Source organism: Gastrolobium bilobum, unplaced genomic scaffold (genome assembly GCF_033153095.1).
Source record: "Gastrolobium bilobum isolate Gb01-03AN ecotype WA unplaced genomic scaffold, APGP_CSIRO_Gbil_v1 utg1383, whole genome shotgun sequence".
In the NCBI taxonomy this organism is placed as follows: Eukaryota; Viridiplantae; Streptophyta; class Magnoliopsida; order Fabales; family Fabaceae; genus Gastrolobium; species Gastrolobium bilobum.
Window position 1 is genome coordinate 652,047 of NW_026899537.1, and position 72,089 is coordinate 724,135.

The 72,089-nt window shown below is 35.6% G+C and overlaps 5 protein-coding genes and 2 pseudogenes across 7 annotated transcripts; 3 read left to right on the top strand and 4 right to left on the bottom strand.

Annotated features, from left to right (window-relative positions):
* Nucleotides 1-18,847: 18,847 nt before the first annotated feature.
* Nucleotides 18,848-20,847, bottom strand: LOC133291195 (uncharacterized). Of its 2 annotated transcripts, none has more exons than XM_061489417.1 (3): nucleotides 20,701-20,847; nucleotides 19,211-19,367; nucleotides 18,848-19,078 (listed from the first exon to the last, which is right to left on the bottom strand). In XM_061489417.1, the coding sequence occupies exons 2-3, from the start codon at nucleotides 19,364-19,366 to the stop codon at nucleotides 19,031-19,033; spliced, it is 204 nt and encodes a 67-aa protein (XP_061345401.1). In that variant the 5' UTR covers nucleotide 19,367; nucleotides 20,701-20,847; the 3' UTR covers nucleotides 18,848-19,030. The 2 variants fall into 2 exon arrangements, with proteins under 2 accessions (XP_061345401.1, XP_061345402.1); XM_061489418.1 differs by having other exon boundaries at nucleotides 20,640-20,744.
* A 2,711-nt stretch (nucleotides 20,848-23,558) lies between these two features.
* LOC133291148 (alkaline/neutral invertase E, chloroplastic-like) lies at nucleotides 23,559-27,259 on the top strand. Of its 2 annotated transcripts, none has more exons than XM_061489350.1 (7): nucleotides 23,559-23,702; nucleotides 24,103-24,845; nucleotides 24,928-25,093; nucleotides 25,210-25,421; nucleotides 25,599-26,092; nucleotides 26,175-26,223; nucleotides 26,707-27,259. In XM_061489350.1, exons 2-7 carry the CDS (start codon nucleotides 24,123-24,125, stop codon nucleotides 27,025-27,027), a joined length of 1,965 nt encoding a protein of 654 aa, XP_061345334.1. In that variant the 5' UTR covers nucleotides 23,559-23,702; nucleotides 24,103-24,122; the 3' UTR covers nucleotides 27,028-27,259. The 2 variants fall into 2 exon arrangements, with proteins under 2 accessions (XP_061345334.1, XP_061345335.1); XM_061489351.1 differs by having other exon boundaries at nucleotides 24,218-24,845.
* Nucleotides 27,260-34,986: 7,727 nt separating this feature from the next.
* Nucleotides 34,987-39,378, top strand: LOC133291169 (serine/threonine-protein kinase D6PKL1-like). Its single transcript, XM_061489374.1, has 2 exons — nucleotides 34,987-35,645; nucleotides 37,845-39,378. Exons 1-2 carry the CDS (start codon nucleotides 35,059-35,061, stop codon nucleotides 38,632-38,634), a joined length of 1,377 nt encoding a protein of 458 aa, XP_061345358.1. The 5' UTR covers nucleotides 34,987-35,058; the 3' UTR covers nucleotides 38,635-39,378.
* Nucleotides 39,379-43,825: 4,447 nt separating this feature from the next.
* On the bottom strand, nucleotides 43,826-45,294 carry LOC133291183 (large ribosomal subunit protein P2y-like). Its single transcript, XM_061489404.1, has 4 exons — nucleotides 45,154-45,294; nucleotides 44,975-45,064; nucleotides 44,156-44,391; nucleotides 43,826-44,067 (listed from the first exon to the last, which is right to left on the bottom strand). The coding sequence occupies exons 2-4, from the start codon at nucleotides 45,060-45,062 to the stop codon at nucleotides 44,041-44,043; spliced, it is 351 nt and encodes a 116-aa protein (XP_061345388.1). The 5' UTR covers nucleotides 45,063-45,064; nucleotides 45,154-45,294; the 3' UTR covers nucleotides 43,826-44,040.
* Nucleotides 45,295-47,307: 2,013 nt separating this feature from the next.
* Nucleotides 47,308-50,550, bottom strand: LOC133291184 (flagellar radial spoke protein 5-like). Its single transcript, XM_061489405.1, has 9 exons — nucleotides 50,177-50,550; nucleotides 50,019-50,103; nucleotides 49,760-49,876; nucleotides 49,124-49,188; nucleotides 48,943-49,031; nucleotides 48,775-48,854; nucleotides 48,529-48,640; nucleotides 47,948-48,067; nucleotides 47,308-47,829 (listed from the first exon to the last, which is right to left on the bottom strand). Exons 1-9 carry the CDS (start codon nucleotides 50,514-50,516, stop codon nucleotides 47,644-47,646), a joined length of 1,194 nt encoding a protein of 397 aa, XP_061345389.1. The 5' UTR covers nucleotides 50,517-50,550; the 3' UTR covers nucleotides 47,308-47,643.
* A 2,856-nt stretch (nucleotides 50,551-53,406) lies between these two features.
* LOC133291164 (uncharacterized) lies at nucleotides 53,407-55,935 on the top strand (annotated as a pseudogene).
* Nucleotides 55,936-63,194: 7,259 nt separating this feature from the next.
* Nucleotides 63,195-66,775, bottom strand: LOC133291209 (fatty acyl-CoA reductase 3-like; annotated as a pseudogene).
* Between the last annotated feature and the right edge of the window lie 5,314 nt (nucleotides 66,776-72,089).

Sequence of the window (72,089 nt, forward strand, 5' to 3'; positions counted from 1 at the left end):
TTGTTAGCCAGGATCCGCCTTCACAGGGTGATAATATTGTGCCTTATCCGGCTTCCATGGTGGTATATAATGATCTAAGTGGTAACTTTCTGTTGGGTTTTGGCCTTTCAAGTCTGGGTTCTTCACTATAGTCTCCAAACCTTAGTTCGACTATTAAGTTTAGATCCAATGCTGTATACATCATCAGTGCTTGGGAACCATCTGGAACCATCCCGCCGAAACAATTGTGGACTTTTGTTTTGGAACACATTAGTTTCATCTTTGCTGGAATGATTGCTATATGATCCACCCAAGCTGCAACAATGGTTACGGTTGCACCTCCGGACCAGTTGTGAAGGCCGCTTTCTATTCATCATAAGTGAAAAATGGACCATCTTCATCAATCGATCCCGGATATATTACTTGTGCATGGAGAATAAAACATCCTGCAGCGAAACCATTTAGATTTTTGCAATGGTCAATGAGGAGGCTGCTAAAATTAACCGTGTTTGCAATGCTACTCAGTCCTTTTGGTGACAGAATATTCTAGCCATTGGTAGCAAGGATCTCAACCCTTAGTAAGCTTAACCTGGCATGTTGCAACTATAACATGTTACAAATGAATTATTGCTGACGACAACAATTCTCTACATATGGGAATTGTAATTCTTCTATCAGGGGAGATACTCTAACTCTTCTAATTTTCTTAGTTATTTTTATAGCTATTTTGTGTGATATATATATATAAAAAAAAAAAAAAATTTGAACATGTTTTCTGAGCAAGTCTCAGGTTTAGATATGCTTTCCCTAGTTAACTTGCCTGATTCATCCTAGGAAACATATTTTGTATGAACTTCTGGCATGATATTGTATGGGCATGAGTAGACTTCATGATTGCTCGTTGGTCTGAATTTTGTGTTTGAATGATTAATGATGCCTGATGTTTCTTTTGGAAGTCTAGAGCTTGACATCATAGCTGGTGAGGTTTTGTGCTTAAACACTTATTTTATTCTGAGACACCTCATTGTGATAGCATTCTAGAACTTGCTCTATTTCTCTGAGATGCATGCATTGGTTGATATGATAAAGGCATTTTGTTCTTGTTAGCTATTGGCCAAAAATAACCCACCTGTATGAATTTTTCCATTGCTAACCCCTTTGAGCCTGAGCCTTTTTGTTCATAATTCCTGCTGATTGCTTAGCCTATATTCATATAACTTACCTTGATTGAGATTGAATTACTGATGTGTTGAAAATAAACAAAGAAATTGAGGTAAGATCCATAGAGGTCAAGTAATTAGAGGAGGAAAAATTTCATATATTCCCTTAAAACAAAGGTAGAAAAAGAAAAGAAAAAGCAAGAAAAAGAAAAAGGATGAATGTAAAGAAAAAGTGGTTGATAGGAATTAATTCCCGAAATTCTGTGGGAATCTGAGTGGAGCAAAAAAATCATTGAGTTGAATGTGTTAAAAATGAAATAATACCAGTTTTTCAATCTCATTGTTGTTTGAGCTACTAACCATAAATTCTTACCCTTAAGCCTGGCCAAGTTACAACCTGTGAAGTCCTTTTGATCAATTATGCATGTGTTAATGTTTCTCATCTTTAAGAACTTGAGAATATGATCAAGCTTATGGTAATGTTATTGCTGTGATGGATTGAGTGATTGTTACTCCCTTAAACACTTGAGTGCTGAGCGTTATATGATTATCTTGGTGAGGGGTGTTCAAGCTAGATTCTGACATGTTCCTGAGAATAGAAGGTATTGTTAGGAGTTCTTTGCATTGATTCAGTCATGCTTAGCATAATGATCTCGTGATTGTCTGTGTGATGTTGTGTTGGAATAATTGATCGTTTCCTGGATTGAGTCTTGTACATTGCTGGGAACAGCAACGTTTAAATCTGGGAATGATTTGATGTGCCTCTGGCAAGTGTGGTTTTTCCATGTTAAAATTGATAAGAATTGGGTCATAAGAGAGCAATTTAAATACATAATTGCTATTTATATTGATTCTTTCTATGACAATAATATTCACATTTTGGTTGTGTTTTTACAGGAAAAAGAGGAGTGAAAATTACAAATTATAAAAAGCCTGTTGACGCGACTCCACACAGAGGAAAATTCCACCCGGGCGCAGCATAAGCCAAAGTCCAGAGAAATGGCGCCACTTAGCGCCAAACTCATGCTAAGTGGCGCCAAAGTAAAACATCATGGCCCCTCCTAGCATCATGGCGCCACTAGGCGCCCAACAAGGAGAAAGAATGGCGCCACTAGGCGCCCACAAAGTGAAGAGAGTGGCGCTAGTTGGCGCCCAAAAGGTGAAGGATGGCGCTAACTGGCGCCAGTGTACGAGAAATTGGTTCTGACTTTTCTGAATTGGACAGAAGCGTGGCGCAAACGTGCGCCAAACCGCGGGATAGAAGTACTGTGTTATCTCGGGGGTATTTTTGAGAGAAGGAAAAGAGTCATATAAATAGGATCCTTATGCCAGAATTAGGTATTCAGACCTATTCTTCTGAAGAGAGACGACGGCAGAGCTCTGAAGGGATTCCTGGGATCAAGTTCTTCTTCTCTTTTCTCCTTAATTTTATGTTTTTGAATATTGAATTATTTTTAGCCATGATTATGCTTGGCTAGTTTTCTTTTATTGTAGTTAGGGTCACAAACCCTATGTGAACCCTTATTACGCGAATTGATTTATAATTGCTCGTTTATATAATTATCTTTATCTCTACCTTGTTCGTATTTCATATTTTCTTTATTAGAATTGATCACTCTAATAGTTGATAATAGTCTGAGGGTTAGAACCCTAGATAGGGATATTGGGGTTTTTATCCTGAAAGGGGGTAGGATAAAGGTTCGTATGCATGCTAAAAATAGATGTGTATTGAATTGCGGATGCCTAAATTATAGAGTTCATCGCTTAATTTTCATGAGGGGTTGCTAAGGGATTAGGATTCCAATTGGGGATTAAAGGGTTAAATTGCCAAGGGATTCAGATTTAACTAATCATTTTAAATAATAATTTATCCGAGTAATTTTATAAATTAATGTTGTAAATCAATCCAAAGTAAGAAGTGGGGATCATAAGGTGAGTGCGCTCTAGCTACAATAATTTTCTCATTTTACAAATCAATTCTCATTGTTATTGTTTTATTTCTCTTAAATAAAAAAATATAAAAACAAGTCTTTACTTTTATTTCTTATTGTTACTAAAAATCATTTCGCAATTTTTCCAACAAAACAACCCGAGTTTTCCAACTTAAGGGGACTGGTTATTGTAGTACTTGGTTTACAATCCCTGTGGAGACGATAGTTTACTTACTTTCTATATTACTTGTGCGATCGGTATACTTGCCGGAGAGCATCAAGTTTTTGGCGCTGTTGCCGGGGATTGCTAATTCCACTATTATAAATAATCGTTGATCTTTGAGATTGGATTTTTATTTTTTATTTTATTTTGTTCTATCTTGTTTTGTGTTTGCAGATGCTACTAATTATTTTGTTTTCTGAGTTTATACGAGGTAGACTTGTTCCTACAGATTTTGTGATTGATTCTGAAATTGCAAGAACTGAGAGGAGACTGAGGAAAGTTGCCAAGCAGATAATTTGGGAAGAATTCAAGAACATACCTGTACAACCAATACAAGTAATGGCGGGTAACAACAATGCAAACAACCCACCTCCAAGATTGTTGGACACCATTCTGACTCCGGTGTTCAATAGGCCAAATTCAAGTATAATCAGGCCGACAGTGGAGGCAAACAATTTTGAGCTGAAGCCATCTCTGATTACTTTGGTGGAAAGGGTTCAATTTTCTGGTGCTGAGGAGGAAGATCCTCATGAGTTCATAGATCGATTTCTGATGATCTGTGACACTACCAAGCACAATGAAGTGTCTGCCGATGCTATCAGGCTTCGATTATTCCCTTTTGTTGTTAAGGGAAAAGCTCTCAGATGGATAGAAAGGCAGCCGGCTAATAGTATCATGACATGGGAAGACTTGTCCACAAAGTTCTTTGCCGAGTTCTTTTCTATGGAGAAGTACAACCAGCTGGTAAATGAGATCACAAACTTCTGCCAGTTTGAAGGAGAATCGTTGTGTGCAACCTGGAAGAGATTCCAGGAACTCATCCGGGAGTGTCCGCACTATGAGGGAGATGATGACAGAAAGGTAGCAATCTTCTTTAATGGCATCTCTCCTGAAACAAGGTTGGTGATTAATAGTGCAGCTGGAGGTTCTATTCGGCAGAGTACATCTGAGCAAGCCATTGACTTGATCAAGAAACTTGCAAGAAATGAGAATGAGAGATTCCCAGTTCAGGCAAGGAAAGGAGTAATAAAGCTAGAAAGCAATGATGCTATGCTTGCTGAACAAAAGCTGTTGTCCAAAAAGTTTGACAGCTTGAATGAGAAGTTTGAGAAAATGCAAGTATCCAAGGTTCAATCAACTTCTGTGATGTGTGAATATTGTAAGGAAGCTCATGAGTCTAATGAGTGTCCCACTCTAATGGGTGATAATCCACAGCAGTTGCAAGTGAATGGGGTTTGGTATGCGCAGAAGCCCCAACAAAATTTTCAAAGAAATCAGAATTCTCCTGGCAAAAATAATTTTCAGAGGAGAGGTCAAGGAGGTGGTCTTGATTATAGTTCAAACAACTTTATGCAACCTCCTCCTATTCCACGGAAGGAACTTTCTGATTTGGAGAGGTTAGTTGGACAAATGGCTCAACACTCTAATGCTTTTATGGAGGAGACTAGAGCCAATACAAAAAATACAAATGCTTTCATGGAAGAGACTGGGGCTAATACCAGAAACATGAGTGCTTCAATCAGAAATCTGGAGAATCAAATTGGCCAGCTGGCCAAGCAAGTTGCTGATAGAACTCCAGGTAATTTCCCTAGTAACACAGTCACCAATCCAAAGGAGGACTGTATGTTTGTCGCCACTAGAAGTGGTAAAGTGGTAGCAGCTCCAGAAAAGCCGAGAATAAATGTGGAAGCTGAAAAGAAGTTGGATACTGCAGGTGAGCCAGACAAAGAAATTGAAAAACCTGCTGAAGTGGAAAAACCAGTAGCAAAGGAGAAGATTGAACTGAAACCAGAATATGTAAGGGCAATGGCACCTTATCCAGAAAGGTTTAAGAAAGATGCTCAAAAACAACATTATGAAAGATTTCTGAATATATTCAAGAAATTGCATATCAACATTCCCTTTCTTGAAGCTCTGGCTTGCATGCCCAATTATGCCAAGTTCATGAAGGACTTGTTATCAAAAAAAAAACATAAGCTGCAGGAATGCCAAACTGTAACACTCACTGAGGAGTGTAGTGCCATCATACAGAAAAAGTTCCCACCCAAACTCAGTGATCCAGGGAGTTTCAAAATTTCTATTGAAATAGGGGACACAAAAATTGGCAGAGCATTATGCGATCTTGGGGCTAGCATTAATTTGATGCCCCTTTCTGTTTGTAAATCCTTGGGGATCACCGAGTTAAAGCCCACTTTGGCATCTCTTCAACTTGCTGATAAGTCTTTGAGGAAGCCTAGTGGTATTATTGAAGATGTTCTTGTAAAGGTGGACAAGTTCATCTTTCCTGCTGATTTTGTAGTGTTGGACATGGAAGGGGGAGCTGAGATGCCTTTTTTGCTGGGTAGACCTTTCTTGGCCACTGCTCGGGCACTGATTGATGTTGAAAACGGGAAGCTTGAGCTAAGGATGAATAATGAGACCGTTACCATCAACGTCTTTGATTCTCTAAAATAGTCTTCTCACAAAGATGATTGTTTTAGTCTTGAAGTAAAGGAAAAACAAAGTGTAGCGGATGATGCCAAGGAAGATGGTTCCATAAAGGTGGATTTGAAGGATCTTCTTCAACCTCAAAAAAATGTCTTCTTGGGTAATAAGGAGGCGGTGATTGAAGCACTGAAGGAAGAGGAAACTGAATTGAAAAATATAGATCCATTTTCCCATACCAACAAAATTCTCAATGAAGATGATGACAAACATAGGAGAAAAATCCAAGGGAGGCGTCATCCTATACGGAAGAAGGTACTGAGAAAGGAAGTGGTGAAACTCTTTGATACGAGTTGGAAGAGACATCGGGAGCTGAAATTTGACAAGAGACACCGAGATTCTATCTCTCGGAAACATCAAAGCTTCAAAGAGTTCTTAACATGGCTTCTTGGTTTGGACCAAATCTGGGAATGGTGGTCTCATACACCAAGGCATCCAGAACCACCAGATCCTTCATTTGCCGAGTCATCCCACGCTGCTGAGGGGGATGACATGGAGGGTTGAGAATATCTCTTTGCTGATGGAGAACTTGTATATTAGTTTATTTTTCTGTTTCGTATTTCTTTTCTTTAGTTACTTTGTGTTAGTATATATTTTTTTCTGATGTTTTAATGTGCGCATTATAGTTTCTTCTATATGCCACTGCTTGTTCTATTGTGCAGGTTTTTCTTCTTTCTCGTGGTTTAATTATTGCTGAGGACAGCAATTCTCTAAATCTGGGAATGGTAGGCAAGCTTGCACTTGAGAATTGTAATTCTTCTATCAGGGGAGATACTCTAACTCTTTTAATTTTCTTAGTTATTTTTATAATTATTTTGTGTGATATATATATATATATATATATATATATAAATTGAACATGTTTTCTGAGCAAGTCTCAGGTTTAGATATGCTTTCCTTAGTTAACTTGCCTGATTCATCCTAGGAAACATATTTTGTATGAACTTCTGGCATGATATTGTATGGGCATGAGTAGACTTCATGATTGCTCGTTGGTCTGAATTTTGTCTTTGAATGATTAATGATGCCTGATGTTTCTTTTGGAAGTCTAGCTTGACATCATAGCTGGTGAGGTTTTGTGCTTAAACACTTATTTTATTCTGAGACACCTCATTGTGATAGCATTCTAGAACTTGCTCTATTTCTCTGAGATGCATGCATTGGTTGATATGATAAAAGCATTTTGTTCTTGTTAGCTATTGGCCAAAAATACCCACCTGTATGAATTTTTCCATTGCTAACCCCTTTGAGCCTGAGCATTTTTGTTCATAATTCCTGCTGATTGCTTAGCCTATATCCATATAACTTACCTTGATTGAGATTGAATTACTGATGTGTTGAAAATAAACAAAGAAATTGAGGTAAGATCCATAGAGGTCAAGTAATTAGAGGAGGAAAAATTTCATATATTCCCTTAAAACAAAGGTAGAAAAAGAAAAGAAAAAGCAAGAAAAAGAAAAAGGATGAATGTAAAGAAAAAGTGGTTGATAGGAATTAATTCCCGAAATTCTGTGGGAATCTGAGTGGAGCAAAAAACTCATTGAGTTGAATGTGTTAAAAATGAAATAATACTAGTTTTTCAATCTCATTGTTGTTTGAGCTACTAACCATAAATTCTTACCCTTAAGCCTGGTCAAGTTACAACCTGTGAATTCCTTTTGATCAATTATGCATGTGTTAATGTTCCTCATCTTTAGGAACTTGAGAATATGATCAAGCTTATGGTAATGTTATTGCTGTGATGGATTGAGTGATTGTTACTCCCTTAAACACTTGAGTGTTGAGCGTTATATGATTATCTTAGTGAGGGGTGTTCAAGCTAGATTCTGACATGTTCCTGAGAATAGAAGGCATTGTTAGGAGTTCTTTGCATTGATTCAGTTATGCTTAGCATAATGATCTCGTGATTGTCTGTGTGATATTGTGTTGGAATAATTGATCGTTTCCTGGATTGAGTCTTGTACATTGGTGGGGACAGCAACGTTTAAATCTGAGAATGATTTGATGTGCCTCTGGCAAGTGTGGTTTTTTCATGTTAAAATTGATAAGAATTGGGTCATAAGAGAGCAATTTAAATACATAATTGTTATTTATATTGATTCTTTCTATGACAATAATATTCACATTTTGGTTGTGTTTTTACAGGAAAAAGAGGAGTGAAAATTACAAATTATAAAAAGCCTGTTGACGCGACTCCACACAGAGGAAAATTCCACCCGGGTGCAGCATAAGCCAAAGTCCAGAGAAATGGCGCCACTTAGCGCCAAACTCATGCTAAGTGGCGCCAAAGTAAAACATCATGGCGCCTCCTAGCATCATGGCGCCACTAGGCGCCCAACAAGGAGAAAGAATGGTGCCACTAGGCGCCCACAAAGTGAAGAGAGTGGCGCCAGTTGGCGCCCAAAAGGTGAAGGATGGCGCCAACTGGCGCCAGTGTACGAGAAATTGGTTCCCACTTTTATGAATTGGACAGAAGTGTGGCGCAAACGTGCGCCAAACCGGCACCAACTGGCGCCGGGTTGCGGGATAGAAGTACCGTGTTATCTCGGGGGTATTTTTGAGAGAAGGAAAAGAGTCATATAAATAGGATCCTTATGCCAGAATTAGGTATTCAGACCTATTCTTCTGAAGAGAGACGACAGCAGAGCTCTGAGGGGATTCCTGGGATCAAGTTCTTCTTCTCTTTTCTCCTTAATTTTATGTTTTTGAATATTGAATTATTTTTAGCCATGATTATGCTTGGCTAGTTTTATTTTATTGTAGTTAGGGTCACAAACCCTATGTGAACCCTTGTTACACGGATTGATTTATAATTGCTCGTGTATATAATTATCTTTATCTCTACCTTGTTCTTATTTGATATTTTCTTTATTAGAATTGATCACTCTAATAGTTGATAATAGTCAGAGGGTACATACATTTAAGTTATAGTATTAAGGCTGTACAAATTTGACTAACCAACATACTTGAAACACAAAGTCACTGATTAATCATGCTTATTCTTTCTCTGAGTGCTTGAAATAGAAAAAGTGCAGGGAATTTAATCCTCAGATTTTTGAAGGAAGCTGATATGTGTGAACTAAAGCTGGTAAGGAACGAAAAAAGGCCAAACACCTATTTATGATAGCGTTCCTGAGGTATAACCACAATGAAACTTCTAAATTCGCCTCGATGTTGTAAGTACTGCTGAAGAACAGATGGACTCCACTGCCAAGGATCAAACCAAACCACACACTCACCTCCACTCCATAATACACCACCTGGTCAACCAAAAAGGGCAGGGAACAGATCCAAAAATGAACAAAAAGGACAGAAGAAAGAAAAACAAAGAAAAAAGGAACAGCCATTCAAAAGAATTCAGAAGAAAATACCAGAAAACCTTCCTTCAAAGAAAGAAAAGGTACAAAAAGAAAAGGTGTTCCCACAAACAGAAAAAGTCCAGTTCAAAGGTACAAAAGAAAACGTTCCTTGACCCCACACTTAAGACCACTATTCTTCCATACCTCCATACACTCACCCATCAAAAGATCCTTGGAAGGGAAGATATCTGCACTTCATAGGAAAACAGCAGAAAAGCAAGTTATGAAGAATCACATCCATGAATGGACAGAGCAAAAATCAAAACCTGAGTGATAGTGAGACAGAAGATCAGCAACCTTCACTTATCTCGGAACAAATTCTTCTTACTTGTCACCTATGAAGAGTAACTCATTTTTTGAAAAGTTTATGATTACTCACTGCTCAAGTTTCTCTCTGTTGAGCTATTCTTTGAAATTGGACAGCCTAATACAATATTTCTGAGTTGTTTGAGGACAATCAACAGTTTATTTTTGGGGTGTTTGATAGGACGTAAATTCGTTCCCATCTAAGCCCATTTAGATGGCAAAATACCTTACGTTCCCTCATCTGATGAACAACTTCAGCATAAAAAGCACTTGTTTTAAACATTTGTAACAAAAACACAGTGGGGGAACGTATGGTAATGTATTCCTTTAAAATATATTAAAAGGGGAACGGATTGAAAAGCATTTAATGCACCTGCTCCACTCATTTAATGCCTCTGTCCCTTTTGCAGGAAACGTGAAAACAAAGTCTTCTAAAAGCAAAGGCGGTGCACTACTCAAGCACCAGGAAACGTGAGGAGCAGAGAATCAAGAGTTCTCATTGACCAAGAAGAAAGGCAAGGCATGGGGGGACTGCATAAAATGGCTAATCATCAACAATTACTGTCCCATCAAGCAAATTGCAAAGCTTCTAAACACTGTTGCCACTGCCCTGTCCCTTCATTCAAGAAACTCACGCCAAAGGATTTACAAGACTGTCATTCCTCTTCTGCCTATAAATATGATGTCCCAAACACAAAAACATCATCGAATTCTGGAGGGATTGAAGTCATAAAGGAAGAGATCACTTAGTAGTAGTTAGTAGTTTAGTTTTATATATTTGTAACTATAGTTAAGTGACAACCCTTCTTCTCAGTTCTGTATCATCCCTTAAGACTCCTCACGAGCATCAAACAATCTTCTTCATTTTTATGTTTCGTTGTAAACTGTCTTTCAATTTAATATAAGTGCTTCTTCTTTTCGTTCCATTCGTTATCTCTGAGCTGAATCTCAGGTCTATGGGATTTCAGTTTGGAATAATTATGTTTAAAATATCAGCCATGGGCTGAACTATCTGTGGAACGGATAAACTGTAACATTCTTAAAGAATTATTTTCGAAACTCTTGACTGAAGCTTTTTGTATTTCTTTGGCTAAGTAAGCTATATTCATTATGTATCAATGAAAATTGAACACATACTGAGAAAGGAACTTCCATAAGAAAGGAATTTCAGACAGCTTAGCCATTGGGGGAAGATAGTGTCATGGCAAAAACACTATTGGTCCCCTTAGGAATAAGGGGTCACTTCGTCCACTTTAAGGTTCTGTACTAAGTACCTGTTGGAGTCAAGGGAGCCGTAGGAATATAGAAACTTGTGAGCCATCCAGTCCATGAGCTGAGGAATCAGAGTTGGCAGATAAGAAACTGGGGCAAAGCCAAAAAGTGTTAAGTCTTGAGCAGAGAAAATAACTATTTAAGAATGAAGCAGTGAATCCGTTCCTTCTGTTAAACTGTTTTTAAAACCATCCACCTTGTTGTCTCTTGATTATAGTTATTATTATTTTATTATTTTTACTTTATTTAATCTTGTATCTACCAATCTCCAATGATTATTATCTCACCTTCTTCTAAACAGGAAGGATCACATATATAACGCAGCGAGCAATTGTTTGCCATTAGACTAAACTTATTGTTCCTGAGGAACGTTGTCAGGACAGTAGGGAATGTTTGACCAGACAGTTCATTAACTAACTTTTCTTCTCATTTTCATTCTTTATAAAATAGTATAAGACAATATTTAGAGTTTTATCCTCGTTGGAACGATAATCTGGGCCTTAATACTCCCATTATTACTTGATGCGTGCACTTGCGCACTTGGGTTGGAAGTAAAGGAACGAATCTGTGTTCTATAACTAATTTAGAACAGAGGAACGTCCCCCATCAGAACTCATATTTTTCCACCATCAGCAAACCACCCAACAGTGGGCATTATGGCTGTATTGTATGAGAGTATATGGTATGATGTATATGTGCATTCATTCACATTCATATAGATGTTATATGATCTTGATGTTATGATGATGCACTGATATATGTTATGAGGATCCTGGCCAGTGATTATGGTATGGAGGCTGCCTATGACTTGACTCTGGGGGCTGTATCATACAGAGGTTGTGTTGACTGTCTATGGCTTCACCCTGGAAGTCACACAGGTGTAACTGTCTATGGCTTGATCCTGGAAGTTACACAGGTGTAACCGTCTACAGCTTTGACCCTGGGGTTACACAAGGATGATATGATGATACTATGTTTATGCTGTATGTTTGTATTATATGCTTTATATCTGACTTGTCATGCAGGAAGTGGGCTCAGGGGTTAGAGGATCATCTATGAACCTTGAGCTTACTGAGATGTGGTTATCTCACCCCGTTTGGGGACATCATTTCAGGTACCGAGAGTAGTGGTGATGCTTCTAGGGGCAAGGCCCCCGCATTGGAGTAGTTGATGACGCAGCTGATGATTTTATATTATGTTTAGACTTGAAGTTGGCATGTAGACTTGTTAACATGCTTAATTATTTTATGGAGATTATTGTATGTATTTATTTAGGCTCGTGATTGTATTCTTAGAGCCATGGATTATTTACTGATGCTTTTATACTTTGAATTAATATAGACTTGATGCATGTATTCAGTTAATTTGGGCATGGAGCCTTATTATTTGTATTGACCCATTGAGGGAATTGCAGTCCGTGTGGGACTTGCAAGCTATCTGTTTAAATCATTGTATTAATTAGGTGATCTGTATGTGTGGCACCATGTTTCCAATTATCCTAAATACAGCCGTTATGTTGTCCGTGAGACTCCATCAGGAATGACATTTGATGTCATATCTTGATGGTCAATGGCCACTAATACTGGCTCATGGGATTAATTAGTAGAAGTATGTTTAGATTTACGCTTTCGCAGTATCTCACGTGAACGTTTTTAGAAATATTTTTATAAAATGTTTTGGAAAAAATTTACTCGTATTTTTATACGACGTTTTATTATTCTTTTCAAATAAATTCTTCCGCTGTGAATGTTAAATATCATGTATGTTAACAACCGGAGTACTACGGGGTGTTACATTTATGGTATCAGAGCAGTTTCACCGGGACGTTCACTGATTTATTGCTTAAGTGTTAACTACCTATAGAGTGTTTCTTTGAGTGCTTTGATAATGCATATGTCATCACTTGTATGAGCGTAGCTAACTCATTTTGGGTGTAGTTGTGTGCAATTATCATGGCTCCTCAAAGGAGGACCCATCGGGTAGTTGAGGATCCAACACTGGATCCCGTAGTAGCTGCTCTAGCAGCTCTTCAACAGATTTTGAATACTGCCAGTGAAGCTGATATGCAGAGGTTTGCTGAGGCCAGAGAGACATGGAGCACATGAGGAAGACTGGTGAGGATCTCATGGCTCAGACCAGATTAGCGAACGTGGAGATGATGAGACTATTATTGGCTGAGTTCGAGCAAGACCTCCACTACCTCCACCACCACCATCACCACAGCAGGACATACAGGAGTATTATAGGACACGAGGTAAGGATACTGCAGGAAAGAGTCTCCATAGGAAGAATACTTCCTGGAACGGGAAGAGCAAGGGCTTCCAGGTGAAGCATAATAGAAACAAGTCTAAGAGAAATAGGAACTTTAAGAAAGAAAATGGAAGAGCTGAGAATGGGAAGACTCCTACTTGTGCTAACTGTGGGGTGTCTCATTATGGTGTCTGCCGGATTGGGCAGAATGTATGCTACAATTATGGTCAAGTAGGACATTTTGCTAAAGAGTGCCCAAGGAAAAAGGGGACAAGTTACGGCTATTCAGGCTGTTCCGATGCAGGCTATTCTGACTTTCACTACTATTCAGGAGCATCTAGTACCTTTAGTTACACGAGTTTACGCAATTACCCAGCAGGACACGGAGAAATCTCCAAATTTGATCAAAGGTACAATTTCCGTTGATGGCCATGATTTTGATGCATTGTTTGACTCATGAGCCACCCACTACTTTACTTCGAGTTTTGTTACGAATGGTTTGAACTTACCTAGGTATGCATTTACGCCTCCTATGGTAGTGAAGTCTGCTATCGGAGACTTGGTTTTCACTTCTTTGATGTGTAAGAAAATCAAGTTCAATTACGAAGAGAAGGAATATGTGGTTGATCTGATTGTGCTTAAGGGTATAAATTTGCACATTATTCTGGGCATGGATTGGTTAGTCAAACATGGAGTTATGATTGACTATTGTAGTAGGAAGATTTATTTCTCTGCTAAGAATGAGAAGAAGGACTCCCCATATTTATCGCTGTTGCAGATGATTAAGGCTCTAAATGTGGGAGATGCATGATATATCATGTTACGAGAATTGGTTGGTGTCTCTAAGGAGCTAACTTCTAGTATCGCGATTGTATGTGACGTTGAGGATGTATTTCCAGAAGAGATCCCACAGTTTCCACCAGAAAGGGAGATTGAATTCTCCATTGACCTAGTGCCTCATGTGAGGCTTGTCTCTTTGGCTTCATACCAGATGTCACTAGTGGAACTTGTAGAGTTGAAAAAGAAAATTGAAGATCTGTCCAGTAAGAATTTCATTAGACTTAATGTGTATCTTGGGGAGCACCAGTTATCTTTGTGAAGAAGAAGGATGGAACTATGAGGTTGTACGCGGATTAGCAGAATTGAACAAGGTGAATGTGAAGAACAAGTATCCTATACTCGCAATGATGATTTGTTGGATCAGCTTAAAGGTACTTCCGTATTTTTGAAGATGGATCTTTGTTTCGGATATCATCAAATCCGGGTAAAAGCAGAAGATATTCCAAAGACGGCTTTTCGATCTAGATATTGGCACTATGAGTATCTAGTGATCCCATTTGGGCTTACTAATGCCCCGACCGTGTTAATGAGTTATATGAACTGGATTTTCAAACCACATTTAGATCAATTTGTTGTGATATTCATTGATGATATGTTGATCTACTCTAAGAGTAAGGAAGAACATGCAGAGCATTTGAAGATAGTCCTACAGATTTTAAGGAAGCATCAGTTATATGCCAAACCATCCAAGTGTGAGTTTTGGTTACATGAGATCCAGTTTCTTGGACACGTCAACTCATCTACAGGAGTGGCTGTTGATCCGAGTAAAATTGAAGTTGTGCTGGATTGGGAGAGACCCAAAAGTGTTACTGAGATCCGGATTTTTCTGGGTTTAGCCGGATACTACAGGCGATTTATTAATGGATTCTCCAGAATTGCCTTGCCATCGACTAGATTGACCCGAAAGGGGGTGCCATTTGAATGGACCCTTGGGTGTGATGTGAGTTTCAAGAACTGAAAGATAAGTTGACCATCGCATCGATTCTGATTCTTCTTGACCCAGAAAAGAGATTTGAGATTTATTGTGATGCATCCAAGTATGGATTGGGGTGCGTGTTGATGCAGGAGCGAAAGGTAGTGGCCTACGCTTCTAGACAGTTGAGACCACATGAAGAGAATTACCCCACTCATGACCTTGAGTTAGCAACTGTGGTTTTTGCATTGAAAATATGGAGACACTTCTTGTATGGTGCTACTTTCACAGTGTTTAGTGACCACAAAAGTTTGAAGTACCTATTCAATCAAAAGGAGCTTAATATGAGGCAAAAGAGATGGATGAAATTTCTGAAGGATTATGAGTTTGACCTTCAGTGTCACCCTGGAAAGGCGAATGTTGTGGCTGATGCTTTGAGCAGAAAGACCACGGGTGTGGCTAGCACGATGATTGCAGAGTATGACTTGATTGAGGAGTTCAGGGATTTGAGAATTTCAGTTACACCACTTCAGTCATGAATGCATATATATATATATATATATAAACAAATTTTTATTAGTTGAGAAAAATAAATAAATAAAAACTTATATATATATATATATACTTTTTATTGTGTTCTAACTGATCACGACCTCCTTCTTGCCACTATACATATGTAGTTATCTTTCACTTTGTCCACCTCTCTTGTAATTTTTCTATTATATGAATAATCGTCAATTAGCATTAGGGGTGTTCGCGGTCTGGATTGGATCGGTTTTGGAAGCAAAAATCATCTTATTGTGCAAATCTGATCCAATTAAATCCAATTTTTTTCGGTTTGGATTGAATTGATTTTTCGGTTTTTTGAAAATCCTAAGATTACTTTCATGATTATTGTGCAAATAACATCTTTTGTATATATTGGCTTTGTAGACTTCTTTTTTTAAATACAAAAACATCAGTAAACGATAATATAATTTTTTTTTGGACAATGAGATATCAAGCTCTACACAGATGAAATTTTGTTGATGAGATGTGACTAGATTTTTTCTTGGATTTAGTTGATGGGTTAATAGATCTTGCGTTTAGAAATTTTTGAGCTATGATTGGAAAAATGACTAAGTAGGTAGAGGGGAATTAATATATTGTATCGGTTTGAATTGGATCAGTTTTCATCAACCCATCCGAAAATCGATCTAATCCAATTAAAATTTGCAATTTTTCGATTTTTGATTTATTCGATTATCGATTTTTCGGTTCGGTCACCACGGTTTGAATCGGTTGATGAACATCCCTAATTAGCATGTCTTGTACAAATGCAATGACATGAACAAACTCTCAAAATTGATATCCATGATCAATACTTACTACTCCTTATATTATATATATCATTGGCATTCTAGATTTTGCTCGGGGCAATTAAGTTTTCATCATTCTAATTGCCCTGACCATATATTAATTAGGGCAATTACTATAGAAATTATACAACCAATATTTAATTTCAGTGCTTTATGTCCAAATTATAGCAAGGAGATTTTGGAGGGGGGAGATACTCAACAAAATTAGGGTTCGGTGTTTCTCATATTGTAACAGATAAAATTATCTCCTACACATATAAAAGTATATGGGGCTGATCATGTGAAAAGAAAAAATAAAATGAAAAGATGGGCCCAACACAATTTTATGTGTGTGTAGGAGATAAATTCAACATGAGACATTAAAGCCAAAAAATTATGGTTGAACCAATATTATGAAGACTAGACCCATCATTGACTCAGTTGAAAAGGTTGATTTAAATTTATAAAAAAGTATGTAATAAATATATTAATAATAGTAATAAAATATTACAATAAATTCAATGGCATAGTGGTTGTTGTCATTGAATTCCTCCAATGTATACTGTGTTCAAATCTTTCTAAGTGCTGATGTTCATAAAAAACACCTACCATCATGGAATTTATATTTTGCGACGGTTCATAACTGCCTTTAATATAGCATTCTGCGTCGGTTAGTAATCGTCGTCATTCTGAGTCGGTTCCAACCGTCATTGAATATAGATATTATGCGTCGTTTTACAACCGCCTCTGAAAGCTGTCGTGGAATTGTGATATTCAATTACTGGTCAGTAGGACGTCGTTGTTAGTTATTCAACGACGGTTGGCCCCTGACCGACACGAATTATCTGTCGCAAAACACACATTTTCTTGTAGTGTAAACTCAGTGAAGTAGTGAAACAACAAACTCTGGATATTTCGATTCTTCCATCAGATACGGAATTTTTATCCTTTTATTGTATTCTTCCGTTGTTTTCTTATATTTCCAAACAGTGGATACGGAACATGGTTCTTTCTTGTTTGCCTAGGTGCAAAATTCAAGTGTTAGGAGTTTTACGAGTGTTATTGAGCTGAGTTTGTGCAAGTTGTGATGAATTTGAAACTTGAATTAGTATAAATAGTAGTATTTGGCTAGTGTTTTACAGCATCAGTCATTACCGCAATATCAGAGTATATTCATAGTCTTATTGCTAATACGTTCTATCTTTTCCCTTTTCCATTCAATTCCTAGAGTCCTATCAAGTCAAAATCATGACTGCACCAGAAGTTGTTCGGGGAGTTATATGTGGGGCATTCCTTGGTCTTAGTCCGATTGATACATGTTCCTATGATATCTACTTTGTTAGGTTCAATAAATCCAATGTATGTAATAGAAGGAAAAGAATTTCAGTGTGTGTGACCACGCAAAGTAGTTCAAGATCAAGAATATTCCATGTTTCCAAGAGAATGCATGTGTTTCATAGTACAGATAAAGCTCATCATGGAAAGACTGATTTTGATCGATTAGAATCTACTATGTGCAATTGTAAACGGCTAGAAAGTGTTAGCAGCAATACAATCAATGATCAAGACAGTACCCAGCCCAAGCTGGACTAAAGACTAACAGTGGGTTCTCTTAACGAGACTGTAACTGATAGTACACCACATGTCAAAACATAATAAACTCACCGCTAGAATATATTGGTAAATAAGTCAACTCATTTTCAAAAAATCATAATTTCTGACTGAGGTGTTAGAATCGTGTAGTTCTCGTGAAATTAAAAAAAAAAATTGCCTGATTCGAACACCCGAGTTAAAAATTATGACATTTTGAAATTTTTCAGATAAAATTTCCAAAATTTTGCATTATGTGACATGAAATAATAGGGTACCAAACTATTTATAAGTGACAACGAATTTAGTCTATCATTTCATATCACGACATTTGAAACTCCCTGCCTGACAACAAATATGTCATCTTGACATTTTGGCAAAATTTTACGATAAGATGACTTTCACATAAATATTTTGTGGAAATATGACAATATTGTCAAAGTCCCTTAACTTCTATTCTCGGACAGTGATACTAATTCAATAATATATACATTCGATAAAAAATAATCAACAAAATCATTTTTTTTAAACATCTAGTTTTTTTATTTTATGAATCTATATTAATATAGTTTGTATACCTATTTGAATTGATTTATAATAAAATCTAGGAATTAATATTTCTCATATTATAAGAAATAATTTTATCTCTTATACACACATAAAAATATGTGAGGTCCATATTTTATTTTTTTCTCTCTTTTCTTCACATAGCGGCCCCACACATTTATATATATATATATATATAAAAGACATAAAATTATCTTCTATAACAAAAAAAAATTAATTCCTAAAATTTAATAATCCATTTTTTCCGCGGGGGTGTGGGGGAGATTCGCATAACGTTTAATTTCAACTTTCAGATTTTATTTAACATCTCAAGCCTCAAGGAGACCACTTATTTCATCCGTATAGCTTTAAACCCTCACCTTGAGAACCCCAAAGTGACATGACATTGAAGGACAACCTGGCTCTTTATCCATGGTACACCAGAATTTCGAAACCAATAGATGCAATAAACAATTCCGAGTCACACACAACATGCAATTCCACTGATCTATTCTCCATGCCAAAGGACAATTCAAACAATTCAAAACGTTTAGCATGTAAAGGAATAAATGTTGACCTTGTCTAGAACATGCTAAGCACGGATAAGTATAAACTTGAACATCCGGTCCTCACACAAGTATTAATCAATCCCTTACATCAAACAAACAAAGAACCATTTTCATTTAAGTTCTACACCTCCATTGGTAACCAGAGTCTGTAACTAAGCAAATTTATTAAGGCACCAAACATAAATACAAAGAAAACCAGTGGTACATATTGAGGATATTTTGCAAGGTTTGTGCTGCAAAATACCCACCTCCTCAATCTGAAATTGCCAAGTCATTCTTTCTTTCCTATTCCATTTGACATATTATAGATCCCTCGTCCCTGAACAAAAGGCATAAAACGATGTTAAAAAAGATATACCTCCAGAAATATGAGGAAACTCACTGATAATTTCAATCTGACAAAATCAATATTGATGATATGAAGATTTCTTCTGATAATGAACAAACTTACAATCAGAAACAATGAAGATGCTGCCAAAGCAAGTGGTATTGCAACAGATGTAATCTTATCATATGGCCCTTTCAAGTATGTGTGTTTATGGATACTCTGGTAATACTTTTGCTTCTCAATAAGCTTCTCTCGTGGTCTAAAGGGTGGTTCCGACATCCTGCATAACGTAGTCAATAATTACCTCATAAACGCTTTTCCCCACTATAAAGGGGAAAATAATGAAGAGGATATGACATGAAAAACAAATAAAATTGTACGCCCCAAAAGGAAACTCTCTATAGCTCACAAACATAGCAAAATTGAAAGACATGGTTGAAGCCAAATCACGCATCAAACAAGTGAAAAAATAACAAACGGCACAATACATAAATACACAAGTACATCTATCTAAACGACCCAACCATAATTTATATCAATTAAAGTGGGTTACTTATTTTACCAAAAAAAGAAAGAAAGTGGGTTACTTATAAGAGGTGACCAACATCAAATTATCAATCAGTTCACTAATTTCGTAATACCAAAAGGCCCCAAAACAAAATTTCACATACAAATTTAGCATAAACAACATTCATATATAATGTGATAAAATGTAACATATTATATTAGAAGAGCTTTACACAAACAAAGAAGCAAGTTTCCAAGGGAATAATATTTCTCATACTAAGAGATAATTTTATCTCTACACATATATAAAAATATGTGGAGTCCATATTATTATTTTTTTCTCTTTTTTTTTCATATGATAACATGGCTTTACACATTTTTATGTGTGTATAAAAAATAAATTCTACTATATAAGAAACATCAATCCCAATAACAAAATAGTTTGTTTATTTATTTATTTATTTTTATGAGTTTAATATTTCTCATATTATAAAAGGTAAAATTATCTCCTATATATATACATTCATAAAATATGTGAACTTATTTTTTTTTTTTCTTCTCTCTTCAGATGTACCTCACATACTTATACTTTTATGTACCTCATATACTTATACTTTTATGTGTGTATTATCTCCTACCATATAAAAAACATCAAAAACCTTTATTTATATATCCTCGTCTCTCAAACAAATTGACAAACACCACCCAAGGGCCCTTTGCATCAATACTCAATAGGATGATGTTTGATTAAGGAGAAACCTTGGTTGCCAAGGTTCTATGGAACTCTTATGTCACAACTATACATCCTAATCTACATATTTTATAGTTATACCTTAAGTTGCTGCCAACTGATAGAAAACCCTCCTAGAAGAACGAAATAATTGAGTTTTACTATTAGGACTAGAATGAGTGAGGAATACACAAAATATTAAAGATCATCATTGAACTAGAGGAGCGAATTGACAAGAAATCAAATTAGGCAAAAGAACAAAAAGATTGAAAATCAAAAATGAACTGAAATTATTGAAAAGGAAAAAAGAAAAACCGCAGCAAGATGACCGGAGAGAAGTCACGCTTATGCAGTGCAGAGAAAGGGGTAAGCTTACTTTGAAGGAAAGGAGAGAAAATGGAGAGCACGCTGCAAGCCTTACTAATTCTAGAGTCATCGATTGAGGAAGATGACAATATTATACGCACATTGTCCACTGGTCTTGGTTCCTGGAATCTTCTAATATTCCCATTTTATTCCTCAATCATTCTATTTTATTCTTTTTTTTGCTACAGTCCTTATATCTTGTTTTATTCGAAAAACTTCTTATTACTGATTACACAAAGTTCAGTCGCACAAATAATGTTAGATTAAGAAATTGGAAAAACAATGTTACAAAATAAAGAAAATAAAAAGTGAAAGCATCAAGTTGTGTGCGTAATCATTAAAGTTTCAATAATTTTGAATTGAGGATGATTACATTGAATTTTTTTTTTTTTACAAATTACGTTATATCTTATCGATAAAATTTTATTTAAAAATATTTTATCGATAAAATATAATATAATTTATAAATAAAAAATTTATAAATATAATTTTTTTTTTTGAATTTGTGCATGTTTATTTCATTTTTTTTTAAAAAATGTTCAAATTTGTATATTTGTATCTAAGTTGTATGTTGAAATATTTAAGTGTGATGAGTGTCATGTTAGTTAATTGATAATGGGATCAATTAAATAAATATAAGTGGATAGACTTATGAACCTAATTCCTTAATATTTTGGATTGAGATATGATGGATTGAACTTACTTAATATAGAGTTATAACTTTAATTCATCGGTGATGGTCCTCCATGATATACTCCTCCTTGAACCCGCTTGACATTGTCAATTTGCCATTGTTTGTGAAAGTCAATTTAAGCCCCTGTTGATAGTAAATAATAATAAACTAATTCAATTTTGTTTATAAACAAGAGCAGTGTTACACCTTGAATATATTTAGAAGTAATCCTTCAATTCAGGTGCTGCATGTAGGGGTGCTAAATGAACTAGGATCTTTCAATCTTTGATTTGGTTCGTGAAGATCTGAGATTATATGTCTAAAATTAATTATTAGCACCAGACTTGAACTTGTATAAAAATTCGTTTAATAAAAAGGTGGCCTTAGTGTATATATATATATATATATATATATATATATATATATATATATATATTATACTACTGGTAATAGTCCTCTCTTTCTCTTCAATCCATTTCACCCTAATTTATTGGTTAAACAGACTTTTTGAATGATTTTGTTCTGTATTATGTTATTTGGATATACATTAAATTTATGAATATTTATGAAATTACTAGCGTTGTTGATTGTATATTCTGTTTGTAGGAGCGTAAATGGGCTAGGCCGGCCTAAGGGGCCTACGACCTTGCTTATATTAGGCCAGGCTTGGCCTGTTATAAGTAGTAAAATAGAATAGGTCTAGACTTTTAAAAAAATCTATTTAGAAAACAGGCCATAGGCTTTTTTTGTACATGTCGGACCTATAAGCCTACAGGCCGGCCTATATCATATTATTTGTTTAAAATATAATAAATAAAATTATTATTTAATAATTTTGAATAATAAAATAATATTATTTTAGTTATTCATTTAATTGTTGTATGTTTAATAGGGTTAAACAGGCTAACAGGCCTAGGCCAAGACTTTTATTTTTTGAATATAGGTCAGGCTACACTTGTAATTTGGAGCCTACACAAGCTAATAGGTCATACCCAATGTTTTTTACACAGGCTTGGCCTATTTAAGCCAAAGCCTAGCCTAGCCCAGCCCAGCCCAGTCCATTTACACCCCTATCTGTTTGGATAAATTTTTGTTCTCTTATTTTTTTTAAACAGGCTAAACCAGGCTTTTATTTTTTGTAAATAAGTCAGGCCACATGCTAATAATTATATTTATAACAAGTAAGAGGCTTGGTCAGACTAACATAATCAAACACAGACTTAGCCTTCTAAAATCAAACCTCGGCTCGGCTCGTTAACACCCTGCACGAATCCTTATATTTTTTTAGTTGATATTTTGTATACAAAATGTTTGAGTTTTAGTGTAATAAATGTAAATAATAAAATTTTATTATATTTTGTATTTTGATTGAAAATACAAAATTTGCTATTATGATAGCATAATATAAAATAAAATGTTCAAATTTATGTATGAAATGTGTAAAAATATTTAATTTATTAGCAGGTAATTAATATTATGTTCAAACTCATGCACGATAAGTCATATAAATTAATTTATCTATTATGTTCCAAAAAAAATAATTTTCTATCAATGACTAGGAATTGTAAAGATCAATTAAAAAATATGAAATTATGAAATAAGAAATTACCCGAAATAATTATTTAAAAATCTCTTGTTAAATATAACAATATATAAAGTATAGTAGTAGTATACATGTCTCCTTAATAAGAAAACCTTCTCCCATAAATGTTTTGTTTGACAGAAGTTTGTAACATAACCTTTATTATTATTATTATCATTTTTTTTTTTTTGTACAAACCTTTATTCGATCAGGACAACACTTTTTAATTGAAAAAAGTGTTAGAGGAGCGTAATTTTTTATTTTTTTTTTGGTAATAGCTTTTTTAACAAAGTGATTCATGTAAATTCCTGTAAAAAAAATAATATTCCTTATTAATTTATTTTATTTAACAGTTATCCTTGACTGAATTTTATTAAAATTTTAATTATATATCTTTTCTTGAATATTACTTTTTTAATAAAAAGCAAATCTCTCTGTTTATCCCGCACAAAATGCAAATAGAATGGGGTTTCGTTAAAAATAGAGTAGTGTCGTTTGGCACTTTGGCTATCGGATTGAACATGAAACGCCAGATAAACCTTGCGTTTTGGGTCCAAAAACCCTCTTAAAATATTTCCTATCGAGAAGGAAAAAGAAAGACCGAGAAAGAGAAGGAAAATAAACGATAAGCAAAAGCTTAACCACCTTTCACCTTTGAATTTTGATGTGATGATATAATTTACATGAAATATGATTAACTCGTTGCCGATTCTCTGTTAAGATCCTTTCTCTCGGGATCCTTTATCATCAATCACAGGTACGATTTTCCCAGTCGGTTTCCATTTTTTTTCCCGTGATGATAAACTCAGTGAAGTAGTGAAACAACAAACTCTGGATATTTCGATTCTTCCATCATATACGGAATTTTTATCCTTTTTTTGTATTCTTCCGTTGTTTTCTTATATTTCCAAACAGTGGATACGGAACATGGTTCTTTCTTGTTTGCCTAGGTGCAAAATTCAAGTGTTAGGAGTTTTACGAGTGTTATTGAGCTGAGTTTGTGCAAGTTGTGATGGATTTGAAACTTGAATTAGTATAAATAGTAGTATTTGGCTAGTGTATGTTTTACATCATCAGTCATCACCGTAATATCAGGGTATATTCGTAGTCTTATTGCTAATACGTTCTATCTTTTCCCTTTTCCATTCAATTCCTAGAGTCCTATCAAGTCAAAATCATGACTGCACCAGAAGCTGTCCGGGGAGTTATATGTGGGGCATTCCTTGGTCTTAGTCCCATTGATACATGTTCCTATGATATCTACTCTGTTAGGTTCAATAAATCCAATGTATGTAATAGAAGGAAAAGAATTTCAGTGTGTGTGACCGCGCAAAGTAGTTCAAGATCAAGAATATTCCATGTTTCCAAGAGAATGCATGTGTTTCATACTACAGATAAAGCTCATCATGGAAAGACTGATTTTGATATATTAGAATCTACTATGTGCAATTGTAAACGGCTAGAAAGTGTTAGCAGCAATACAACCAATGATCAAGACAGTACCCGGCCGAAGCTGGACAAAAGACCAACAGTGGGTTCTCTTAACGAGACTGTAACTGATAGTACACATCATGGAGAAGCAATTGGGGTAGATGGAAATGTAAAACATGAAAATGGAGGTTTTAACAAGTTTCCTAGTGATGGACTCGTTCAAGATCCATTGCACAAGGTCGGTGAGAATTCAATTGAGGATGAAGCATGGAATTTACTGAGGGACTCTATTGTTTATTATTGTAATAATCCCGTTGGAACTATTGCTGCTAATGACCCTAGCAGTACTAGTGTCTTGAACTATGATCAGGTCTTTATCCGTGACTTCATACCTTCTGGAATAGCTTTCCTCTTGAAAGGAGAGTATGATATAGTGCGGAATTTCATTCTTCATACCCTTCAGTTACAGGTGATGTCTTGAACTTTTCAGGATAATTAATTCATTCAAATAATCATGCTTGCTGGTCAAGCTAACCATGTTTTGTTGGCAGAGCTGGGAGAAAACCATGGATTGTCATAGTCCTGGACAAGGATTGATGCCTGCTAGTTTCAAGGTGCGGGAAATTCCCCTTGATGGAGATGATTCTGCAACTGAAGATGTCTTGGATCCTGATTTTGGTGAAGCTGCAATTGGTCGTGTTGCACCAGTTGATTCTGGTAGGCAATTTTTTCTATCCTATGGTTCTTACTTCTTATTTCATACTTTGTTATTTTTTTCAAACATATATTAATTATCATGCTGTAGTATTAACAATATATTATACTACTGTTAGGACTTTGGTGGATTATATTGTTGCGAGCATATGGGAAATGCACTGGAGATTTATCTGTGCAAGAGAGAGTTGATGTGCAAACTGGAATCAAGATGATTTTAAAGCTGTGTCTAGCTGACGGTTTTGATATGTTTCCAACTTTGCTGGTTACTGATGGTTCATGTATGATAGATCGTCGCATGGGAATACATGGTCACCCCTTGGAGATACAAGTTAGTACTCATTAGTTTATATTTTTGCTTCTAAAATTGCCACCTTCTTATAAGGATATGGACCCTTTGAGAAATTTTTGATGATTTTAAGAGCCAATATCAGTACTCACTTAAAACCAATATGCTTATTTAATACTATAGCCTTAATTTCTGTTATTAATGTCCAATGTTCAATAGGCATTATTTTATTCAGCACTTCTGTGTGCACGTGAGATGCTTACTCCTGAAGATGGATCAGCTGATCTTATCCGAGCGCTTAACAATCGTCTTGTTGCATTATCATTCCATATAAGGGAATATTACTGGATTGATATGAGAAAACTCAATGAGATCTACAGATACAACACAGAGGAATATTCATTTGATGCTATTAACAAATTCAACATCTATCCAGACCAAATTCCTTCATGGTTGGTGGAATTTATGCCAAGTAAAGGAGGCTATTTGATTGGAAACCTGCAACCAGCTCATATGGACTTCCGTTTCTTCTCTCTTGGAAACTTATGGTCCATTGTGAGTAGTCTAGCCAATACAGATCAATCACATGCAATTTTAGACCTTATTGAAGCAAAATGGGCAGAGTTAGTAGCCGACATGCCATTCAAGATATGTTATCCTGCTCTCGAAGGCCAGGAATGGCGGATTATAGCAGGAAGTGATCCCAAAAACACGTAATGGTGCTAGATATTACTCTCTATTATGTTATTCATCCTAGTTACAATCATTTATATCGACCTTTAATTTTTCTTGCAGTCCTTGGTCCTACCACAATGCAGGCTCGTGGCCAACTTTGCTCTGGCAGGTTAGTCCCTGGTCCTACCTTTCATTTCTCTTTATGTATACATGCTATATCACTTTTTTCTCGTTAGCAATTCTGTCCTCTTCTGTTTGATATCTAAAAACTGTAAGCTGAATTGTTTGAGGAAAATAGGAAAGGCAGAAAGGGTATCCAAAAAACTTTTTACATTCAATTTCAATCTAAAACCCAATTGGCCAGTTCAGCTATTTTGCTTTTCTTGTCAAAATATATTTGTCTTGAGCTTACAGGAATATAATATTTTGATCTTTTGAAAGAATTTATATCACCTGAGATCTGTGATAGGGAACAGACCACTTGGTTTTTATAAACTCACATTTTGTGTGTAAACTTACATTACAAAGCAACAGGCTCGAAGCAGAAGTTCAATTTTTTCACTCGATTTCACTTACTATACATCACAAAGCTGGCTGGAAGTGGACTTTGTGAATTAATAGATTATTACATTTTTTTTCTTCTTTTTTGCAGCTTACCGTAGCATGCATTAAGATGAATAGACCAGATATTGCTTTAAAGGCTGTCCAAGTTGCTGAGAGGCGGATATCGAAAGACAAGTGGCCTGAATATTATGATGCTAAGCGAGCTAGATTTATTGGGAAACAAGCACGGCTTTTTCAAACCTGGTCTATTGCCGGATACCTTGTAGCAAAACTCCTCCTTGCCAATCCAAATGCTGCTAACATCGTCATTAGTGAAGAGGATTCGGAGCTTAAAAATGCCTTTACTTGTATGATCAGCGCCAACCCAAGAAGGAAACGTGGTAGGAAGAAACAGAGCTTCATAGTATGAGCTGGTCTCGTGAAATAGATAGTCCTACCAAGGAAACGGTTTCTGTAAAATAGTGCTACCAGGATTTTGTTGAGTTTTGGTTTCATTTGGATAAGTGATATTTCTTGTAACATACAAATTAAAATTTGTAGTGAGGGTGACGTGATTACAAAGATATGGTTCTTATAGTTAATTCTGTTAATTGTTATCCTGCAAGTAGTAGCCCAATCGTAGTTCTCTCTTGAAATTTAGTTCACCCACGGTGGCCCAATCGAAGTATTGAAGGGAATCAAATTAAATTTGAAATGTTACTTTATAATCGAATAATATCTAGTGTGAAAAAAGTTTGTCATATCTCGTACGTATTAATCGTTGTCTTGGGAATTATTTGGTTATGTAATAGTTGTCGTATGTATTAATGCAAAACTTCTCCAAGAAAATATAATACGCTTAATCAACAAATGTTCAGTAAAAATGTTCAAATCATTAAATCCATGCACAATCCACGTTATTTATCGAGAGGAGATCCTATGTTACCGAGGGCTCATCTATTGCATACACTTCGATGGCGGAAAAAAATAATAATAAAAACAAAAGAACATCAATAGAGCTTGTAAACTGATTCAGTAAGATTTATGCATAATGAAAAACAATCATCTATTGCATACACTTCGAAGGCGGAAAAAATAAAAAATAAAAACAAAAGAACATCAATAGAGCTTGTAAACTGATTCAGTAAGATTTATGCATAATGAAAAACACTTTGATCCATGCAGTGAGTAGAGAATATGTACCCTACATATGAGGAGTGATGTAATTTACATAATAAAGATTCGAAACTGTAATTGTATATTTATCTGCACATCACAAGCTCGTATACGTTGAACAACCTTTTGAAGTTCCTATAAGAAAAACCTGCGTTACTTTATGAATATATCATCATATAAAAATAGGATGGATGACTCATTAACAAGTACGGTGCAAACGTAGGAAATAAGTGATGTATCAAACCCTTTCGCCAAGCAGCATGAGTTAGTTAAATTGCAAGGATCAATCAGAAATTAGCAATCACCAAAATCAATAAACAAAATGCATAATTTATTTTATTTTATTTTTGAAGATATAAGGATTCGTTTATTTTGAGTAAAATCAGATCGGGAATAGATCCTCTTCGATGTGATTTCACATAATTAGGTGATATGAATGATTTTTAATCATTGATTAGACAAATCACAAGTTATCTTTTCTTACCTTGTATTTTAGTCTTTTTTTCTCTTTCGTTTATCGTGGTTGATTTGTTTAAGATCCTTTCGTATAATCTAATTATGTGAAATCACATATGAGAAATCTTGAGGGCTGGCACAACTAGTAAGCGAGATGTGTCAAGGAGCAAATTTTTGGATTCGATTTCTAGGCAAAACAACCTGGTCTAGTTGCAAAAACATTTGCGCTCTATATCACAAAGGGAATTAGTTAATAACGGTAATTCGGGTTAACACGAATACATTCAACATAGATACAAAATAAATTTGAAAATAGATCAAAACCTTTAACATGAATTTGATCTGTTTATTTTGCGGTTGACACAACATAAATAATCCGTCAACCTTAAAGTGTATCGCTTATTTTGCAAGGAGGACATGACATGATACAAATAATTTGTCAACCTCAAAGTGTGTTACTTATCATGCGAGCTTATAAGGCACGAATAACTAGGGGTGTTCGCGATCTGGATTAGATCGATTTTGGAAGTAAAAATCATCTGATCCAATCACTTCAGTTTGATCATGTAATCATCCATTCGGTTTGGATTTTTTTTCAAATTCGATCCGATCCAAACCAATTTTTTTCGGTTTGGATTGGATCGGTTTTCGGTTTTTTGAAAATCCTAAAATTTGTTTTATGATTATTGTGCAAATAACATCTTTTGTATATATTGGCTTTGTAATTTTATTTTTTTAAAATACAAAAGCATTAGTAAACGGTAATATAATTTTTTTTTACAATGAGATATGAAGCTTTACATAGATAAAATTTTGTTGATAAGATGTGACTAGATTTTTTCTTGGATTTAGTTGATGAGTTTTGGGTTTGGAAATTTTTGGTCTATGATTGAGGAAAGACTCAATTAGATAAAGAGAAAGTAATATATTGGATTGGTTTGGATTGGATCAGTTTTCATCTACCATTCCGAAAATCAATCCATCCAATTAAAATTTGCGATTTTTTTTTTCGATTTTTCAGTTTTCAATTTTTCAGTTTATTAGGTTATCGGTTTTTCGATTCGCTCACCGCGGTTTGAATTGGTTTGGATTGGTTGTTGAACATCCCTAACAATAACATTCATATTGAAAGTTGTTTTCATCAATGTCGTGTTGACACAAAACGATACAAATAACCCTAAAATTATTAACACAATTCAATTTTGCATTTGAAAATTAACACGCAACATAATATGAATTTTTCCGTGTGAACTTTTATAAACACAAAAATAAATTTGAAATTGAGTCGACCCGAATATAAATTTCTCGCATTGTGCCAGGTTGTGGACAAATCTTGTCATCCTACGATTCGTGTCATCTAGAGTGAGGATACCCGAAAAAAAAATTATACATGAGAATATCCAACTTCAAATCATTTACATAACTTAGGTCACCCTCCCTTTCCTCCTGAGTAAGTATAAGGTGTTAATTAAAGTTCAGGAATTTCAATATTATCGATCAAAAAATGGTCATGTCTCACTTCAATGTTTCGCCAGAGACCATTTCGATCTTGTCATTGGCTAATTTTCCCCTTCAATTGCTCCACAGCCCCCCCGACAGACACACACACACACAACCCAATCCCAATCCCAGTCTATCATTGTAATTTATTCAGAGTTGGATACCTAAATATGTGACAGCATCACGTGGACTGCATTTGCTTGAGCGATTTGCCCTCTTACTACCAAAACGTGATGATTTATCCAAACCAAATTCTTAATTATTGGATGAATTGGTCATGAAGACATACACACAAAACAAAATTAAGCGAAAATTCATGAGACACCAGTTGGCTGTTTCCCTATTGAGCTTCTGTCCATTAAAGACCTTAGAAGGAAACGGCTACTCGAACCCAAACAAAAAATATCACTTATTAACTTATAGGTTTAGTGTGTCTCGTTCAAAAAGACATAAGTTGTGTCTTTTTAGTGATTTGCACAGAGTACGACAGATCGTATTTTGTGTAATTCTGAAAAGTTACTTTTTTTTTTCACTTACACGTCAACAATGTGACTGGAGAAAGAAAAAAAAAGTAACTTTTCAGATTTACACAAAATACTACTGATCGTACTTTGTGTAAAACACCTAAAATAACACAAGTTTGTGTCATTCAAAAAGGATACTTCATTTTCCTTAACTTATATTATTATAACCATAATAAGCAAACTCTGCAATTTAATAATTAATTACAATTAACAACCATCATCATGCATGGACCCCTTTGCTGTGCTTGGGCCAGGTTAAGTTGGACTTGAGCAGGTGGTTTTAAGTGGTTGTCTTTTCTGGTCATGATTTGTTGAAACGTTAATTTTCCAATTGTCATGAAAAGTGAGGGGGTCTTGAATTAAGACATGACTCATGATGGCCACAATTGATTTCGGGTTTCTCTTACATATATAAATTAGTATAAATTCATGGGATAACATTGGTCTTATATCTAAAAGGGAAACGATGACCCATTGCATGCATATTAATTAGAAGTGGAAGCTTCGGTTAGTGCGTACTATTCAATAAAGATCTGTCTGTATTCTGCAAGTAGTGACCTTCATTACATTATGATATTCGGCTCACCCACTAACAATGAATAGCATAATGAAAAAATGAAAAAGAAAAGCCAATACTATTTTGTATAAGGTGTATCTTTTTCTTTTAAATTTATTTATTAAATAAATATTTTGTGGGGGGTAAATAAATAAGGATTCATTTACTATAATATTTTTTCTAGAATGAACATCTCAACTTATACATAAATAATACTACAATGTTAAAAAAAGGTTTGAAAAATTTAGTTAGAATTGTATAAGATTTAAGGGGGGAAATCTAATATATTTGAGAGTAATATTATCAACAACTGAGATTTTATTTAGTATTTATTACATAATATTTAAAATTTAATTCAATGCCCTATATTTATGTAGTCTAAAGATTGAGTGTAACAGTCTCAAAGTATATAATAATTTATCATATTTAAAGACCACTTGTATATTTTATTGGATTGGGTGGAATACTCTCAAAGTATACAAGACCACTTGCATATTTAAGGAGAAAAAACAATTCTAAAATATTATTGTCTTTTTTTTGGAAATATTCCAATCGGTTCATTGCTTCGCAACTAATCCAATTCGGGACGGATCCAGGATTAAGGCTTTAAACCCCTCCCAAATGTGGTACTGAGGAGATTCGAACGCATGCTCTCACCTCCACCTGCTTAGCTCCCATGCGCACACTGAGCTACCACCATGAGCTAAAATATTATTGTCTTTAAGTATGCGTATAAGAGCGCATCTATATAACCTTGAGTCTTAGTATATTAAAATTATGATTCACTTTAAATTAAACGAATGATAGATATATTTTAACAACACTTTAAAGACAAACACATTTTATAAAAGTCTTATCACATCAAAGAGTTAATAATAATGTCAACTCCCTAAAATTTTAACTTCTAATATTTTCCTTTGTAAATTCATGGGTGTTTCTATGTGTTTGCTTCAAATTCACCTTACCATAAAGTTTAAAGAAAGAATTTGTTATGAACTAGATCCATATCTCAACAGCCCATCAAACAGAAGAGAAGTATAACTTAATAATCCAATCATTAGAGGATCGAGGGATAAAATTCCTATCCCAACAACCATATCAACTAGCTAACAACAATGAGGTATCCAAGGCCCATATCCAAGAAGGTAAACGCTATAAATAAAAGCATACTCTCCAAAAGAATAACATGGCATATACATCTCAAAAGATAATAAAATCATGAATCATGTCATGTACATATCAAAATACTAGTCTAAGATCACATGTCATATCATGTCTCTACCCTGGCTTCCTACCATGCGATGTCTCAGCACCATCAGTCTCTGTACCTGAAATATATCCCCACATGGAGTGAAATAATCATCTTAGGAAACTAGGGATCCTTGGAGGACTCCTCCACCCCTAAGTTCACTTCAAGTATAATCACAATATAAAACAATATATGCATCAGAATATATATATCATGAATGTGTGCGATAATATATTCTACCGGCCAGAGAACCTACAATGTATGAATTATGCAAGGAATCATCGTCTTGCAATATACCAAGTATAAGGAATTATCGTCTTATACTATGCACAAGGAATCACCGCCTTGTGTGACACACAAACAACATACATATACATGCATCATATCACCAAATCCATTTTCAAAACATACCATATGTAAAAACCACCCTCCCTCGGAGTTTGTGGAACAAACGAGAGATTAATTCCAAGGATTGAAAGCTTACCTGTAGTAGCCTCCAACCAAAGCCTACTTCAAGCCCAAGTAAGGTCCGCAAGAATTGCACTTGAGTATCAACTCTATTTTATCTCTACACACAAAACCTATTTCAAAGGTGAAGTGTAACATCCCGGGCGTTGACGAGGGCGGAGAGTGATCGTTGGTGCGAAAGGGCATGGACAAGGAGCGGCTCCTGGCAGACTTCCAGCGACGGGGGTACATGAATGAATCGAATCAACATCCGAAAGAGAGGGATTTTAGAGACTGTGCTGGTATGGGACAGTACAGTTGAGAATAGCTTATAAGAATTAATTGGTACTACCTATACTAACAAGATGCATCTACTTTTCGGTAGCCCAGAATGGAAGAACTCCATAGTTAAGCATGCTTGACTTGGGGCAATTCTGGGATGGGTGACCTCCTGGGAAGTTTTCCCGGAAAGTGTGCGAGTGAGGACAAAGCACACTGAAAAGTCTTGTGTTAGTGTGTGGGGACAGTCGTTGATCCTTGCAAGTTGCCAGGCGTTACATGAAGGGTATCTTTAATCACATATATACATATAACAAACAAGTAAGTCTCATCATCAGACCAATGTTTGCTACTTACCTCAACCTCTAGCGGTCAAGAACCCATGTCATGTTCCATTACTTAATCGAATCCTTGATCTATCTCCACAAGCTCACTTGGTTTCACATTATAAACCAATGAACACATAGCCATCAATATCAAAACTTGTAAGACTTAAGATTTCCACTTAACCATAAGCAATATTTACTTGGTGGAGACTTAGATTCATAGTAGGTTGTCTCTAATTAACCTCATTAAGCCCCTATTTCAGTCTTAGAACGATTCTCATGTAAAAATATCATTTTTCTCGAAAACATGACAATTTCTGGATATTTCTCGGGGGCATATCCAGTTATTATATCTGGATATTTTGCGTCAGTAAGCAGAATCAATAACCATCACAAAATGGATTCCATTTTACCCCAATATACAACAAAATACCACTTTCCCAACACCCTAGCATGCATTTCTATACATGGGTTCATATTCCAATATTTCATTTATCGAAACCCCAATTTCCTTTAACCTAACTCATGAAATTTCCATAAAACACAAAGGAAGGGTTATGTTTTCTCACCTAGAAGCTTCTACACAAATAGTTAATGGCAACCCAAGTTTTTAATAGTGGAATACTCCTTCCCCAAGCTCCAAATTCGAAATGGCAACTCCTTAGGTGAGTTTTCTTCTCCAAAACTACCAAGCTCTTTGTTGTTTCTAATTGGGAAGTGATGGAAGATGAAGATGGTGGGGATTCTCTCTTGTTTTTAGAGTGAGAGGTGAAACACAATGGTGAGGAAGAAGAGAGCTCTCCTTCGACTATGGAGACTACACCCGCGTGAGAAGAAGAGAAATGAATGAGAGAGTGTGTCTTTTGTTACTTTAAGTGAGTTGTAACATTTAATTGGGTATAAACTTATCTATCACACTTTAACTCTTTTTAAAACTTAACATTTTGGTTCATAATATTTTTGTCATGCTATGCTCTATTTTATCTGAGTCTCGAGTAATTTTGTTTATCCATATTTTTATCCCAAAACTATCATTGTTCACACTTTTTTTCTCCAAAAAGGTGATTTACTTTATGTAAATTAGAATTCTCATCTAATTATCCCCTTTAATTATTAATTAAATTCCAAAATTCAGAATTTAGTGATTTAGGTTACTATATTCACGGTCTAACCAGACCAAACATGATTCAAACAAAATATTGAAACCTCATGTTTTTTCAATAAATAAATAAATAAATATTTATTTATATATATGGGAAAAATATTTATCCTTTTAAATGACACAACTTACATCATTTTACTCTCACAAAGAGGTGAGACCCACACCTTTATTTTTATTTTTCAACTCTCTCTCCTCCTTTATCTATCTCTTTCTCTCTCTTAAAATGACACAACTTTACATTCTTTAAAATGACAAACAATTTTCCCTATATATATATATATATATATATATATATATATATATATTGAAATCTCGCAACAAGTGACAAATTATTTAACTATTATATGAAAAAAATATCAATTTTTATAAATTTTTTTGGCTTTAATGTTTCTACAGTGAATGTAGATAAGTTATCTATATTCACTCCCAAAACAACGTCGTTTTGAGTTGAAAAATTAAAAAATTATAATGAGAAATACTATTATAATCCTGAAATAAATTATAATTACAAAAATATTTTGATTTTCACCCCAAACCGAGGTTGTTTTGGGCACAATATAGTTAAATTATCTATTTTGAACCCTATTTTTTTTTTTCATAAAAATTAATCATACAAAAAAGTTACAACTTTTTACGGTTGAAGATTGTAAATAACCTGAAGGCCCATTTTCAAAATAGGTTATTCTAGATAATTATGGCCCATACACACACATATTTTGCTTAACCCAACCCCTTATAAACTCAAAAACTCTCTCCCAAACACTTCCATTCCCTCTTCCCAACACAATGGACCCATGGCTCGACGATCTCGCCGACGACCTCCAGAGCCTAAGCTTCGCCTCCACAGCCACCACCACTGCCACCGCCGACATCAAACGGAGCACAAGCTTCGGCTCCGAAACCACCACCTTAACCGCCTCCACCTCCGCACACCTGCCAACGGCCCCATCACACCCCGCCACATCCAAACCCCACGCGCCCTCCTCCGACCCTCGCTGGGCCGCAATCCACCGGATCCGATCAGAGTCCCCCAGCCGCCGCATCCTCCCCTCCGACCTCCGTTTCTACCGTCGCTTAGGCGCCGGGGACATAAGCTGCGTATACCTTGCCGAGCTTAACGACGGCCCGGTGCCGGCGATTTTCGCCGCAAAGGTGATGGACAAGAAGGAGCTTGTGAGTCGCAGCAAAGAAGGGAGGGCGAGGACAGAAAGGGAAATACTTGAATTGTTGGATCACCCTTTCTTGCCAACTCTTTACGCCGTCATTGACGCCCCCAAATGGCTCTGCCTCCTCACCGAGTTCTGCCCCGGCGGCGACCTCCACGTCCTCCGACAACTCCAGCCCAACAAACGCTTCCTCGAACCCGCCGTCAGGTGCGCACGCGCGTTACCCGCTTCCACTTTTATCATTCATATTTTATTGTTTGTACTATGTTATTGTTTTTTTTGTTTGGGTGAAGGGTTTGAGTCAGTGAGTGAGTGAGCCTGTGAAAAGTGTGAAAACTGAAAAGCGAAAAACGAGGATAGAGTGTGGGATCCGGTGTGGGCGTGCGTAGCCTCGTTGAGATCTTGAACCGCTATCATAAATCATAACCAACGATGAAACCTGAAAGTGTGGGACCCACTCGCTGTCACCATCACTCGCGGTATTCTTCTCCGGCGACCTTATTCTCCCTTAAATCAAATTTAAGTCTGATAAAATTAAACGAAGCCGTAAACATAATTTTTTTTTTTTTTTTTTCTATCTAGGTGATTATTGAATTATGAACAATTGAACATAACTCGCGGCATAAAATAGGTGAAAGATTGAATGTGAATTATATGTAGTTAAAGGTGGTAGTGGAAGATTCATAAATTAAGAAATAATCATTAATCATTATTCGTCTATCAAAATTGTGCATAAATTATAGGTAGGTCAACGGACAATTAATTGGTGACGTGGCTTTCCAGCTTAGGGTCACTTATTACTTTACTTTTTAACCGTTCGGTTCGGTGTTGTGTCTGAGCCACCACGTGTGGTTGGTTAAGGAATAATAATTGGTTAATCATTCTTGCATGTGCCTACAATTTAGGTAAAACGCTACTTTCGAAAGTCAAAACGACACCTTCCAAGGTCAGCAGCTACTCATCACTCCTTCGTTTTACTGACTATATGATACGCTACCATTCTATTGGCTTTCTATTTCGTCTTTGTAGTTTGTGACCAGCAAATTAAGGAAAATGAAATTATGGTATGGTGATCCAGCATACCTGAACTCTTGCCAGCTACAAGCTCTTTCTTTCGTATTAAATTTTATATTACTACTATTTTTATTTATTTATTTTTGCGAGAATAATCTTAAAATATGTTTATTGTGTTTTTTTAAAATCTATATTTGTAAAATATCAAATCTTCAATTTTTGAAAATATCAATTTTACAAAAATATGTGAGGAATTCATGGGTCATCAACCCAAAGATCTCCGGGGAAATCGAAATAATTTATCCTCGAACCCAGAAAATTTTGCGGGATTTCTGGATTTTTATTTTATTTTAATTAAATGGGAGGTTAATCATGCAGTGGTCCCTCATTGGGATATGTTCTTCCAAAATCGGGTTCTAGAATTCGCAACCCTGTTATTAGTTTTTTTTCTTTTATTTTAACAAATTTTTCTGTTACGTAACGTAGATTTGCGTTTGACTGTTCCTTCATATGTTCCTGCTTTATGTATTTTTTTTTTGTTTTAAAAAAATATTCATAGCTTGTCTCTTTCGTGACCGTTCAAGAATTTTATTTTATTTTATTTTATTTTATTTTATTTTGTTTTGTTGCGGATGCTTTTTACGTGATTAGGAAAACTCTTCCTACCAATGAAAGCAAAAGCCGTGTCTTATTTCATATGCATTCAACCTGATTTTTTTTTTTTCTTTATTAGAAATTATTTCGAAATTCAATATGCTATCTTTTGGATGAAGAGTTATTTTCCCGCTTTTGTTTTGTTGTCATTATATGCACTTCTAATGTGAAACATACAACTTTTTGAATTAACTCTTGACATACATATGGTAGTGTCTTTGACATTTTTTCATTTTCTTTTCAATAATATTATTATTGCCCGGAAGATATTTCGCGCAGCATATGGAAAATTCAAAAGCAAAAAAACATTTCTATCCTAATAATAGTATAATTCTCTTAGACAAATATTCTCGCACAACAAAAAAATCAGAATTCAATGATATCCTAATAATTCAATTGATATGTTATTAGCCTAATAATTAAGAATAGACTACGGCAAGACAATTGATGTCCCTGTCTGATCCTTATTATCCCTTCGGTAGGCCTAACCTAACAACGAAATATACTTATCACTTATGCATATTTTGTGTCATGTTGTCCAATAGTCTTCTTTTAGGCATTAGAGATAGCATTATTGCATTTTTTTTTTTCTTCCAATTGTAGACCAAGCTTCTTCTTATTTATCCAAACACTTATATTATAAGCTAATTCCGGTTATCATTAACTTGTCTTACTTTGGATTTAATTAGCATACTATAGTTAATGCTAATTCCACTATTCATCTCGTGGTGTTTACAGGTTCTACGCATCAGAGGTATTGGTGTCAATTGAATACCTTCACATGTTGGGGATAGTGTACCGTGATCTAAAGCCTGAGAACGTGTTAGTTCGATCAGACGGTCACATCATGCTGACTGATTTTGACCTCTCATTAAAATGTGATGATTCCAGACCAACGGCCCAGATCATCTCGGCTCAAAACTCTCCTCTCGTAGTTAAGGAACCCAAAGTTGAACCCTCTCAATTCACCTCCTCTTCGTGCATATTACCCAACTGTATAGTCCCTGCAGTGTCGTGTTTCCACCCAAAACGCAAGCGGAAGAAGAAGCAAAAAGAGCGTAGTGGGCCTGAGTTTGTGGCCGAGCCCATTGATGTTAGGTCCATGTCATTCGTTGGGACCCACGAGTACTTGGCTCCAGAGATCGTGTCCGGTGAGGGACACGGTAGTGCCGTGGATTGGTGGACCTTAGGGATATTTATATTTGAATTGTTTTATGGTGTCACACCCTTTAGGGGTATCGACAATGAGCTAACCCTAGCAAACATTGTGGCTCGAGCACTTGAGTTCCCAAAGGAACCCACCGTGCCAACCATAGCAAAGGACCTTATCTCACAATTATTGGTTAAGGACCCTTCGAGGAGGCTAGGGTCAACAATGGGGGCTTCCGCAATCAAGCACCACCCATTTTTTCAAGGTGTTAATTGGGCATTGCTAAGATGTACAACACCACCCTTTGTGCCCCCACCTTATACTAAAGAAGCTGTGTCTGATGAAAGTTGTCCACAGACTCCAATTGATTATTATTGATGATGATAGGTGGAGGAAAAGTACAGTTAATAAGATCATAGTTCCACGAAATTTAATTAATCATTTTCCATTTTTCCTCTTCTTCTTGTTCTTTTTCTTAGTTAATTTTTTCACCACACTCGTGTCTTTATATTTAAGAGGCTTAAATGGAAAAGTGTACTTGTCAACCAATTATGGTAATTAAGCTTGATGACAAGTAATGGGGTGGAGTGGCGTGCCATGTGGAAGACTTGAAACCGTACTTGGTTGGTGATTTATAATGTGGTTGGTGTTAGAAGTTACACGTGATTTTAATATTTTTGATGAGTTTATATAGACATTAATAGGGGCTGTGAGATATTAAGGTCAACAGAGATATGGGCTACAACGAGATCAGACAACGTATGTATAAACAATGACATTGACTTTGGAAGAGCTAGCTAGGACGAGAAAAGCGCGGTGGCATCGCGTGGTCGGTTATCTAATTGATCGAGGACGGGTCCGGGGTTGCTGAGAGCCACGTACAAGACCATGCCATTTTATGTTTTTTGTGGCATTCTTATTTGTGAAGAACATGCATCAGACCACGTGAAATGTCGTGTTTTACGTGTACATGACAAATGTGGGTCTTGGTTGGAGCCACTAGCTGGTGATTATTGAGAATCATCCTTCCTTTTATATTTCTGATCATTTAGGAACTTCTAAGAAACAAACGGTTCTGTCTGATTGGCTTTGAATATTAACCAGCTGCCGGAGGTGTCTGTATATATGGTAAGTTTAATTAATATTGGTAATACATTTTTCTCTTTTAAGAATGGTCAAGGAAATTATTTGCGCCAGGATTTCCTTTTCTGTAATATATGAAATGATTCATTAATTAATTTGCAAATGTAAGGCTAAAAAAGTAGAGGTGTTAATTCGGGTTGACACAATATAAATTTGACACGAAACGAATGCATCGATTCAGCACGAATTTTTATTCATATCAAAATCTTTAACACGAACACAACTCGCAAATTTTACGAGTTGACATGATACAATATGACATAGATAATATGCAAATTGAAATTTATGAGTTCTTAACACCGACAAGAATATGTTTTTGGGTGACATGACACGACTCAAATTGATCAAAACAGTAAATATCTGAAATATTATGGGTCAAATGCTTGTTTGCATCTTTACCATTACACGACACGAATTTTTACGTGTCATATTTTACTAACACGAATTTAAATATGCGTCAACTTAAAAATGAATTTTCGTATCATATTCGTGTTGTGTTAGCGTGTCGAGTCATCCTTCTCTAAAAAGGCACTTCTAAGAAATAAAGAAAAAAAAATCTAAAACGCACTCATTCAGAAATACCTTGTTTAATTTTGGCTAAAGTTCAGATATTATTTTCAAAATTTATTTTACTACTTGAAGAAATGGATTAGATTAACAATGGGAAAAGTTAGTTAAATATAAATTTCTGCCAATGGGATTGACACTGATGAATTCTGCTAGTCAACTAAAAATATACTTCATCCATTTTAAAATTTAGTTTTTTAAGAAAGGTATTTTACTTTATTTTATTTATTAATTTTGAAAAATATAAAAAAATTAATTTATATTTACTTTTCAATATCTTCCGTCGATAAAATAAAATAAAATATTAAATTAGTTAAAATGATAAAAAAAAATTAAATCTAAAAATATTAAACAACTAATAGTTTAAAACGTTCGCATGTCAACAAATGTCAATGGTATCAATCTGCTAGTATATATTACAGTAATATTATTTTCGGAGCATGCTAGTCTCGTATTGTAAGAGACTAGTATCATGCTATATACACATAACATGTAGGATTCACTCATTTATTTATTTTTAAAAAAATAGATCTCACATATTTTATATTTATAGGGTTTGGTGTTTGTCATTTTAAATGACATAAGTTATGTCATTTTAGGAGAGAGATAAACACAGAAAAACGAAAATCATGGGAGAGAGAAAGTGGATGATTTTTTTTAATTTAAAATTCAAATTTTTTGTGTCTGTATCTCTCTAAAAATGACATAACTTTCTGTCATTTAGAATGACAAACACTTTTCCCATATTTATAATATGATATATTAGTCTTCTGTAATATGATATTAGTATTTTCCATTATTTAAATACAAATTTCTGTACAGCCCATGAGGGATATGTAAATATGCAATGCTCGTTTTCCCCCAAAACAGGCAACTATTTCAATGTTTGGAATGAAATAGTGGGTTTGAGTCCTAGAGGCAGTTAAAGCTTTACGACCCAACCCAATGTCCATTGTCCTTTCGCAGTTTACACTCGAATGGAATAAATTATAAAAACGACGTGCCGTTCTGAGGATTAGTATAGTGATGTTCCTCATCAGAAGAAGAGACTACTGCCTCCATTTACGGCGCCTAAACTCATAGATACCATATAGTTTCGAAATTAGGGTTTGCTTTCTATCAAGTGTGAAAGTAGCTCTTTCTGAAATATTTTCAGAAAAATAAACGGTTGAATGAAAATTTTGTTGAGTGTGTATGATGAGAAGAAATATTCTCACTATTAAAATTTTCCATTATCAACTTACTACCTATCTAATCACCATTAGATTAACATTTTCTCTCTCTTCAAATACATTTTAACATTCTTTCTTTTTTTGATCCAATGGTGATGTGATGAGTAGTAAGTTAGTAGTGAGAATTTTTTATAGTTAGAATATTCTCACTCGTGTATGATATATGAAAGTAGACAAAATAAACAATTTTCATTTTGTTATTTTTCCTCCCCTTTTACAGGTACGAAAAAAGTTGTATGCTGCCTTGTGTGGTAACAAAAGTCGCTGTTTCAGGTGAAGCATTTTTCATTATTGGAAGTGCCAATTGTGAAATATGTGATTGCCAATTCTGCTTTAAAACTAATTTGCAATCAATTATAAAAAAAACTTCCCAATAAAAAGTAGACGGCTGAGAACTTTTAACAAAAAATTTGAATCCATCAATCCTATTAGCTGCTAGCTTTACTGTTGTCGATTTATTTTTTAAAACATTTTATGCTACGAACGTATCTGAAGCATGAACACCAGTACGAAATTAAACTTTTTATATAGCATTGTTAAAAACCTTGAAGTCACCACCCCAAAAGCTAGCTCAAGGGGTGGGAGTGCCTAAGGCCTTATAAAGGCCATATTAGTTTCTCATCCAATCAATGTGGGACTATATATCTCAACACGCCCCCTCACGCAAGAGCCCTTTAGGCTAGAAGGGTGGAAATTGCACGCACAGGCCCATTTTTTGTTTACCTTAGGCTCTGATACCATGTAAAGAACCTTGAGATACATCACCCCAAAAGCTAGCTCAAGGGGTGGGAGTGCCCAAGGCCTTATAAAGGTCATATTAGTTGTCCATCCAATCAATGTGGGACTATATATCTCAACACGCCCCCTCACGCAATAGCCCTTTGGGCTAGAAGCGTGGAATTGCACAGGCCCAATTTTTGGTTTACCTTTTGTGCTTTTTTTTTTATTTTTAATTCCACTCTTTAAAGCGGGGGACGGTGAGGCTTTGATACCATGTTAAAAACCTTGAAGTCACCACCCCAAAAGCTAGCTCAAGGGGTGGGAGTGCCTAAGGCCTTATAAAGGCCATATTAGTTTCTCATCCAATCAATGTGGGACTATATATCTCAACAAGCATAAACATTGGTGCCTTGTTACGATCCTACTCTAAAATTCGAGACTTAAAATTCTATATTGGTTATATGGGTTACTAATATGGACTTTGGGCTTTCTTACCTCTGAGTTAGCTTTTGAGTAGAGGTGTCAATATAGGTTATGACATGCAGGTCGACCCGCGACATGACACAAAAATTCGTGTTTGGATTGATCCGCAAAAAATGACACTGTAAAAAATTTGTGTCATATTCGTGTTGATGTATTCGTGTCCGTGTTGATCCATATTTTTTTAATTTTTAACTTTGATTTTCATATTATTATTTTTTTAATTTCGACTCGTGTCGTATTCGTGTTAAAGATTTTGACACGAATAAAAATTAGTGTCGTGTTCGTGATGATATATTCATATCGTGTCAAAATGAATTTGACACCCCTACTTTTGAGTCGTATCAATTGATATCAGAGTCTTTCACTATGTTTCCCGGTTGCAATCGAGAGGCACGGATGGTGACACTGACATTGCAGTGTTCATCCAAGGCTAGTAAAAAATTAATGCAAAACCAACCCACGTGGAAGCTCAGACTACATAGCATAGTGGAATGTTATTATCCTACTCCAAGATATGTGAGTTAGAATCTCATATTGGTTATATAGGTTATTAATATAAGATTTATATGACCATTGAACTCTCCTACCTCTTGAACTAGTTTTGAGATGAGTTACTCAAGGTTCCATCCATTTTTTATAGAGCAGAATCATCAAGTTTCAAATACTTATTGGGCTATGAATTCCTGTCCGCAAAGTTCGTTTTCTCTTACTTATATACACAAAATGTCAACTTTTACCAACAAATTTTGGGGATTCACTCTTTTATTGTTGTGCTAAACGGATTCAGATAATCTAAAATCTGAGAATTCTGAAGTTCGAAATTAGCATCTTCATCTATCTAAAATTGAGCATAATAGTTTTAGGTGGGTAAACTGTTTAATGAGGAACTTAATTGTTTCCCTATAATAGTGCTCTTAGATGCAGTGGCATGGACTAGAGTTGTATGGAGTAACTGTATAACTCAGAAAGGAGGATGATAAGGGACTCCATTTCTGTGCGAGAGGCAAGCGTGTATGAGGTGAGCTAGCGTGTATGACGTGAGCTAGTACAGGGAGTGAGATATCCTATCCTTTGCTATGGGGATCTAAAAATCTCACTAGGGAGATAGGGAAATGACTCCTTAAATAGGCGATGGGACAGGGCTAGTGAGGCCAGACCAGAACAGTGGAGTATGGCATACCATTATTTTTTAATGCCTATTCATAGGGCCTGTGGATGTAGGTGCTGATCTTGTCAATTTGAAGTCAATTCAAGTTTCCTGAGTGCAGGCTCCTGGGAAGGATGAACATGTATGTTTAATTCTGGAAATCACAATTTGGTTCCAAGTGTTCCAGTGTAGGATGTTCGACTCGTACTGCCAGACTAAACAACATATTTCCTAATCGATTCAGAAAATTTACTACCAGTCTTGTACTAGTAAGTAGTAACAATGAAATGCAGAAAATTAACTAACCAATAGGTCAAGCAAATTACATTCAAAACATGGCTAAATAATATCAGACAGTTTGATGCCATTACCTTGGATCAATTGATAAAGCAAAACCCATAAAGCCTAATACAAAATGTAACTCAAGTAACAAAACCTTGTGACTCAACTAAAACTCTAACTGGAACTGCAAAAAGAAGCACTTCAGACCTTTTAGTCAAATAAACTAAAACCCATGTCCTGCAGAACAAAGATGATATATACAAATTTTAGCAGAGTTATGAATTTATAAAATAACAATCAATAGTACAGCTATTTTGAAACTTACATCGTCAGACTCTTCCTTCTCTTCTACCTTCTTTTCCTCCTTTGCCTCAGCAGCAGGTGCAGCGCCACCAGCTGCAGCACCTCCTGCAGGTGCAGCAGCAACAGCAACAGCACCACCACCACCAGAAGGTACTGAAGCCAACTTCTCTCTACCACTAGCAATTACCTCCGCAATATCTTTGCCCTTGACTTCAGTTAAAAGAAACTCAATCTTCTCATCCTCAGCCTCAATTCCAACTATATATCATAAACAAAAATGAATTCACTCCAGACAATTCAAATTTGAATGTTTTACTTCCTTCATCATGGAGTGTTTCCTATACTCTCAGCAACAACAAAAAATTGCTAGTAAACTATATTAAAAAAAAAAGTACTACGTTTCCTCATACAATGCTAGGCAATAGGAGATAGGAAAAAAAGGAGAAAAAATCCATGGGTAAATTACAGGTTAAAATTGAAACCAAACATCATTCAACTGTAGTAATAAATAAATAAATAAAGTCTCAATATTTCCAAGATATAATACACATTATAGATATTTAACTGCGCCTCATATTTTCAATGTTTGATTTTTCATTTATCTAATTATCGATTCCACGAATCGAATACGTAAATTAACATATAAAAAAACAGATACATTGCCCCTACATTCTAGAATTGAATACACAAAAGTAACTATAGCAATAGGAAAACCACAACATCCTCCAGGTACCATCCATTAACCCAGAAAACAAAAATAATCAAAATATGATAATAATAAAAAAAAAAAAACAAAGTTTTACCAGATCAGAAAAATTAAGAAGAAATAGGGATTATGCACCTGCGCCTAGGATGTTCTTGAGATTATCAGCTGAAGGGGATGAATTTCCTCCCAATACGGCCAGCAAATACGCAGCGATGACCTTCATATCTGACTCCAAAAAAAGTTAACAATAATAGTTAGTAATGCAAATCAACAAGGCAAGGAGATTAGAATGATTTGAGAGGTCGAAATCATACTTGCTGGAAGCAACAGAGAATTTCGATTTCGATTTCGATTTTGTTACTAGGGTTCCTGCAGAGTGAGAGGCGCAGAGAATAACGATTCATATTATATAACTAGGGTTTTCAGCACTTGGGCTTCATCATTCTTTATTTTCCTAAAATGCCCCTCTACTGTTGATTTCATTGGCGTTGGCAAATGTGTTTAGTTGATATAGTAATAGGAGGATATATAAATTAGGGAAAGATATACTTATTATTTTATTATTATTATTTTTTATTATTAAATTTTAATCGTTGATTTTTATCAATTTAATGATTATAATTTATTGGGTCACATATTAATTAATTATTATGTTTTTAATAAATTATAACTGTTAGATTGACAAAAATTAACGGTTAAGATTTGATAGTAAGAGATAGTAAAAACAAATATAGTAAGTATAATTTTTCCCATATAAATTTGTGAGAAAATGTTCTAAAAAAAATTGTGAGGAAAGGATAAACTCTATTTTTTAATTTTTTGGCAAAGCCTAAACTCTTCGTTTATTTCTATGATTCAGCCACACAATTAAAATAATTTTATAGAAATTATTCAATTATACCACCGTCTTTGGGAGAGGTTTAAACTTTAAAGTCTTAATTTTGGTATCCATTCCGAATCAGACTAGTCTCCAAACAATCAATCGATTGAAATATCTCAAAAAAATAAATAAATTATTCAATTATAGTCATCGAAATTATTTGTAATAATGATTTATTGTTATTAATTGGGTTTAAAGTTGGCCCATTGTAAGTGAAATTATGATATTATTTAATAATTTATTAGTATATTATTAAAAGGATTTAACTTTGTAGATAACAATTAAAATTGTTAAAATTTAATAATTTGATATTATATAATTTAAGGATGATATAATAAACTTTTCATTAACATTTGATTAAATTTAATTCCTATTGATGTTTGATCTGCCAAAACATAGGCTTGTAATTTTTTTTAAAGGACATTTTGAGGTAACTCATATTTCTACAAAAATAATGTAATTATATTGGGAAAAGTATTTCTTCGGTCACCGGAGATAAAATTATCTCTAATGAGCTCAAAACGATGTCGTTTTGCGTTATAAGATTAAAAAATTATAATGATAAAGACTAATATAACCTTGTAATATCTTATAATTACAAAAATACTTTGATTTTCGTCCCAAAACGACGTCGTTTTGGACTTACCAAAAATAACTTATCTCCATTGACTGGAGAAATCCTTTAGCCAGTTATATTATGGAAAGAATCCATATGTACAGATATTGTGTGTAAATGTTACATAAAGAAATGTGTGTGTATTGTGTATAAATTATTATAAAAATAAGGGTTCACTTTTCTGCAGTTACTGCAGATAACTTATCTGCAGCAAGCCTAATACGACGTCGTTTTGGAGCGGAAATCATGGTGTTTTTGTAATTTTAATTTATTTCAGGATTATTATAGTCTTTATAATTATAATTATTTAATTTTTCAATCCCAAAATGACATCGTTTTGAAAGTAAATGCAGATAATTTATCTGCACTAACTGTAGAAATATTATTCTGTATTGTTAAATATAATAGGTTAACTTTTTCTTTTCACAAATTAACTGATTACTCAATTAAATTTGGTTCAAGTTTGGTTGGACTCCTCTGATTATTTCAAAACTATTTTCTCTCTGAACTTTGAATCTTTAATTAAGGAAAACAAACTTTTATCATTATAATCAATAATTATTAGTGATTCAAGTATATCTCTTTAAGTTTTTTAAAGTTACATACAACGTTTTTTCCACAAGCTATTTTTTAATCCTTCTGAAAAAGAAAAATATTTTTTTAATCAAAAAAGTTATATAATTATTATAAAAAAAAAATTCTTTAATAATCCTCAAACAGAACTTTAATGATGTATGAGTCCTACATGAATTTTTTTTTTTTACAATTATTTCATAAAAATCATTTTTGCCCAATTTTAAGTTTTTGTTTTTCACGAAACATATTTACATTCTAAAAAGTTTAAATAAAAAACTATAGGATGAAAATGATACAAAATAACTGTAAATATAAACCAAGTACTACATGTAGTCATAATCCGCGTGGGCCGAAGACCAAACAGTCCACAAAGACCAACGCTCATAGACAGACAATGCATTAAATTAACAGAAATCTAGTCCACATTTTTTTTAAATCAGTATTATTATAAATATAGACACTTTAAAAAAGGATACACAATAACATCTGAAGTTTCTCTTTACATGGAAGTCATGATTGAGGTGGCCAAAATGTGAAGAAATTTTGGGATAATCTAGACATTACCGAATAAACTACTACTTTTCTTTTTTCCTTTTGACAAGTACGGAGTAATCTACCAAAGTATCACGTACAAATTCATCTATGGGGCGTGAGCTCTTTTTTTCCCTTCCCTTTTCGTCCCCTTGTCCTATATAAATAAAACCAATCACCAGGTTGATATGCTAGCATGACTTACGCTCGCCTGTACTCATCTCCACAATCACCAATCACTTTAAGCAGATTCTTTCCTTTCCCTGAGGCTTCTCTTATGCTGTTCATATCGTCTTCATCAAGAACAAGTGAAAAGATAGCATTGGAGTCTTGAATATGTTCTGACAAGCCCAGTCTGACACCAACCATTGATCCTGCTACCGCAGGCTGCAAGTTTTACAAAAACCAAAATAAAAGGAATATCTACCACGGCTCCTCCACTGTAATATGAGATTTTAGATTAATTAGAATAGCAATTCCAGCAGAGAGAATAAATCAACTTCACCTGATCTAGTATATACTTCACAGCAACAGTTGAGATCGAAACACCATGTTTAGAAGCTACTTGTTTAAGAGTCCGAAGCAGTCCCTGGAACAAACTCCATCCTCCCCAAGCATCTACCATCTGCCACGTGATGCAAAGTATAGAAAAACATATGAATATAACTTACGTTATAAGGACAAAAAATCAAATCCCCCCTCCTCATGTTCTCACGCAGGACAAGCATAGCCTGTGCATACTGGTGGGCCAGCGGGGGAAGACCGCCATCCATGGATTAATTGAGCAATAACATTAAATGGGCTTAGACACCACAATCAAACCTAAAATCTTAAGGCATTGGATTTATAGGTCCTTTCACTTATATGTACTATGTTTAGCCCATTTCTTCTCAATGCGGAACTTTTTATCACCCACGCTTGAATTCCCAGCCTGCCATACCTTTTTCTCTGCCTAAACGACTAATCCTGGTTTTTCAATATAATGAAATCAGAGGGGATAGATACTTTCTATAGAGCACCAATGAAGGTGCTGAAAGTTTCTTACATTGCCACAAGAAAATAAATGGTGGTGTCAAGAAATCATACCCTTTTGTACTTTTGGAGGGAGGGTGTGTTTATTGCAGGACCAGCGAAAGGAATAGCTATGTTGGTGTCAAGGAACTTCTCAGACAATAGCCCACCCATTACCGTCCCATATCTGCATCACAAACTGATATGCTAAGAGAAAAAAATATGCTAGTTTTATTTTCTTCACTTTTATATCATATTTAGGTGAACTATTTTCTGCAGCTGAAATAATATTTTTTCTTGCTGAGAGAGAGAGAGATGGACGTTATAAGTTTGACTCCAGTAAGCTGACAAAGTTCTGCCATTCCTTGTTGGGGACGCATATCCACAATTGAATGTTGCACCTGATAGAGAAGATACCAATAAGAATCACGAACCATCATTAACTATTAAAAAAGCTGAGAACAGATAAATTAAAGCACTTGGATTTACCTGATTGCTCACAACAGGAATCTCATTTTCGAGAATAATCTGTAATCTCTCTGTATCAAAATTTGTCAAAGCCACAGTTTTGATTTTACCTGTACAGGGCTAACTGAAGCCGTTTGATCAAATCAAGAAATGTGAACTTACATGTGAATTCTTATCCGTTAATAAGAAAAACAAAACTAACCTTCCTCTTTCAAGTCCGTGAGGTGTTTTAGTGCATCAAGGTAGCCTGAATTTGAATAATCCCACCTACATCCATAAGAGACAAAGGAGAATTGTCATAAGAATTTCAAACTTCACATAATTAGAATTATCTTCAACAACAGTAGTTCAACAAGATAATGGAAATTGATAAGCGGCACTTCGATTCAAAACTTTTAGGCATTGAGTGAGACTTAATTAATTATTTTATATCTTTTGTATCTCTCTAACACACCCATCAATCCTCATACAGGGCTTGAAATGTGGATATTGCACAGACCAATTTTTTTGTCTACCTTTTGCTACACAGGCCCATTTTTTGTTTACATTGTGCTTTTCGTAATTCCACCTGAAAGTGGGAGGTGGTGAGGATCGAACTCATGACCTCCTAATCACTCTAGCTCTGATACCATAAAAAGAATCATTTCAACTTAAAAAACCTTAAGGCATTAGGTCAGACTTAATTAATTATTTTATATCTTTTGTATTTCTATAAATTAAATAAAATACTCATTTCAGTAATAGACAAGGACGCAAAATGTATGAAGTTGTAATTCTCCCTAAAAACTTTAAGAACTGTATAAAATAATCACAATAAAGAGAGAGAGAGATTAAATACCAATGAAACTGAAGCATGTCCAAGGAATCCACATCCATTCTCTTCCTTGAAATATTAACGCTATCTCTTACATAACTACTTGTCATCTTAACTGGCGGTGGCACCCACTTAGTGAGACTGCATCAAGTAGTACAATGGCTAATTCTGTTATGATTCAGTTACATAATTTGTTATGATTCAGTTAGCATTCTGTTTGTCTGTTATGCTTACAGTTACTCATAAACTGTACAGTTAATTAGAAGTGTTTTCGTCAACTCACCCTCTGATCTGTTCCAAGAATTCTGGTGGACGCTCACGACGAACTCGATTGATGAAAAGCCCATATAGATCTTCAGCGGGCCCATCTGCAAAGCCCAAAGAACACAACAATGAGGAAAAACAATTCTCATAACGGTTGAGAACAATTTGACTACGTACAGTGATCGGCCATGTCGAAGGTGGAAAGGCCGGAGTCGGCGTAGCGGAGCATGGCATCGACGGCGTCGTTTCGGTCGATTCGTCCCCAACCGCCGCTGGTTTGCCACATCCCGTTAAGGACTCGGCATATGTCCAGGGAATCGTTCCTGTTACTCAATGTGACCCGGCGATTCTCACTCGCGGTCGTGGTGGTGCTCAAGCTTACATCAGCGCACCGAACCGAGTTTGTGCTGATCCCTCGCGATTGCGATTGTGACTCTCTCCATCTGGTTCTGGTGGAGTTGAAGCGCGTTAGGGTGCAAAATAGGTGGTGGTGATGGTGGCTCACTAGCGCTGCCATTTGTTGCTGAGAGACAGAAGGAGCGAGTGAAGAAGAGAGGATAAGGAAGGAGAACCAAGAACGTCTTCGTTTTTCGATTTTTTGAAATGACGATAATGCCACTATTTCAAAAGTCGCGGGCCCAGATGAACAAGTCCATACTAATGTTGGTTTTGTTCAAATAAGAACTGGAAGCTCCAAAAATTGGAAGTCCATATGGACGTCTATCATTATTAGAAATCAATAAATAAACGATGCAACAATCAAGCAAGGAGATCAATTAATAACTAAAATTAAATGTACATAACGAATTTGTAATCTCGAATTTGAGTTTATGTTAAAACTTGATAGGAAGAGTTATTCCGTTAACTTGATAGGAAGAGTTATTCCGTTAACTTGATAGAGAGAATTTTATCGCACATATAGTCCTACCTAACTTGAAACAAATTAATTGAGTAATAGATAAATCGATGTATCATATGAAAAATATGGATCTGAATCTTCACATGTGAAAAAGTGATCATGTTATTTGATTATAATCACTCATTTATTACATGAGTCAATGGTCCATAGTCCTAAAGCCCACAACAAATGTAAATCAGCAGCCCAAGATCAATCAACAGCCCAAGCAAGTATGTTACCGGATAAAGTATCAAGAGATGCAAACCCTCATTCCACGTCAGAAGCATACGCACGAAGGACTAATCATCAAAGAAGCTGAAATAACAGAATCTTGTTATTAGATTTTATTTCTGTTGGTTAGTTTTAACTGTATCAGTTATTTTTCCATGTTTAGCTTCTTTTCTTCTCATTCTTAATGTACTTTAAGCTTACCTATAAATAAGGAAGCTTTAGTGTAATTATCAGATAAGTGATCAATGTTATCAGCATTCAATATTCTGTTATGGTATCAGAGATTTAGTGACCACAAGGTGAACAGATTCTCGCAGTCTGACATTTTTCGTGTATCTGATCTCCAAGAGGAGATTTATAAGTTGCAGCAAGGTGAACGATCAGTTACCGAGTTCTTTACTCAACTCAAAACAATGTGGGATGAGTTGGAGAATTTGAAGCCTTTGCCTACGTGTGAATGTGTTCCTCCTTGTGCATGTGGAGCAATGATGAAAATTAGAGATTATAGAGACAGAGACCATGTGATTCGGTTTCTGAAAGGTCTTAATGATCAATATGCCTCAGTAAGATCACAAATAATGCTCATTGATCCACTGCCTAGCGTGAATAAAGCATTTTCCATGATTGTCCAACAAGAGAGACAATTTGGATCTGATTCTAACAACAATGCTTTGACTAATTCTTCATCTTTTGCTATGTCCAATAATAGTGCAGGCACCAATAATCGCATATCCTTTGCTCAAAATGGAGGACGTGGAATGACAAACAATGGTAGAGGACGTGGAAGAAATTATTTTGGACGAGGAAATTCTGGAGGTAGGCTTTGCACAAATTGTGGAAAGTCTAACCATACAATAGAAACCTGTTACCAGTTGCATGGATATCCTCCTGTCGTTATTGAGCACCAGATTCAAATGCTGCTAATAATGTCTAAAATGAAGGGGCAACTGGCTCTAACAATCAATATCAGGTTCAGAAAACTGATGGTCATCCTCATTTATCTCATGAACAGTATCTACATATTTGCTCCCTTCTGCAAGGATCTAAAAATAATAATGCAGCAAGCTCTTCAACACATGTTGCGAATGTGGTTCAAGTCTATAATGCTGATATGAATGTGACAGGTACATTGAATGATCAGTGGATCATTGACACAGGGGCCACTGATCACATCTCTTATTCAGCTTTGCATTTTAGCTCTTTACATGAGATAGAACCAATTCTAATAAACCTGCCTAATGGTTCTCGAGTCAAAGCAACCCATTCTGGTTCAGTTGTTTTATCACCAGAACTATTGTTATGAGATGTACTCTCTGTACTTGAGTTTCATGTTAATTTAGTTTCAGTTATGAAATTGCTGCAAACTATTAACTACTCACTTACTTTCTATGGTTCATGTTGTTATATTAAATTTATCCAATCCAAGGAGACGATTGGTTTTGGCAAGCAAAGGAATGGATTATATGTGATAGTCAGTATTATAGCTAAAGTCCAAGATCATCAAGCTTGCAAGAAGAACAACAACTGTGTCAATAATTCTGCTAGTAATTCAAATACTTATTTCTTATGGCATAGACGCCTAGGACATGTATATAACGAAGTGTTGCGTGTTATGTCCTCCAAGTTCTTCTTTATTCCTTATAGTCATGTAAATCCATGTAATGCATGTCATTTAGCCAAACAAAAAGACTTCCCCTTCCAATTAGCCAAAATAAATCAGCAAATGTATTTGATGTATTACATGCTGATATATGGGGACCCTTTGGAATAATGTCAACACATGGATACAAATATTTTCTGACTTTAGTGGATGATTTCTCACGGTTTACATGGGTTGTTTTAATGAAATCCAAAAGTGAGACACGTTTGAATATTCAACACTTCTTTGCATATGTTGAAAACCAATTTAAAAATACAGTCAAGGTATTTAGAAGTGACAATGGAAGTGAATTCTGCATGAATCAATTTTTTCTGCAAAAGGGTGATATTCATCAAACAAGTTGCATTGAAACTCCACAACAAAATGCCATAGTGGAGAGTAAACACCAACATCTGCTTAATGTGGCTCGAAGTTTGTCATTTCATGCATCATTATCAATCACACTATGGCCATATGCCATTACCCATGCATCACATTTGATTAATCGTGTCTGCTCTCCCACCCTTGCAAATAAATCCCCTTATGAATTACTTCATGACTCACCAGCAAATCTTGATCACCTTAGAGTATTTGGTAGACTTTTCTATGCCCCACACTCCAATCTCTCAGAAACAAATTATGGATGCACTGCTTGAACTCATCATATCTTTGGCCGCTTCCAATGGAAAATATACCGATTGGTGTTTGGAGATTCTTGTGGAAATTTTTGTGCCACCTAATAAACAGGAGAATGGAATTGACAGGAAGAATAAAGTTCTATCCCGAGCGCACGCTGCTTTGAAAGAATTAGTTGATTTAGTGCCCCTTGCCCCCCTTGTGACTATCTCCAATAGTTGTCCAGCGAATGCCGAGTGTCTTCAGTAAAGAACCTGTGATTGTCCTGTATGTGGAGAATATGTTACGGCTGGAAGGTGGTGCAATTGGTGAAATTGTCAGTGGTACAATGCTGCCTGCACTTGTTGATAGGTTGATAGAGTTGGATGTTCAGATTGGATGGGATGGCATCTTGCAGGAAGATTTTAAGGGCATATTTGAAATAGAGTTAGATGACGTTACTGAATTTGAAGATAGGGATGAGAAATATGATGACAAGCATCATGCAGAGCTGTTAAATAGGAAAAATTTACAAGGCAACATGGCTGTTGAGAAATTAGATAGCCTAATGGAGCTGACTTTTTTGCATCTTGAATCATGTCAAAGCAGTGGCCGTTTGACCGAGGTCTTCACTGTTCTACTAACATCATTTAAGAGAACTGTATTGAATGCCTACAAGTCAAAGTTTAGTCAGTTTGTGATGTTCTATGCTTGTGCACTGGATCCCGAAGGGTGCGGTGTGAAATTTGTCATGGCTCTTGTGGAGATGTTTGTTTGTGATGTTGATCCCCTATTACTAGGATGAGTGTTGTTGCTTATCTTGGTAGTTATTTGTCCCGTGCAAAGTTTCTTTCAACTGCACTGGTTGCTAGCATCATACAAAGATTAGTAGATTGGTGTTTTGACTATTGTAAGTTACATGAATTTGATATGAATCTGTGAGCGCATAAAGTTTTTTATTCTGGGTGCCAGGCCATTATGTGTGTTCTGTGTTTTCGCATGAGATCATTAATGGACGTTCCAAGGCTCAAATTACAGCTTCTGAATATGCCCATAGAACCAATCTTGAAACATAAATTGAATGCCTTGAATGTGTGTTTGCCTACTGTAGTAGGGGAATTTCTTAGACAGGCTAAGGCTGCTCATCTTTTCATGGTTTATCTCATGAACAATATCAGCATATTTGCTCCATTCTGCAAGGATCTAATAATAATAATGCAGTAAGCTCTTCAACACATGCTGCGAATGTGGTTCAAGTCTCTAATGTTGATACGAATGTGACAGGTACATTGAATGATTAGTGGATCATTGACACAGGGGCCACTGATCACATCTCTCATTCAGCTTCGCATTTTAGCTCTTTACATGAGATATAGTACATTTATCTCAGGTACATCTTAAACTGAACTGATGAAGGTACGGGGACACGACTCTAATATTATTATTAGAGTCCATCCATAACATAACAATCAATCTCAGGTTCAGAAAACTGATGGTCATCCTCATTTATCTCATGAACAGTATCAACATATTTGCTCCATTCTGCAAGGATCTAATAATAATAATGCAGCAAGCTCTTCAACAAATGCTGCGAATGTGGTTCAAGTCTCTAATGCTGATACGAATGTGACAGGTACATTGAATGATCAGTGGATCATTGACACAGGGCCTTTCAGTCTCTCAGTCTAACATTGTCTGCAAACTCCAAAAATCTCTTTATGGTTCAAATCAGGTAAGTAGGAAGTGGTATGCCAAGTTATCTTCTGTGTTGCTTTCTCTTGGTTATAAGCAACCAAATGTTGGTCATTCACTCTTTGTCCTGGCTACTCCAAATTCGTTCACTGTCCTTTTGATTTATGTGGACGACATAATCCTTTCTGGAGATTGCCTAGTTGAAATTCATCGAGTCAAATGCTTCCTGGACCAGTGTTTTAAAATCAAGGATCTTGGCAACCTTCGATTTTTCCTTGGTCTTGAAGTTGCACGTTCAAAAGATGGTATTATGCTCAACCAACGCAAATATACCCTTGAGTTGTTATCTGATGCTGGGCTTCTTGGTTCCAAGCGTTATCTACTCCCATGGATGCCTCTGTCAAGTTGAGTCGCACCACTGGTTCTCCTCTTTCAGATGTTGCTTCATATCATCGTTTGATTGGCCGTCTCCTCTATCTGACCATAATGCGACCGGACATTTGCTCTGTTGTTCAACAGTTGTCCCAATATGTTTCCAAGCCAACTGACATTCATTTAGCAGCAGCCCATCGTGTCCTACGGTACATTAAAGGTTCTCCTGGAACTGGTATTTTCTTTTCAACTTCTTGCACTCTCCATGTCTGTGCCTTTGCTGATGCCGACTGGGCTTGCTGCCCAGATACTCGGCGCTCCGTTATCGGTTTCTGCATCTTTGTGGGATCATCTTTGGTAGCTTGGAAATCAAAGAAACAGACTACAGTTTTGTGCTCCTCCTCTGAAGCGGAATACCGCGCTCTCGCAAGTTTGACATGTGAGTTACAATGGTTTCAGTACTTGTTTAATGATCTGAACCTTCCATGATTGAAAGCTGCTTCTGTTTACTGCGACAACCATTCTGTCATTCATCTTGCGCATAACCCCACTTTTCATGAACGGTCGAAGCATATTGAACTCGATTGTCACGTTACACGTGAGAAAATCACTTCTGGTTTGCTGCACTTTCTTCTCGTACCTTCATAAGCTCAGCTAGCTGACGATTTTACAAAGTCTTTATTTGCTTATGCTTTTCTTTCCAATGTTTCCAAGCTGGGCATCAGTACAATACTAAGCCCATCTGGGGGGTATTACAGGAGTCCATGGTCCATAGTCCTAAAGCCCACAACAAATGTAAATTAGCAGCCCAAGATCAATTAACAGCCCAAGCAAGTATGTTTCCGGATAAAGTATCAAGAGATGCAAACCCTCATGGCACGTCAGAAGCAAACGCATGAAGGACTAATTATCAAAGAAGCTGAAATAACAGAATCTTGTTATTAGATTTTATTTCTGTTGGTTAGTTTTAATTGTATCAGTTATTTTTCCATGTTTAGCTTCTTTTCTTCTCATTCTTAATGTACTTTAAGCTTACCTATAAATAAGGAAGCTTTAGTGTAATTATCAGATAAGTAATCAATGTTATCACCATTCATAATTATGTTATCATTTAAAAGTTATATATTTTTCTCTCTCTTATCTCACATCAATAAATGGTTGTGATAGAGGCTAACTTTTAGATAGGAATTTTTTTTTCCTTCAAAAAATTCACCGAAAACAGCCTTGAATCTGGATGAAAATTGAAGATTGATAAAGCAAATATCCCTTCCCACACAATTTGGAACGTTTTAGCCGGGGAGTGATTTTTTTGAGCTGGGGATGAGAAGGGAGTACATTTTTGTGTGAGAAAAATGTTTATTCTTTTAAATGACACAACTTATATTATTTCACTCTCACAAAGATGTGAGACTCACATCTTTATATATTTTTGTCCACTCTCTCTTCTCCTTTATCTATTTCTTTCTCTCACTTAAAATGACATAATTTTACATTCTTTAAAATGATGCACACTTTTCCCTTTTTGTGTTCTTGAAATTACCCCCTAAAGAAAGTAAAGGGGTCTAAGACGTAACCCCCTCCTGTTCGATACTTAATAGACTCGAGTAACTGAGATACTCTAGTAACAGAGCTCTATTCGAGTAAGTATCAATCAACTAGTTAAACAATGGTAAATTGGTATATAGTTTTCAAAGAGGAAAGTTGATAGTTTTTTGTAAAAAAAATGTGTCAATTCTTATTAGTATTATTAGTTTTAGAGAAGCATAACTTGAAGAAGAAAAACTGAATTTGCATTTCATTGATTGATTAAAGAAAAGAATACAATGTAAGGCTATATAACCTAAAGCAAAAGGAGGGCCAAAACAGAAAGGCCAATAACAAACTTTTCCTAACAGAAAGAGAACGTGCAAGTGTGTGTCACCAAAACGCACACATCACACACTGATTAACAGAATACTAGTCACTAACTAACAAAATAACCAAAATAAGGAAAAATAACAAAATACTGATATTAATAGTCCCCTTCAAGATGGAGAGTAAATGTTCAAAACTCCCATCTTGGATAACAAAACAGAAAATTGAGAAGGCAGTAAGGGTTTGGTGAGAATGTCTGCAAGTTGCTTAGAAGAAGGGATGGGAAAAGTCTTTAAATGGCCCTTGAGAATGTGCTCCCTAACAAGGTGACAATCAATTTCAATGTGTTTTGTCCGTTCATGGAAAACAGGATTGGCCGCAAGATGCAAGGCAGACTGGTTGTCACAGAAAAGATGAGCTGGAGCAGAATGAAGAACATGAAGGTCCTTAAGAAGCGATAAAATCCACAGCAACTCACAAGTGACATTGGCCATGGAACGATACTCAGCCTCGGTGGAAGAACGAGACACAGTCGGTTGCTTCTTGGATTTCCATGATACCAAAGAATCACCAATAAAAATGCAGTAACCAGTAACCGAACGTCTACTATCAGGGCAGGTTGCCCAATCTGAGTCACAAAAAGCATTGAGATGAATATGAGAAGATGAAGAGAAGAACAGACCCTGCCCAATTGTTTGTTTCAAATAACCAAGCAACCTATAAGCAGCCTGTAAATGAGGGAGACGAGGAGAAGCCATAAACTGGCTGAGATGATTCACTGCATAAGAAAGATCAGGCCGAGTAATGGTGAGATAAATGAGACGACCAATCAGCCTTCGATAGATAGCAGGGTCAGAGATCAATTCCCCAGAATTTAAGGAGAGTTTAAGACCAACATCCATAGGGGTGCTTCGAGGCTTGCAACCCAAATAACCTGAATCCTTGAGAATTTGTAGAGCATACTGTCTTTGACAAATGGTGATGCCCTTGGTGCTTCGAGCTACCTCTATACCAAGAAAAAATTTTAAATTGCCCAGATTCTTAAGACGAAATGTATCATTTAATACAGCAGTAAGAGTCTGAACATGAGAAGGGCTGTTAGATGCCACTATGATGTCATCAACATACACCAAAATAGCAGTAAAAAAAGAAGCATCAGACTTGACAAACAAGGAATTATCAGATTGGGACTGTTGAAAACCAAGCTGTAATAATGTAGATGAAAACTTAGCAAACCATTGGCGAGAAGCTTGGCGAAGCCCATACAAAGACTTATGAAGACGACAAACAGCATTAGGTGGAAGAGGAGAAACCCGAGAGCAATAGCCAGGAGGTAACTGCATGTAAACCTCTTCAAACAATTCCCCATGAAGGAAAGCATTATTTACATCCAATTGAATTAAGGTCCAGTTAAAAATAGCAGCCAAGGCAAGAATGATTCGGACAGAAGTTAATTTAGCAACAGGAGAAAAAGTATCCATGAAATCAATACCTTCCTGTTGTGTAAACCCCTTGGCCACCAAACGAGCCTTGTAACGTTCAAGAGAGCCGTCTGAATGGTATTTGACCTTGTAAACCCAACGACATCCAACAACATGCTTGTCCTTAGGAAGAGACACAACAGTCCATGTTTTGTTCAATTCAAGAGCTGATAACTCAGAATCCATTGCTGCCTGCCACTCATGTAATTGGGAAGCCTCAGAATAAGAGGTTGGCTCGAAGTGAGAGGAGACCGAATTCACAAAGGCCTTATGTAAGGGAGACACCCGATGATAAGAAATGAAATTGGTCAGGGGGTGTTGAGTGGAAGATGAGCACACATAATCAGCAAGCTTAGCAGGGGGATGTCGAAGCCTTTGAGACCTCAAGGAGTGGTTAGAGGGAGAAATATCAGAAGCTATAGGAGAAGGAGATAGAGGCAAAGAAGGTGGCAGTGTCAAAAATTCTGTGTGAAAGGATGTGGAGGATAAGTTGAAGGTATAGGGAAAAATGTTTTCAAAAAAAGTTACATCACGGGAAATATAAATGGAGTTGGATTGGATGTCTAAAAGTTTATATCCCTTATAACCAGTGGGATAACCCAGAAAAATGGCAGGGGAAGCACGGGGCGAAAATTTATGGCGGTGGTGAGGAAGTGTGGAGCTATAACAAAGGCAGCCAAACACACGAAGGTGAGCATATGATGGGGCTCTATGTGAAAGGAGTTCAAATGGTGTCTTAGAAGCAAGGAGAGGGGAAGGAGTGCGGTTTATGGGTAGACAGCAGTAAGAACACAATCCTGCCAATAAGGTAAGGGTACTTGGGACTGGAAATGTAAGGCACGGGCCACATTGAGCAGGTGCTGGTGCTTTCTTTCTACAACAGAGTTCTGTTGAGGACGGTTCACACATGAGTGAAACACTTGAATACCATGAGATGAATAAAAGGAGGATAAATTGAATTCAGGAGCATTGTCACACCTAATGGATTTAATAAGAATGCCATATTGAGTATGAATTAAGGTGTGAAAAGCTGGAAAAACAGTAGAAAACTCAGATTTAGTTTTTAAAAAATATGTCCATGTGAAACGTGTGGAATCATCCACAATGGTTAAAAAATATTTTGATCCTTCGACAGATGGGGTGTGAAATGGTCCCCAAATATCAAAATGCACTAAATCAAAAGGCAATGCAGAAAGTGTAGGATTTAAAATGAAGGGAAGCCGTTTTTGTTTGGCTAAGGGACAAATGGAACAATGATGAGAAACATGCAAAGCATCAGAAAAACCAAGGGAACCTTTCATTGAATTCAAAACATTGACAGACAAATGACCAAGCCGAGAATGCCATAGTATGGGGTCTCGAACGGTTAAGGAAAAACACAGGGGAGGGGGAACATCAACAATGGGAAGAAGACATGTACTATCCAAAATGTAGAGATCACCACATCTCTTAGCAATCCCAATCATCTGAGTTGAAACACGGTCCTGAAGAAAACAAAAAGAGGAGGAAAAATAAGCAATGATGGGAGAGTCCCTTGTTAATGCACCTATGGATAACAGGTTGAAAAAGAAAGTAGGAACACAAAGCACATTAAGAAGAGACAGTGAGTTGGACAACAAAACGGAGCCAACAGCAGAGACAACGGCAGATGAGCCATTAGGGAAAGCAACAGATGAAAAAGAAGGAGTAGAATCATGTAAAAAATCAGGAGACACACACACATGGTGCGTAGCACCAGTGTCAATTATCCAGCAAGAAGAAGGAAAAGAAAGGGGAGATTTACCACTTAAGCTCGCCACGGAAGGAGACGAGTCAGCAACAGAAGAAGCAACCGAGGAAGAAGCAGAACTCTGATGTAGAAGCGAAAGCAACTGATTATATTGGGTGGGCGTGAAGGCAAGAGAGGCCTCGGCAGCGGAAGGGTGCAGGTGTGTCGGTGGTGCAGAGTGAAATTGGGAATTAGGTTGGGAGGAAAGGTGGGAAGTAGGTGGGGATGACAAGTGGGAAGTACGTGTCATGCAATGAACAGAGGGATGGGTATGGGCCTGAGGTGAGGCTGAATAGGGAATGGGCCTAGGCTGTTTTGGTTTGTAACCTGGGGGATACCCGTGAAGTTTGAAGCACTTCTCACGGGTATGACCCGTTAAATTGCAGTAAGTGCACACTGGGCGTGAACGGCGTGGAGCAGCAACGGCCATGGATGCTGGAGAAGCATCAGAAACAGAATTCATCAATGGTGTGTCCGGAACAACAGGAACAGATAAGGACACAGAGAGTTGACGCTGGCGTTCCTCTTGAAGGATCATAGAGAAAACCTTGGCAAGAGGAGGCAAGGGGTCAATAAGCAAAATCTGAGCACGTGTAGCAGAAAACGAATCATTTAGACCAATTAAGAACTGGAGAACATGATCTTGATCATTCCTGGAAATCATCTCGCGAAGCGTACCACAAGTACATCGTGGAAGAGGCAGATAGTCATGAAGCTCATCACAAAGAGACTTCAACTTAGTGTAGTAGCTGGTAATATCAAGAGAACCTTGACAGAATGAAGAAATTTGCTGCTTCAATTGAAAAATCCTGGGCCCATTCGCTTGAGAATAACGAGCCTTCAAATCAGACCAGACCTCAGAAGCATTAGAAAAATATAAAAGGCTATCGGCGATATCCTTGCTCACTGAGTTCAACAACCAAGAAATGACCATGGAATTACCACGATTCCAGGCTGAAAAAAGAAGATCAGAAACTGGGGGACGAGGCAAAGAATCGTCCACAAAGGCCAGCTTATTCTTGGCAGTGAGAGCAAGGGTCATGGCACGAAGCCATGAATTAAAATTTGAACCAGAAAGTGTATGAGTAACAAGAACCAAACCCGGGTGATCACCACTCTGCAAGAAGTAAGGACTGGAGGAATCATCCATGGAAACAGAAGATCCGGATGAAGCCTCAGTCGGAGGAGGACGAGTATTGTTACTGCCACGAGCCATGGAGAAGGCAAGGGCTAGAAGAAAACATCTGATACCATATTAGTTTTAGAGAAGCATAACTTGAAGAAGAAAAACTGAATTTGCATTTCATTGATTGATTAAAGAAAAGAATACAATGTAAGGCTATATAACCTAAAGCAAAAGGAGGGCCAAAACAGAAAGGCCAATAACAAACTTTTCCTAACAGAAAGAGAACGTGCAAGTGTGTGTCACCAAAACGCACACATCACACACTGATTAACAGAATACTAGTCACTAACTAACAAAATAACCAAAATAAGGAAAAATAACAAAATACTGATATAAAAAAGTATGATTAACTGTTTAATCGCCCATAAACTAAAAAAAATCTTGTAAACTTACTTAATTTTTGTCTTTGGTTATTCATGCATTTTATGCAAAACGAAAAATGCGGTTCATTTCGCAACAATGATTTTAATAAACGGAGCTTTTGCTCTTATAAATTTATTGAAGACAATGAAAAATGATGTAAGCAAATTAATATTCTGGAGCCGGGACTGAGACGTATTTATATATGTTCATGATATATTGAATAAATAAAGAAAAAAATGTTTGTCATTTCAAATGATATAAAGTTATGTCATTTTTTTTTTTTTGATAAATAAGTTATGCCATTTTAAGAGAGAGATAGATATAAGAAAATATATTTTTATTTAAAATTTAAACTAAAAAAAAATCACCTATTTTCTCTTCCATGATTTTCATTCATTGTGTCTATCTCTCTCTTAAAATGACATAATTTATGTCATTTAAAATGACAAACACCAAATCCATAAATAAATAGTGTTAAGGGAGAGTGATTATATTCATAATTTTTTCAAGCAGCTTCATTTTATGATTCCACAAAACCATGTTTGTGTACTTGAAATAGGGGAATGATCTGTCTACAAACTTTTTCGGTCATACACTCTTGATTGAAGTATGACCGGTCATATTTAGTGTAGTTTGTAAACAAAAAATTTGTAAATATAACCTTCTCCCTTTAAATATCCAAAAAACCGTTTTCTCCTTAAGTTTGCATTCACCTGTTTTTTCTTTTTCATACTTGGACGCAACAGCAAATATAATCACACAAGTTTGCTTTTAGATTTATGTAATTTAAATTACTCTTTTGGTCACACAATCCAGGGCCCAAATAAAAGTCTGAACGATCTTTGCAAGAATAAAACTAAAATATGAAATATTTGAATAACTGGATAAATTAAGCGCTTGACAGCTACAAGATCAATTATAAAATTCAATAATTTATAACAGGTAACATATAATCTCGCTAGCACAAGTTTAAACGCAACCAAAATCCAAGCTTAATTATTACAAAAAAAAAAAATAATAATAAAAAATCCAAGCTTAATTAGGCATAAAGCTACAATATTGGGCTATTGGGCACTGCAGAGTACGTAATTACGCATCACTTGAAGGCATACTTGACGAAACCAGGAAAGTGGATATTCATGAAGTAGTCATCCCAATCAATCATTTTCGGGTCAAAGTAAAACAAATCCATCTCTACCCCACCTTGTCTTGCCGCTAATAGCAACTTTTCTGTATTCATATTATCAAATCTGGGTGCAAAACAAGCACTCTCAGTTAATTAATTAATATTAAACAAGTGCTAACAGTATCTTATATTAGCTGATAAATAAACTTACATGCCATTGAAGAACACGTAAGGCTTGTAAAGTTCAACCAATCGAATGACAATACGGATCTTCCTCTTGAGGTCAAGACACGTTTCCTGAAAATACTGGCATAAAGCTGCATTGGCAAGTTCTAGTCCCTATTAAATGCAAACTCTGTTAGCACATTGTTGAGCTCAAGTAAAGTTCACGTGATGTTGTGAGTGAGCAGTGATTGCATGAATATTAGAAGGAACGTGAAGTAACCTTTAAGGGAAGCTGGTAGCGGATGAACATGTATCTGCGGAAGCTAGCCATGTTGCTCAATATGGTAACTTTGCAAACCTTGACGGGCTTTCCATCCTTGTTTATCCAAGGTTTTGCGGTGAAATATCTTAAGCAGTAGTCAAGGAGATTAAGGTATCTAACTGGATTTCTAACAGAGGAACCCACATGATATATGATATCACTAGGTTGATTTGCATGAGCCACCATTGTCACTAGGATTGCATTCACCACTATGTCAGCTGGTATCTGCTTCAAAATAACTCAGCATTAATATATCAATTTTCAAAAAATGAATTGTATTCGAGAGCGTTGCTTGGTTGGTTTTTTTTTTGGACATTATCCCGTGATAATTTCATAGGTTTCTTAGGGACTAATTCGGAGTTCGGAGCGAGTACAAGATTAAGGTTTTAAACTCTTCCCAAAGATAATATTGGAGAGAATTGAACACATATTCTCACCCCCCACCTGTTCATTTCTCGTGCGCCAACTCAATTACTATATATTTGGTTGCTTAGTTGTTTTTCAAAACAGTTTGGTTTAGAATATGAGAATTGACTAGGCACATGCTAATTAAGAAGAAAATTTTTTAGGTAGGTACTCACCACATCAAAAACTGCCTTAAGATCCGCAAGGAAGCATGCTAATTTTCCTTTACCGTAAGCAAGAATGAAGCTGTCTATGGTTCTGTCAAAAATTCCCAAGACAAGAAAAATCTGGGTTATGTGTGTTTACATTTCTAAATACCACTTTCTTGGAGAGAAAAACATAAAATGGTGAATAATGAAACTCAATGCATGGATATAATAAATGACATAAAATTTGGTGATTTACCTCACACCTTCAACCCAACCAGGGAAAGGTTATCTGTAAGTACTAGTAACGATCGTAGGACGTACAATAACAACAGACATGTTTCCCTTCAAAGTTCCTACAAGCATTTCTCCCATTGCCTTTGTAAAGACATACGTGTTTGGCCATCCATATAAAGTTGCTCTGATAATGAATTAAGATACAACCAAACATATTCAAGTTTTGGCAATTGTTAACATATAATCCATCCAGTACAGAGTCTATTAAATTGAAAACTCGGTCACATGTTAGTTTATTATTTCAAATTCGTAGTTTCAATTATTCGTTTCTGTTCCTAACAAAATTAATTTTTGTGGGTAATATCTTCTATTACTGGATACTTTGTGAACAAAAAAGTTAATGGTAGGGAAGTTTGCATTGCGGAGGAATATAAAGGTGGAATATGAAGGTGGAATCAATCGATATACACTTAGTAAAATGGAAGTAGTATACTTAGAAACAACCTTTCAATACCCAAGTCCTTCATGGCCACTTTAATATCATGTTCTGTGGCTCCCTCCTCTCGAAGCTGATTCAATTTCTCCTCTGCCACTTTCTTTTCTATATCAATGTCTAATCCAGGCACTCCATTTAGTGACACGCTGAAATGATATGGATCTTCTACTATGAGTCCTCCTCTCTCGCCGCATACATAAGCTGCAAGGTATGGCATTATGGAAATTCTTGGAAACTTTACTCAAGATGTACTTTTTTTTGTGTGTAATTTACTCAAGATGTACTTATGTACATAAAGTGGCTATATATAGCAGGTATACACATATGTGTATGTGTGTGTAGAATTTATAATAATGTAGCATAGGTCCTACACATGACTGCAAGTAATTATTGTACTTAAACATTATGTCTACAAGGTGAGCCCAATATAGACGTTACTTTAAGGAGAGAATGGTTTTCTCTATGTTTCATGAGCAATAGTTACGAGCATAAAAATTTATATACGTGATCCTTGTTGGAGGTTGTGAGTTTGAAAGAGAAGGATTTGGACTTTAGAAAGAAATAGAATACAAATATTCTTATTTATAATATTTAATTTATGTTATGAATACTTATATTAATAAGAATATTTATGAATAAGAATATCAGGGTTGGTGCTTGAAGTATTACACCAAAAAATATTAAGTTTGGAAGATTCAACAATATTACTTCCACTTTAGGAAACATAATGCAAGCTATTGTATGTGAATATATATTATTGGGTTTTATTATTAATATATCCAACTATCCTAACTTGTTGCAACAACCTGGTGACCAAAAAGTCAATGATACATGCATTTGAATACAAAAAAATTTATTTGACGAGAGAATCATGTGGAAGATTGAACGTGAGCTTTGACTGGTTATTGTATACGGACAGCCATCATTATCATGGACATGTATATATATACCAACCTGTTGATACGTGGACAAGAACCTTTAGTTTAATGCATTTTTTGGCGAAGCTCAAAACATGCTTAACTCCAAATGTATTTATACCCAAAGCAACATCGTATCTGTATATAATAACCAAACAAGAAGATAAAAGAAAACTTTAATTTTTAACCATATAGAAATTTATTTATAACTGTGAAATAACACACACATAATGGTTCTAAATTTATACCACCTGGAATATATATATATATATATATATATATATATATATATATATATATATATACCTTTCCACAAAGTTAGTTGTTGCAGCTAAATTAACTATAACATCTGTTTCATTGCAAATCTCTTTCACTAGAATGGAGTCCTTCAAATTCAAATCCTCTAGAGAAATGTCCCCAGGCACCAGAGTCAACTTTTCTGAGACAAAGGAATCGAATTTTGTACCCATTTTTTCCTTCAGCAACCTAAACAAGTCCTTCCCTATGATCTACATATGAAAATATAATATCGCACATCAGGTATCAGACACAAACTTAAAGGATGTTGTAATATTTGTACAATCACCTCAGAGTGGAAGCGTTGAGTAGCAGATTCAGTATCCGTGGCTCTCAAAAGAAGATAAAGTTTCTTCACATTTGGTTGAACCCTCAGTGTCTTTTCCACAAAAACTGCAAACCATACATACAAGTAAACACATCGATCGTCAGTGAACAATAAGCATGCTAAGAGAGAGGGAGAGAAAGGGAGGGAGAGACACACTTTTTGCGAGGAAGCCAGTGGCACCAGTGACTAAAATAGTCTTGTCGTGAAGGAAGTGCATTATGCTTCCCAATTCCATTGTAGATGAATTAAGAGAGGGGACAAAAAATTCAAAATGGATCTTTAGATGTTGGTGAAATGTAATGTCGATAGGGTATATATATATATATATATATACGGGTCAGGATCACTTTACAGTGTAAGTTACACTCTTAATCTCATCCGTTGATCCCATTTATATCTAAGGGCTCTAATTTTTTAGTAATATGAGTCATTGGATACAAGTGGATCAATGATTAAAATTGAGTGTAAGATTTCTAACTCTTACACTGGTGTAAGAATATCCTGCCCCTATATATATATATATATATATAAGAAAAATATTTCTTAAGCAGTTTGAACTAATCAAAAACTACGTCGTTTTATTTATTGGACCCATAAATCGTACTCCCCTTCTTCTTTTAAGTTAACGGCAAAAGTAAGGTCACCGCCACCGATGAAAAAGGCCATGCCTTGATTGATTGAGCTACTTAATAGTTTGTGGGGTTTGTATTTGTCATTTAACATGACACAACAAATTTTTATACAGACACAACATTTTGTGGGGTTCACATTTTTTGAAGAAGAAAAAATTACGGCACGCAAAACGAATCTCTATAACATTACACAATCACTTTTCCTACAACATAACTCTTATAAAACTCATAGTTTATTACCAAAAAAAATAATTGCAGTAGAATTAATATTAAAAAATAAATATGTGTATAGATTATATTTGGTGTCCGTGACTTCACTTAAAAAATATTGTAAAAAAATCTATTAAGTCGGGAATGTACTAGTCGCGGAAGCGATTAACCGATTGAAATATCTTAAAAAACAAAAAACAAAGAGACCTTCACTTGATACTCAAGAAATTGTGTTTTACCGGTTGCATTTGGCATATGGCAACTAGAAAGAGACCTCTTTTGTCGTGAGGTTGTGCCTAAGTTCATTTTTTTTCTGAGCTGGTTCAGTTTTTTCCTCCTTGTTGGTGATTGCTTCATTTGTATCATCAATAGGTGTACTCACATGCAATAATTTATTTTATTTTTTTTATACACATGCAATAAAATTTAGTGATATTATTTATTCCCTTTTTTTCTTCTTATATATCTTCTGTGGTACAGGTTGTTGGTTTTCACCACGTTAAACAAATATGTTCATCATGATAATGACAATGACAATGAGAATGAGAAATAAGAATGATAATGACAATAAGAAATGAGAATGGTAATAATAAATAATAATAATGATAATAATAATTAACTACTACTAAAATCCCACAAGTCAATTACTTCTTTCTTTATGAAAATTCTTCACCAAGCTATAGATGTTTGTTGCTTATTGCTTCTTGTACTCTATGTAGTGTCACTTTCTAAAAAAGCTCTGTTTACTTCCCATCCAAAATATCTTTAGAAGAAAACACAGATAAATACCCATATTGTTTTCACTTCAAGAAAATGTGTTTTAACCAGTTGCATTTGGTATATGGCAACTGGAATTAAAGAGACATTCACTGCTCGATCCTCCTCATATTGTCTTGGAAAAGATTTAAAGCTTTAATCTTGAGATCTGTCTCAAATTGAACTAATCGTGAAGGGGTGAACCGATTGAAATATCTCAAAAAAAAGAAGACCTTCACTTGATACTCAAGAAATTGTGTTTTACCAGTTGCATTTGGCATATGGCAAGTAGAAAGAGACCTCCTTCTCGTGAGGTTGTGCCAAAGTTCATTTTTTTTCAAATCGATCTTACGAAGAATTCTCACTACTTTTTATTGTGAACTTAAGCTTTTATTTTAAGTACTGAAATTATCGTTCTTTACAAATATTTTTTTAACAAAACTTAAGTTACGTACCACTCAAGTTATCTTATACCTACTCTCAGAAGACTTCTAGAGAAATAACATAGTGAAGCGATCATAAAGAAATTGACAGCCTATTTTATTTTATTTTGATACATTCATTGATAGCCTATTTAAAAACGTAAAGCTTTAGAGAAAATATAAAATTAAAAAAGTAAAGCCAATCACCACACTTGAGCTTGATTTGATAATATATAGCTTTTGATAATTAGTATATATCAAGCTTCAACCACATTTCGATTGGACTCCACTCTTCTACAAGCCTCTAATAATTTTCTTGCTAATCTATATATTTTTTATTTCATAAGCAGACAAAGAATCTGAAATCATAATTCATCAACAGAGCACAGACAGACTAAGGGTTGTTCATTTGTGTTTTTTTAAGGAAAAAAAATTTTGAAATAAAAATGTTTAAACATTTTAAGATAATTGGATATTTTTTAATTAACAATTAAAAAAGTAGTTTAGTAATTTTCTTTTAAGTTAAAGATATTAAATCGAAAAAAGTATAACTTATTTGCTTTTAACCAATATATCCTCATGGATAAAGCTATTTGCCAAACTACACCCTTTCTAAGTTATTTATTCCTATTTGCGCCACGCTAGTTTTTACTTAATTTTTTATTGAAATATGTTTTCAGTTACGTGCATGTAGATCGATGTAGCTTAATAGGATATAGCATTTTTTACATAGATAAACCAAAGTGTTTAGCACTTTTTTAAGCTAAGAATAAATTGTTATATAGAAGACACTGACTGATATTAAAAATCAACAAGAGGTTTGAACCCCTATATAGCAGATGAGATTAATAATCTTAATTATCAAGCATAGTGCAATAAGAAAATTAGAACAACCTTACAGTATGTCAGATAATGGAACAGAATGATCAATATATGCAGGATAGTGTAAGAAATCCGAATCCACATAAAGTGTTTCCTTAAAATAATTTGCCCTCTCACTGATGTCGAAGGTTGATGGACACTTGTCTCCCAGGATAGAACGGATTGTGTTTGAAGATTGGTGGCACTACCAGTCAACAGTCCGAAGGAACACAACAAGATGGCAGAGGGACAGGAATGGAAGGAAGTATGCAAAACAAGGATGAAGGAAAAAAATTCGGAAGAATAAACATATAAAAAACTGGATGAAATTTCTGAGGGGTCAGGTCTATATATAGACACTGACCGATCACGATGAATTGCCACCGTGACTGCACGAGAAAACTGCACGAGACATCTCTTGTTCACCTTCACGTCATTTCCTTTCTTCAGCTAAGAAAGCTTATATGATTGTAGGTGTTCTCCATTTTCAACCCTAACTTCTTGACCGTGATATTAGAGACTACATTCTTGCAGCTCCCTCCATCAGTGACCATATTACACACCTTACCGCTGCTGGTGCACTTGGTGCGGAATATATTGTGTCAGAGCCACAACTAATCATCAATGATGTCAACATTCAAAACCTTTCGAACAACCAAGGATTCACCTGAATCACCATAAATAATCTCACCTTCTTCAGGCCCTCCATTCGCCTGATCTTCTTCGTACTCATAATAGATGGGGCCTATATCATTGGTTGGAGTATCCACAAGAATAACATACTATCGGTTCGGACAATCAGTAGCAAAGTTCCCTAAACCTTAACACCTCTTCACCGCAACACCTATCTTTCCTGCTCCACCACTGATTAATCCTTCTTTGCTAGTTGTTTTAGGGTTAGAAAGAGCCTTCCTCGAATAAGTGTTAGTTGCTGAGCTCAATAACTCCTAGTTGTCAGAAAATCTAGATTGGAATTTAGAAGTACCTCTTTTTCTCTTACACTGTCCCTCTACCTTCAAAGCCAGTTGACACGCGTCCTCATATAACCAATATTGTTGTAGGTATAGGATATATGAGATCTCAGTCCGCAATCCTCATAAGTACCGAGCAATCAATTGTTCATCCTCTTCTACGATATCACAGCGCATTCAAATAAGATCAAACTTAGTGATGTAGTGTTCAACTGACAAGTTTCACTGCTCGAGATTGTTGTACTTAATAAATGCTTCTTGTAGGTAATGAATATGTAAGAATTTTTGTTGCAACAATTTCTTCATCTTATACCAACTCTTGATCTTAGGCATTCCTTCTCTGGTTCGTTGCTTCTTAACATGTTTCCATCAAATTGAGTCATGCTTCCTCAATTTGATAGCAATTAGTTTGACATGCCGGTCTTATGTCAAGTCTTTAATTTCAAAGATCATTTTGATGGTGTATAACTAGTCAAAAAACTCAACTGGATAAATGGCGCCCTCGAATTTCGGAATCTCAATCTTCAACCCAATATTGACACAAAAGGATTGATTTACAAGTCGACTTCATCCATGTCGCTACTAGTTCCATAATGGGTGTTCACTCCTTTCTAGCGCATGAGACAATATTTCAAACTCCTTTTCTTCATCATATTCGTCCAACTGCGGTAGGGCAAGTAATTGTTCGAGCTTCCGAATTTGCCTATCTTTTTTTGCCCATGTAGTGTCTCGTGAGTAGATGTGTGGTTGCTTGTCGTCGCCGTTAGGGCCATTACATGCCCTCTACCATTGCCATCTTGACCTCGCCCGTTGTTGTTCTAGTCAGCCATTTATGTGACAACAAAAGCTCTGATTTCCAAATAATGTCAAGTAGTAACCAGTTGGGTAAACAGAAAGAAAAAACAAACACAAGAATTGAGAGAAAAAGTTATTTCTCTTTTCTAAATTTTATTTAAGCAAAGATAATCAAATAACAATAGGGTTATCAAAGCCTTAAATAGGTGGAACAAAGTAAAATGAAAATAAAACTCAAAAAGAATAAAAAAATGATTATGCGCAATCAAAAAAGATAACAAATAATCATCGAACACTCAAATAAAATCAAAGAAATAACTAAAAAATAAATAACTGACAATTATTAATTGGGTTAAGTGTTTGTCATTTTAGATAACACAACTTTGTGTTATTTTTAATGAAACTACATTATTTTGATATTTTTTTTCTTTTTTATAAAATTAGAAAAAAAAATAAAAGAGAGAGAATACAAAAATAAATTAAAATGACATACAAACACTTTTTTAGTATTAAAAAGCCAATAAATTATGGTTAATTAGAAGTGTTTTCTTCAACTCACCCTCTGACCTGTTCCAAGAATTCGGTGGACGCTCACGACGAACTCGATTGATGACAAGCCCATATAGATCTTCAGCGGGCCCATCTGCAAAGCCTGAAGAACGCAACAATGAGAAAAAACAATTCTCATAACGGTTGAGAACAATTTGACTTCGTACAGTGATCGGCCATGTGGTAGGTGCAAAGGCTGAAGTTGGCATAGCGGAGTATGGCTTCGACGGCGTCGTTTCGGTCGATTCGGCCCCAAATTCCGCTAGCCTGCCACATCCCGTTAAGGACTCGGCATATGTCCATGGAATCGTTCCTGATACTCAATGTGACGCGGCGATTCTCACCCGTGGTCGTGG

Bases quoted from the DNA above. Each gene is read 5' to 3' on its own strand.
- LOC133291169 (XM_061489374.1), top strand. From the start codon at position 35,059: ATGGACCCATGGCTCGACGATCTCGCCGACGACCTCCAGAGCCTAAGC. The intron at 35,646-37,844 runs GTGCGCACGCGC...TGGTGTTTACAG, and splicing joins TTCCTCGAACCCGCCGTCAG to GTTCTACGCATCAGAGGTAT.
- LOC133291184 (XM_061489405.1), bottom strand. From the start codon at position 50,516: ATGGCAGCGCTAGTGAGCCACCATCACCACCACCTATTTTGCACCCTA. The intron at 48,855-48,942 runs GTAAATCCAAGT...CTTCTCTATCAG, and splicing joins TTCCTGTTGTGAGCAATCAG to GTGCAACATTCAATTGTGGA. The intron at 48,641-48,774 runs GTCCATCTCTCT...TTTGTGATGCAG, and splicing joins ACTGGAGTCAAACTTATAAC to ATATGGGACGGTAATGGGTG.
- LOC133291195 (XM_061489417.1), bottom strand. From the start codon at position 19,366: ATGTCGGAACCACCCTTTAGACCACGAGAGAAGCTTATTGAGAAGCAA. The intron at 19,079-19,210 runs GTAAGTTTGTTC...CCTTTTGTTCAG, and splicing joins CATCTTCATTGTTTCTGATT to GGACGAGGGATCTATAATAT.
- LOC133291183 (XM_061489404.1), bottom strand. From the start codon at position 45,062: ATGAAGGTCATCGCTGCGTATTTGCTGGCCGTATTGGGAGGAAATTCA. The intron at 44,392-44,974 runs GTGCATAATCCC...TATGATATATAG, and splicing joins CAAGAACATCCTAGGCGCAG to TTGGAATTGAGGCTGAGGAT. The intron at 44,068-44,155 runs GTAAGTTTCAAA...TTTGTTCTGCAG, and splicing joins AGAAGGAAGAGTCTGACGAT to GACATGGGTTTTAGTTTATT.
- LOC133291148 (XM_061489350.1), top strand. From the start codon at position 24,123: ATGACTGCACCAGAAGCTGTCCGGGGAGTTATATGTGGGGCATTCCTT. The intron at 25,094-25,209 runs GTAGGCAATTTT...TACTACTGTTAG, and splicing joins TGTTGCACCAGTTGATTCTG to GACTTTGGTGGATTATATTG. The intron at 25,422-25,598 runs GTTAGTACTCAT...AATGTTCAATAG, and splicing joins GTCACCCCTTGGAGATACAA to GCATTATTTTATTCAGCACT.